The 72,089-nt window shown below is 40.8% G+C and overlaps 1 protein-coding gene and 1 non-coding gene across 12 annotated transcripts in view; one reads left to right on the top strand and one right to left on the bottom strand.

The window, feature by feature from the left end:
• The window catches only part of LOC137835903 (uncharacterized), an 8,383-nt gene extending 8,167 nt beyond the window's left edge, over nucleotides 1-216 (bottom strand). For 5 of the 11 annotated variants that reach the window (XR_016520487.1, XR_016520490.1, XR_016520485.1 and 2 more), the window contains exons 1-2: nucleotides 80-216; nucleotides 1-6 (exon numbers count right to left, since the gene is read on the bottom strand). The exon at nucleotides 1-6 is cut by the window's left edge and continues 174 nt beyond it. This is a non-coding gene — a transcript (uncharacterized LOC137835903). Of the gene's footprint in view, nucleotides 14-79 lie in introns of all 11 variants that reach the window. The other 6 variants (XR_016520486.1, XR_016520489.1, XR_016520491.1 and 3 more) reach the window with 3 other exon arrangements.
• An 8,051-nt stretch (nucleotides 217-8,267) lies between these two features.
• LOC137816130 (putative protein S-acyltransferase 1) lies at nucleotides 8,268-21,137 on the top strand. Its single transcript, XM_068619220.2, has 6 exons — nucleotides 8,268-8,724; nucleotides 9,573-9,752; nucleotides 9,842-10,150; nucleotides 10,601-10,822; nucleotides 20,194-20,621; nucleotides 20,717-21,137. The coding sequence occupies exons 1-5, from the start codon at nucleotides 8,599-8,601 to the stop codon at nucleotides 20,599-20,601; spliced, it is 1,245 nt and encodes a 414-aa protein (XP_068475321.1). The 5' UTR covers nucleotides 8,268-8,598; the 3' UTR covers nucleotides 20,602-20,621; nucleotides 20,717-21,137.
• The last annotated feature ends 50,952 nt before the right edge of the window (nucleotides 21,138-72,089 follow it).

Consider the following 72,089-nt stretch of genomic DNA (forward strand, 5'->3'; position numbering starts at 1 on the left):
CCGGCGCTGGCTTCTTCTTCGGCGTTAAAATTAAAATGAGAATCAAAATCAAAATCGAAAGGGTTGGAAAATGATTTACCTCTGAAATCAAATTATTTGTAGTCTCGTGCGAGCAACAAAGAGTAATTTCTCTCTGAAACGAAATACTCCTCTCACACTAGAGTTTGTTCACAGCGAAGAGAAAATAAACTTTTCAAAGTGTAGATTCTTAAAAACAAAATAAATAAAATATTTAGTGCGGTTTAATAAAAAACCCCTGACACTTACAAAGGTTTGAGAAACCTCCATAAGCTGAGTGTATTACCAGAGGTTATTTTAACCTCTACCAATAAACCTCTCCTAAAATCAATTATTTTTGTAGTGATTGTTGATAATATAAAGATTTTCATACAACTACAAATTATCATGTGTAACTTTATTTCATAGCAATAAAATTAAAATGTATTTATATTGGATTGTTACTATTATCTTTGTTTTTGTATAGGCTACTATTATCTGCCTTTGTAATGAAAAAGGACAAAAAATTATAGCAGCTAGAATGGGATCTTAGTAAAGGCCATTTTCTTCTATATGAAACATGTTGCATTCTTCCAGAAAAGATGTTTGACTCGACCGAAAGCCTAGATAGCCATTACAAATCATGATTATTTACATTTATTAATGTAGGTAATGTGTGCATTATCTTTATTACTTATTTAATAAAAAAGGTAATGATTAATATATTAGTTGTTTTATTAATGAGACACACATATACTATCTATTTCATGTTTTCTTTTAACCATTCTCTGATTAAATTTTGTTCTCGCCAGTTGACTCGCTTCGTCGGTTGATTCCAACGGCTGCATTGACCCTTCTATCTTCGCCTGAGAACCGTGCCTTCTTGGTTAAGAAATCCCTCACCTGCAAAGACAAATGGACGCCCTAGCGGCCATTTGCACTCTGACGCTCAAGTCAGTATTAGGACAAAGAAACACCAAGTTTGTATATTAGCTTCAGTCTTAGAAACTGTGTATCTTACTAGGGTTTAGGCACCCTATATAGGTTGAAACTAGGGTTTACTTTTGTGTTGTTACCCTTATCTAGAGTTCCTTGGAGAATGTCCCTGCGCCGCTATTTAGGTAATCTTAGCGTATCTGGCACATGGAACTTGTTGGGTATGAAGTCAAGACCAATTGGTTTGGGCTGACAAGACACCATGTACACAGTTGAAGCGCAGGTGAACTTTGTTCCGTGACTTCAAGTGGAAAATTGTTGGGTATGAAGTCAGGACCAATTGGGTTGGGCTGAGTAGACACCATGTTTTAGTGAGTGGGCTTAATCATTGTGTCGCTTTATTATCTCTATTTATCTCTATTTAAAGAGATCATTGTACTTATAATTGGTGTGCAACAGGATATAATGTAAACCTAATAGTTGCCCGTGTGGATGTAGGTTGCAGTTGGTGACCGAACCACGTTAAATCTTGTGTCGTTTATTTTTCTGCAGTTGATTCGTGATTGTGTGTATTGCTTCCGCGTGCATTTTTTCCATCAAGTGGTATCAAGAGCTTTGGTTTGTTTACACACTAGAGATCTTATCAGCAGAAATTAATCGACGAGAAAATTGTGTTTGCAGTAACGTCCCAAAGTTAGGGTTTCGCAGAGGCGACATCAATGTTCCAAAGCTAGGGTTTCGTAGAGGCGGCGGCAGCATCCCAAAGCTAGGGTTTCGCAGGGGCTGCAGCAGCGTCCCAAGGCTTAGGGTTTCACAACGGTGCAAGGAGAGGCTCCCAGATTTGCTTCACAACAGCGGTGACCAGCGTGGTGCGGAGCGCCAGTGCAGTGGGGACTGCGACCAGGTCTGTTGGTGAGTGATTTTGGGTGGTGCAATTTTTGTGGTTTTGATTTAAAAAAAAAAGGATTGCCAAGATCTGAAATTAGTTGTACCGAGTATCTTGTCTAGTCATTTGAGATGGTAGAAGAAGGGAAGTTACGAATTGAAAATTCGATGGTACAAATTTCAGTTGGTGAAAAATGCAAATTGAGGATTTGTGAGTTCAGTTACTGAGCACATCAATAAAACTAATTCGATCTTAGCCAAACTTATGTCAGTGGGCATTAAGTTCAATGATGAAGTTCAAGCTTTACTACTGCTATTATCTTTGCCTGACAGTTGGTCCGGAATGGGTACAATAGTTACCAGTTCAGCGGGATCCGATGGATTCACTTTTGAGAAGATTCGTGATCTCATTCTTGGCGAGGATGTCCGAAGAAGGAGTTCTGGGAAATTATCTAGTGAATCATTATATGTCATCGGAGGTAAGAATAATATCAGAGATAGTGGGAGTAAGAACAAAAGAAGGAGTCAGTCAAAGACTCGGGATTGCTCAAGTGTAACATGATGGAACTGGAAAGAGGTGGGGCATTTCAGGAATCAATGCCCAAATGATAAACAAGTCAACATTGCAGAAGACTCCGCGGACGAGGACCTTTTAGTCTGTTGCGCGGATAGCAGTGTGGATTCCTGGGTCATGGATTCTGAAGCATTGCAAAATCTAGTTATTGGAGACTTTGGAAAGGTAAGACTAGCAGACAATAGAACTCTTGATGTTACGGGCATGGGTGACATAGTGTTGAAGACACCAGTTGGTTTTTGAACTTAGACGAATGTCAGAGTTGTTCCAAGCTTAACGAAAAGTTTGATTTCTATTAGGCAGTTGGACAAACAAGGACATGAAGTGAAGTTTGGAAATCAACAGTGGAAGGTTGTCAAGGGAAATCTTGTCATGGCCTGTGGAAGAAAGAGAAGTTCGTTGTATATAGTCAGATTACCGTGTCTGAGGGAGTGACCATCCCAGTTCAGAAGATAAACAAAGTCCGGTTCACAGAATCTTGTGGGCAGAAGAGGGTTGTCTTTATAAGAGAGAAACCAAGGGCCACATGTCAGATTCAGGATGAACGAGCATGGAAAGGATCAGGTAGACCAGTCAGAGGTACTTGTGGCAGTGGGAGCACGGGTTGTGCTTTAGCTGAAGTTCCTAGACGACAGTGGGTTAGGAGAACCAGTATTCCAGCGGTTGAAACTTCTCCAGAAAATTTCTTGTTGAATATGGATAGTGTTTGTTCTCAGGTTGTTCCAGGATCTGGCAGTTCCTGTAAGTGGGAGTCAGTAGGAACAAAGAACGGGAATATGGAGAGTGTTTGTTCTCAGGTTGTTTCAGGATCTGACAGTTCCTGTAAGTGGGAGTCGGTAGGAACAAAGAACGGGTCAGTGACTGACGTGTTGAAACTCAGGGGAGTTTTAACGAAGTCTTCAAAATGATTAAGAAGGCTGGTGGCAACTAGAGGTGGAACATTGAGTTCCGTCGACAGATTACAGAAGTACATGTACACAGTTGAAGCGCAGGTGAACATTGTTTCGTGACTTCAAGTGGGAGATTGTTGGGTATGAAGTCAAGACCAATTGGGTTGGGCTGACAAGACACCATGTACACAGTTGAAGCGCAGGTGAACTTTGTTTCGTGACTTCAAGTGGAAAATTGTTGGGTATGAAGTCAGGACCAATTGGGTTGGGCTGAGTAGACACCATGTTTTAGTGAGTGGGCTTAATCATTGTGTCACTTTATTATCTCTATTTAAAGAGATCATTGTACTTATAATTGGTGTGCAACAGGATATAATGTAAACCTAATAGTTGCCCGTGTGGATGTAGGTTGCAGTTGGTGACCGAACCACGTTAAATCTTGTGTCGTTTATTTTTCTGCAGTTGATTCGTGATTGTGTGTATTGCTTCCGCGTGCATTTTTTCCATCAGAACCTTCCTTAACTGGAGTGCGATGTATAATCAAAGTGGTTGCTTGGGTACCAACTTGTGCATCTATTCTCTAGCGTCATGTACTTCGTGGGTGCCCTAAGTATTCACGTGCCATGCATGCAGCTTCTCTAGGAACCCTAACCCTAGTGAGTTTTAACGCCTCCCAGGGTTATCCTCACGTGTTGCGCCTTCATGCGTCACACACACCACATGCATGGATCCCTCGTCCCTTAGGCTTCCCACATACCTCTTATCTTTAGCTGTTATCTTAGCAAATCTCTAGGGCCCACCTTACGTGGCCCTCTACATTATCTTGACGACCGATGTCCGATCTTCTCCCTCTATCAGCGAGGTTCGATCTCGATCTCCAACATTGGGCTTAGGGGATAGTACCAAAGACTAACCAAACCCCCGGTAGGAGCGTCTGGGACCCATTTTACGTGGCTCCCTTCCATTACCAAACATGGGTGCGTAATGTCTAAAGTTAGCCTCAGGACTGATGACCGAGAATTGGTCGGGACAAACTTGTATCTCTTTAACATTTTTGTGAATTTATTATTTTATGTTGACAAAATCAACTATAAGAAGTTTAAAACTGGCAAGTGCTACATTTGAAAAGAAAAAACTGACAGCATGAGAAGTGTCTCTCGGTTGATAATTATATAAGAATGTAGATTTTTATAATCTCCACTTTTTAAGATGTGAATTTTAAATGTCACACTTCAACTTTAATATATAAATACTTCTAATATACAGTCTTTGAATTTTAAAAGTCACAATTCAACTTATATTAGATTTGAGCTGTGAAATTTACTTGTATATAAAATTGTATATAAAGTAAACAAGTAAAATGAGTATGTTTTAAGTTATATGTGAATTTTACTTTTATGTTTACATTACTTTACCCTTTAAATGGTAGACTTTGTTCTTTGTTTCTTTTATTAATATTACATTACATTATAAATTTCAAAAGTTTAAAATCTTTTTAAGGTGTGTATTAAAATAAATAAAAAATAATATATTTATAAAATACAAAAAATAAAATTAATGGGTTTGGAAAATTTCTGAAAGTGGCGAGGATTTACCGAATCTCCAAAAAATAATTATCATTATAGGGTTTAATAGAAATGACCAGTAATCCATTAATAGCACTAAATCATTTAGAGAAAAAATAAATTATGAATAATATAGAAGATTCAATTCTTTACGTAAGTATTATATCTATCTATACTTATATATAAAGGGGATTCCCCACTTTAACTGTTCTAAATTATTTTCCTATTTTATCTTTTCTTAATATTTTGTTTTATTAATTTATTTTGGTTATTTGGACATTTTATAATTTTAGAAGTTAATAAAACAGATTTTGTGATTCCCCACTTTAACTGCTCTAAATTATTTTCTATTTTATCTTTGCTTAATATTTTGTTTTATTAATTTATTTTGGTTATTTGGACATTTTATAATTTTAAAAGTTAATAAAACAATTTTTTAATTTTTTAATTTTATTTTATTTGTTCTCACTTAACTGACAGGAGAGTGGAGAGATTGGTACGTTAGTTTATTTTTGTTCTCACTTAACTGAGAGGAGAGTGGAAAAATTGGTTACTTTTCTGTTTTAAACTGATATTCTTCTTTATTAAATAAGCGATTTTTTAATTTTATTTTATTTATTTTCACTTAACTGGCAGGAGAGTAGAGAGATTGATACGTTTTATTAGAGAAGAGTGGAGAGAGAGGGGTGAAATGTGGGTTTATGGATGGTTACTTTTTTTAGGCAAAAAAGTGATATATAAGAAAACTATGAGAGATGAAGAATATAGAAACATCTTAAAAAACTGTTGTCTGATGTTATTTGATATTCTTTAGTCCCGTGCACAATTTTTGTGCGTTTTCTTTCATATTTCTCAAGCACAAGAGGAAGAACCGAAACCCCAACAATGAGTCAAAAAGCAAAGTGAGTGAAGATGGAGAGAAAGAAATTGAGAAGTTCCAAAGTTGTGATGCATCACTGCGTGAGCAAACACCTTCATTGTTGACCCTTCCAACATCTAAATGCAAGCGCACTCTACGTTGGCTGCCACTACTGTCGTGTCTTCCGCCTCCTCAATGCCTCCAAAATCCTAATTTTGAGATTCTGATACGGTGTATTACTAATTTTCTTCATATTTCATTTCTTTTATTTATCTTTTTTTTCCTATTTCTTTAATGTATACATTTTATTTTATTTTTTTCAATAGAAATGTTTAGTTTATTTTATAAATTAATAACTTCAATTTCTTTACTCATTAAGAATCACATTGTTAAAATATTATATTCTTCAATAATATTACATTTGATTTATTGTGATAAAAAAATATAATTATTTAATTATTTTAAACATATTTAATTAAAAATAAATATAAATAATAAAAGATTAACACAAATAGTAATATAAATTTTGTATTTAATTTTTTCCACATTTTAATATAATTAAATAATAAAATAAAAAATCTATCTCCTTTTTTATTAAATACAAAATTCAAGATATTCTCTAAATTCTTTTCCTATTTTATCCTTACTTCATATTTTGTTTTATTAATTTATTTTGGTTATTTATATATATATATATATATATATATATATATATATATATATATGAGATTCCCCATTATAACTGTTTTTGTTTGTATAAATTTATTTTCCTATTTTATCTTTATATCAATATTTCATTTTATTATTTTATTTTGGTTATTTCGTTATTTTATAATTTAAATTTAAAACTAAAAAAATAGTTAATATTAAATATTAAATTTGAAAGAAAGGTGCACTACATTTATTATTCCTAAATACTCTCTACTATTGTAGCAGTTTTAAAATTTATTTAATAAACAGTTTTTATGATTTTCCAGTACACATAAACCACTTTCCAATTTCTCTCTCTTTCATTCTCAACTTACCTACTTTCCACATTCTTTTTTTCTACCATACTTCTCATATTTCATGAAAAACTGATATATTATAAAAAAAAATAAAAAATTGGAGAGAGGAATAAAAATTAGGAATAAATTGATAGTATATTTTTCATGTTTTATTAATAGTTATAAATTTTCAATTTTTATTGTGTTGTAATATGTGAGTTTTTAAAGACAAGAAATCAATCTTTTCTCAAATTTTATAATAAAGAAATATCAAATAAGTTCATTTGTAGATAAATTAATATTGTTAACAAATATGAAATTTACTTGAAATTAATATATCAATACCCTTATATGTTTATCTTATTATTTATTAACTTACTTTTCTTTACTTTAATTAGTTTTATCAAAAAATAGTATTAAAAAATAATATAATTTTATTTAAAAAATTATTTACTATTTTAAAATTGTCTAATTAAAAGTAAATATAAATATTTAATTTTTATAAATTTTTAATTAAAAGTAAATATAAATATTTAATTTTATAAACTAAAATGTTATTTCATACTATGATTTTATTTTTATTGGTGATAATATGCATTTTAAAAAATTATTTAATTTGATTAAAATTTATATTTAATAAAAATAAAATAAAATTGAATAATCGGTAAGTATTACTACTGTGTTAGCTATGTTTTGATAAAATTTATGTGTCTTCTTACATGTGTTTGTATTTATTAAAATGAACTTAAATTTATACTAATATGAGTGTGTGAATAATAATATTTTTTATTCAATTTTAATATTAAACATAACTATATATAAATAAAAAATGCAGATTTCCCTTTAACTGCTCTAAATTTTTTTTTCTATTTTATGATTTTCCAGTATATATAAATGATAAAAATAAAAAATCGGATACACATGCGCTGTGTGCCCTAGTGGTGATAATATATATATATATATATATATATATATATATATATAATATTTGATTACTAAAGTAAGTTTTAACGATGGAAAGTTAGAAAACAATATTATAAAAATAACAATAATAATAAAAAGTACTTATGCAAATTCTTATATTTTAATATATTATATATTTTATGTTATTATTACTTGATGGGTGATTTTTTTGCATTTGTATGTTAGTTTTAATCACATTCTTATCTTTAATAATGTATACTTATTTTAATTATAATTCATAGACTAATTTATCAAAATCATTTAACTTCAAAATGCAACAAATAAAGTTTAGAGAAAAAGGAAACATAAACTAATTTCATACAAATTAAAAGTACTATAAAAAATTAAATAAAAATATTTCCTTGATTATTATTATTAATAATATATATATATATATGAAGTAATTAGTTTCTCATAATAAAATATATTTTAATGGTTTTGAGGAATAATGAATATTTTGTAAACTCAGTCATCTCTATTCCATAAAAAAAAATTCATTAATTTAGAAAACTATTTATAATTCTAAATTGAATGATAATTGATTACAAAAATAATCTGAAGTAATTGGAACCTAATGCATAATATAAGTGCATTTATTTTCTTGGGAATGTTGTCGAAAATAGTTGGTGGAAGCGAAAAGATCGGTGAAATTTGAAAAATCGTTAGAGCAATGGTTGTTTGATGGGTGAAGAGAGAGAGAGGGGAGAGAGATGCGAGAAGGTGTGAGAAAATGAGATTGTAAGAAAGAAAGGAAGGAACTTCAGAGGGGAAATTGAATTCCCTTCTTGTTGTTCCCCTACCACGGCCAATTGATATCGCGGTGAGGGACAATAATCATAAACATAAAGCAAAAATCTTTATTCCATACAACACAACCAATGCAACTGGATTTTTGCTGACAAAGGTGATCATTGCAACAACAACGTACGTACACAACATCATCATGTTCACCCATAATTCCTACCACCAGAACAACAATAACATGGCCTCTCGCTCCTCTTCTATCGCCACCTCAATTCAACCTTCCACTGTCAAAGCAAGGCTCTATCAAGTTTGGAAAGGAAACAATGTACACCTTTTTTTCCTTCTAAATTTATCACCCTTTATACTCCTATTATCAAATATCTTGCTTCTTCTTCATAATAAAACAAGGTGAAAATTGGTTTTATTCGATGGCATAATTAATGTGTCACATATGATGCCTTAAGGGGAAAAATTACATTTTATGTGATTCAGATGAGTATTTGTCATTTTGATAACATATAAAGATATCTAGTGCCATTCATTTTCAGAATTTATAGTTTTTATGGATGAGTGAAGCTTTCTTTTGAAGCTGTTTTTTTATGTTCTTAATTGGAATTAGGAAAAAAGAATATTTTTTCAAAGAATTTTGGATTACTGCAAGATGTATATTTCAATGTTTGATATGATTAGTAGATGCAAACATTGGTCCAAAATTTGTTTCTTGGAATTGGTTCAACATTTAAATGTTCAAGTGTTGTTGGCAGTAGTACATAGAAGTATACCATGAGATATTTCTTTGGTTTTGCGGTTTTTTTCCAATTGAAACACCCAATACTCAATTTTTATTATTTTCTTTATAAAAAAGTAGAAAATGTGCCTAACAATCTCTCTATTATGACCACAACACCCTAATGGTAATCTTGGTTTATCTTTATTTCTCTGATAAGAATAAAACCTTTTTGTTTGATACACTCATATCTTACTTTATTACTCTTCCATATAAAAAAAACAATAAAACTTCAAACGAATGTAAACATGTGAAACTTAACTTTAATAAAGAATTGATATTTAAAAAAAAAAATATAAACAAGTAATCTCTTATGGGTAATTAATTACTCAAATTGTTTATTTAGGAAGTAGTGTCTAATTTTGAATTAACATTTTTGTTGTTAGAAATTTCTATGTGGTGGAAGATTAGTTTTCGGTCAGGATGCATCATCTCTTTTTCTAACATCATTCCTGATTGGAGGTCCTGCAATAACATTTTGCATAAGAATGCTATTATCACTAAAGAAAGAAGACCCTCACTTTAGCAACCCTGTACTAATCGGCGGAGTAGTTCTCACAGTTTTGGTTGGTAAAGTTGAAAGGTTTCCTTATCAAAGTTGAGTACTTAACATGAGAATGATATTTTTAACACGAGATTTCACTGGTTGCAACAGGTTTTTGTTTTTCTCTTCATGACATCTGGTAGAGATCCAGGAATTATCCCAAGGAATGCACAACCACCTGAATTAGATGACCCATTAGATTTAAACACACCCTCCATGGAATGGGTAAACAATAGGGCCCCTAATTTGAAGTTGCCCAGAGTCAAAGATATGATAGTTAATGGTCACACAGTAAAGGTCAAATTTTGTGACACTTGTTTGTTGTATCGTCCACCACGTGCTTCTCATTGTTCTATCTGCAATAATTGTGTTCAAAAGTTTGATCATCATTGCCCTTGGGTTGGTCAGTGTATTGGATTAGTAAGTTCTCCAACTTATCTACATCATTAATGTTTCTTTCTTATCTTCCTTTTATCTTCTTCTTGTTATGTTATATATTATTTGCTCCAATTTAATTAAAATACATAAACACTTTAAAGAACTTTTCTAGTTATTCAATCATAATTTCCCATGAATGATAATAATTCTCTTGCATAACTTTTCAATATATTAGTATGCACTATTACAAATCACAAATGAACTTAGAACTCATATTAAGATTAAGATTGGTTTATATGAAATAATGAATGGCATTATAATCTTATGTTGTGCATAATTTTTTCTTTTCTAATTGAGTTTAAGCATGACACACTTTTACTGTTTTAGTTCATAGGGATAATGAACTTTATAGTCTATTATTATTATTATTATTATTATTTTTATTTTTTTTTCATTAGAACCTAACTTGTTCCTTCTGTTCATGTTTTTCAGCGTAACTACCCATTCTTCATTATGTTCATATCGTCATCAACCTTGTTGTGTATATATGTATTTGCATTTTCTTGGGTTAACCTTCTCCGACAAAAGGGAAAATTGTGGGTCAACATGTCACATGATGTCCTATCAGTTACTCTCATTGTTTATTGCTTCATAGCTGTTTGGTTCGTGGGAGGGCTAACAGTTTTTCATCTTTATTTGATTTCCACCAACCAGGTATTTATTTGTTTTTCCAATGTCTTATTTTATTTGCTTACCTTAGCTATAGTTGCAACATTTATATAATGATTTCGTCTTATGTATTTGTGATTATCTTAGAATTGGTTATTAGTTATATAGTTTTATTTATATATAATATTAATTATTTTTACTTAGATATATAAGAATATTGGACTATTTTAGTATATCATTTTGTTGATTAATATGATGTGACACTACTAAATTTTATGATTTGTGGAGGTTTAGAATGTAAGTTTGGGCAGCCAACAACCATCACAAATGTGTTTTTTTTTATAAACTAAAATAGTTATCACTTTCTCATATGTTAAAAATTGGTTCTAGAGAATTTGAAGTAGTTGCTAAAGTTTTTCCACAAACTTTTCAATTTGATCATAAGTTATCCAATCCAGGAAACATCTCTAGTACTTATACATTTTATCTACTCTCTTCATCATATAAAAATTCAAAGAGAATTACTGTGTTAGTAAAAATAACAAAATGTATACAAGATTGTATAAATTCAATCAAATAAAATTATTATCATTGGATTACTAGTATTGTTAATATTTCCAAGCACCCAACTCCATGGAAATATTTCTAAATTTTATAAACAACATCATTTTAGATGAAATTGTGGTATAATTATTAGATTGAGTCATTTCTTCTAACTTCTCCTTCCATAGAAAAATATAACAAGTTTTGGCCAATCAAAATGTAAACCCTCGTTCATTATTGTAGGTTACTTCTCTCTTTCATTCCATTTTCTTCTTATCTCTCCTTACTTCTCTTTTAGATATACGTTTGTTTTCCTTTCTATCTTTGTCTTTCTCTCATCTATACATCACAAGTCATAAATATAAATTTTTGAAGCAAAATTAGTCAAGCAAATTGGGTCTTTATAACACCTATTATCCCTTTCCTCCTCACTAATATACCATCAACCAAATTTTTTAGTTGCAATGCGTAATTCACCTCAACTCATAAAGTGTTCAAATTATACTTAACACATACATTACCATATTGATGTAATCATCTGTGGGACTTGAACCCAAAAACTGTTACATAACTCTTACCTAAACAAAAATACAAATGGAATAAAAAGTTAAGATGGAAAAGGTGAGGAAGAAGACACCATCTTGAGTGTTTTAAGGATAAATGAAATATTGATTCACCATTTGAAAAACTCTCCAATAACATTTCTTTGTCTTCTAGCTCACACTCAATAATTAGTACATCCTTCTTCAAGTAGTATTCTTCTACTATTCTAATTCTTTGTCACAACCTTTGGAGTTGAAGGATTAATTATTTCTTGTAATATGATGGCATAAATCTTTCTCTCATGCAACCTTTAGAGCCAAACCACGTGACTATTTATAGTCTTTTTCCTTTAACATCATCATTCAAAATTTGGTTCCAACATATTAAAACATAATCTTAAACTCTAAAGTAGCAATTTTAACCATATTAAGTTCACTAATTTCATATGCAAACAAAAATAAAAATTGTTTCACTTTTCTTTCCCACATAATACACAATTCAATATTAGAATCACCATTAATCTTGAATTTGTTTACATTTTATTTAATAAATTTGTCTCGCAACATTCTTTCTCTTATTGTTTTTATTCTTGAGAACTCTCTTTCTTTATAATCTTCATATTCTCTTTCACTATCATAGAAAGAAGGAGTTCTTGACATTATAAATGTTCTTCTTTCTCTTCTACCTTTCTTCTTGCTATTCTTGCTTCTCTTTTAATCTTTCTCTTCTTACTTCTCTTTCTAGTCTTTCATCTTTTTCTCGAACAGTTTTTTTCCCACATATATATTATATTTTTCATATAATTTATTTTTATTTCTTTTTTCATATACCCGTTTGACACATAACTCGACCTCTTGATTTTATTGGAGAATAAAATTTAGAAGACATCGTTACGAAACAAATAAACAAAAAAAGAAAACATAAAAACTTTATTTTTGGTTAGAGTAAAAATCTTCACCACTCTTTGAAGTTTTGCACTTAAAATACTTATAGTATGTTTGGGTAGGAAATTTTCAAAGACTAATTTATTATATATAATTTAAATTTTTTATGACAAAATACGTTGTTTAAGTACAAAATTTCAAAAGAAATTGAAATTATATATGTGAGTAATTAGATTACTTAAAAATATAGAAATTCAAATTTCATGGGACAAGTCGTTGACTTGATGAAGACTGAAACATTAACTAGGATTACTTTTTTCAATGTTTGGAGAATTTTTTCAACTAAAATTGACTGAAAATTTGACAACTTTTCAGCCAAAATATTGTAAAAATAATTCTCACTACAAGAAAATCATTCAATAGAAACCAATTTTAGATACCAAAAATAATTAGTTGATGTATTGACAAAATTAGATATTATTTTATAGACTAAAAAAATTATTGGTATCTAAATTAGTTTCTATTATTGATAAGTAATTTCTAAATTGGTATCTAATTAGATACCAAGGTTTTAGATACCAACTTTAGAATCTAAATGATTGGTTGTTAAAACTTAGGTAGCTAATTTTATACCAATTTAGAAACTATTTATCAATAATAAAAACTAATTTAGATACTAATAGTTTTTTTTTTAGTTTTTAAAATAATATCTAATTTAGTCACTATAGAAACTAATAATTTTTTGTGTCTAAAATTGGTTTATATTTAATGATTTTTAGTAGTGTTCAATAATCATTGTTAGTCAATGTTAATCTAAAAGAAGCTTTGCCAATATCAATAAAAAAATTCTTGATGAACTTTAATTAAAAAAATAACATCAAACAAGATTGACTAAAAGAGAAAATTAATATTGATATTTCTAATTGATTAATAACTTTTTAATATTTAATTTTTATTTTTTTTTGCATTTTTGGTAATTGAAATGTTAGATCCAAATGAGAAAATTAAAATTCCATAAATTTGAATTGCCTTATCCAAATAGAACATTTAAAAAATAAAACTATGTATTTGGATTTCTTAGAAATTGTGACATTCCTTATCCAAACAAAAGGTTAGGCTTTTACTATAAAGATGTTAAAGATTGAAGTTAACTCTATTTCTCTCAAAAGATCTAAAAATTTGATAAACTTTTCTAAAGTGACAAATAAAGAAAAGATACTTTCAAATGAAAACAAAAAACAAAATAAAAAGTAATTATAGAGATTTTTAAAATAGACAAAACTTAAAAAAAAAAAGAACTTACAAACTTAAAAAAATATATATAAAAGGAAGAAAAGTTAAACCAAAAGATTAAAAGATGTTGACGAAAGTCTCCAACCAAAAAGAAAAAGAAAAACCTAGAAAAGACTCACATTTAAGGTATAACTAAGCAATTAGAATTACCACAATATTTATATTTAAATTACCCAATAAAATTTATCAAAACAAGCACATTATCAAAATAAAAAAATCACATCAATTGGACGATTTAATTTGGCTGATTCCCAAGAAAACAACTAGAATTTGAGTCCAAGATTTATCGGTCAGGTTTTTTTTTAATGCTTTTCTTTCCAACACTTTGAACTACTCAATCTTCATTTTTTCTTTGCCATTTTGGTTGTAATTGGTATTGATTTTTTTTTATACCTTCTACAAATTTGAAAACCCATTCTTAGACTAAAATCTACATTTGATTTTCAATGGAAGAATTAATAACACTTGAATGTTTATGTTTGCAAGTCTCAAATCAATTCAACAACAATTTATTCAAGAAACTTTCTCAAAAACCTTCTCAAGAAGCAACTTCTCTAAAATTGAGAGATTGACTACAGACAAAATTATTCAAGCACTTTATTATAAAGAAAACTAAAGAACAAAGATAAATACTAAAATAAAAAAGGTAGACTCAAACTAGATTATCAAGTAAATAGTCTTACATATGTACCAAGTATATGTCTCAACCAAGAAGAAAATAATTGATGGATTATAATGTAAAACAATACTATAAACATGTGTAAGAAACCATGAAAGTGCCTCAATATAAAAGGTTAACCAAAGAAAATAAAAAATAACATCACTTAAAATTGGGTTTGGAAAATAAAGGAAAACTCATTTGGAAAGAGCACTTAATTGGAGTGATGTAGCATCTTCATATGATGAGTTAAAGCCAAAACTCTTGTTATAACTTGATGCAGTCTCTTTTGGATTTTGGAAGGATTTATCTAATCATGAAAAAAAAATCATCCAAGAGTTCACCAAGAACCATGACATAACTCTCTCCCAAACAACAATAGACATGAAAAAAGAAAAGACAATACTAGAATGAAAAACAATGGACAAAGAGGGGGATAGGATGGAGAAGAAGAAACCACCTTGAGTGCTTCAAGTATAAGTGCAATGTTTATTGACTACTTGAATAACCTATACAAAGAGTATCAAATTCTCAAGACACTCAAAATAATAATTCTAATTTCATTCAATTTTAATGTGTTTTGTATAAAGAAAGAACCATTTATTTAGGATGGATAAAATGTTTATGAAGCTTCCTATTAATAGGTGAGAAAAGCACAACAAACTCATCCAAAAGGAAAGAACTCAACTCATAATCATTTATGATAATAGTGATGGAGTTTGCAATTCTCTCATTAATAAAGTGGGTGGGTTTATGAACTAGATTAACCACCTAGGTAGTTAAGTTAATTCATGCCTCTTTCCACTTTATTTTTATTCTACAACAAAACTTATAGAACATTCTATACTTATCAACATGTTTAAATGATTTTAAAAAAATATTATTCTTCCTAATTTCTTCTTCAAATGATTTAAAAAAAAATATTTTGCTTCCTAATTTCTTCTTCTAGCTTTTCCAGTCTTCATCTTGTCATCTATTTTCTTAAGCTTTCTTTTTTATTCTTTTTTTCTTCCATATTCCTTAAAAGGTCTCTTTAAGGTGTCTCTCATCCTTCTAAATCCTCATAATATCCTTGAATGTATCTTATGACAAATAAATTCACATGAATAATAAAATTATTTATTTATTAATACCCAAAATAACACATGAGATGTTTACCTTCTTATGTTGTTCTATAGACAACAAGTTTAAACTCCTCCATACGTGGAATTGTTTGTTTGTCCTTATTTCAATAATTGTATTACATGAACCCTATAAAATTATAAAATGAACAATTTATTAATTAATATACAAAATACGAATATAATTGTAAAATATGTTTAAACTGCCTTATTGTGGACTTAGATGAAATAGACTAATAAAGATAATTGATATTTTTAATTATTAAGAACTTTAACAATTAATTATTAATTAATTTTCTTTATAACAAAATCTTAAAATTATTATCCTATAGTTTTTCTTTCCTTTCTATATGTTGAGGTGTAATATTTTTTTAAATTACTAAAAAAATGTTAGTACATCATATTTTTTTAAAAAAAAACAAGGCAACATAAATTGAGTTATGCATGTTCTTTTTATAATGATAAAACAATTTTTCTTTTATGATTTTTAAACTTTTAGCCAACTTTTAAAGTTAACGGAAATGTTCTTTGAATCAACAATAGGAGATGTTAAAAGAAATATGTTACTTCTTTATAAACCCACTATTCTCTATCAAATACCACAATTATATGCTCATCACGAGGCATCAATATATACTTGATTTTATCAATTAAATCCTCTTATTATATTGTATTTCTCATATATAAAGAGATGATTTAATTAGACTGAATAAAAATAAATTTTAAAAAATGGTTAGATAAAATATAATAAAATTATAAAGAAAAATAATAATTTTCATTTGTTATGACTTGTGCACAAATGATATTACCTATAACATGTAGAATACATACTTTACTAGATTCACATCTAACATGTGGACACTAAGTAAGTATCTTGATTGTTGTATATGTTGTGATTGTTTCGTAAAAAAAATGATATCCTTGAGGTGCACTATTTTTAAGCATTTGACTTTAGAAGACATGGCTACATATGCAGACAAGTAATGGATAATCTATCATGTTACATTATTAGTAAGTAAATAAAATATTATAGTGAATAAAATCTTATTGCATGTGAAATAAAATATATTTCTCTTAATTATTCAAACATATTATATTTTTTTAAAAGTTGATTTTCGGCATGACTTGTGTATAAAATTCATCTTTACTTCATCCTTAACAAAAGTTTTACTTCATCCTTAATCAAAAGTTTTTTGTTTTATTTAAAAGTAATTTGCTTAAGTTTTGTTAATGGTATGAATCACTTTCAAATGTAATATCTTTTCTAAGTTCTCTCATATAATATAAATCCCTTGGCATATGGACAATGATACTTCAACCTTTATCAACCTCATCAATCAACAAAATACAAAATTTGTGCTTACTTAACTTCAATATACTGATCATATTTTTCATGTTCACTTATATGAATGCACTGAGAAAAGTTCACAAAGTAAATTTCTAAATATCCTTTCCAAATCCTCTAGGACATGTAATTTTTTTTATTGATAAAAGAGTAACTATATGTGTATATATAAAAATACTAGGTGGTCTAATTCATATACAAACTAAATAATATAAATATGATAATATAACAATTACACACCAAAACCAAAGTTATAAACATCCTACTCCTCACCACTTAAAAAAGTGCATGAATTTAACCAAAAGGTGTTTCAAAAGTATCCTTCTACTTTTGCATATAAAGACACTTCAATCATCCACCATTTAAAATAAAATGTAGCAATTTAATCAAGAGGTATATTACAGGTGGTACCCTACTTTTGTACATAAATGTACTTAAATTCCACTAATACTACTAAAAAAATGTGATAATAGTAGATTGGATTTTTCCTTTATTTCTGATGGAAACGTATATTTTCTGATCCTTTATTGATTTCATTCTCTATTTTTTTTCCCATGTTTGAGGCTCATTTGTTTCAGATGTCAACATTCTCATTCGTTTCTCTAAGACATGTAGTATTTGCTCACTTGCACATTAAGAAAACAAATCAAGAAAATTGTAATACTCAAACTCAATTATATCCTCTAACTTCTCATAATTTGATGAATATGATTGTCTCAATTTTTCATGAACATTACTTGCAATACATGATGTGTTTGATTTATATTACGAAGTGAACTTTAACCCTAACTCAATCCCATAAGGTTTGCATCCACTTATATACAATGAAATATTCTCATCTCTAGTTGATGTGGGATCTCCAATACACCCCCTCACGCCAAGAGTGACAGCTCGTGCGTGGGACAACACATTATGGGTGGTCCAATAATGACCCGATAGCGGGTGACACGATAGACCCAACAAACACTACGTGAGAATATTTCATTGTATATAAGTGGGTGCAAACCTCACCCCATGAGCCGGTTTTATGGGGTTGAGTTAGGCTTAAAGTTCATTTTGTAATAATTTAAGAAAAATTCCATTATTTTTAATTTTCAAACATTCACGGGTCCCATATTTTTAACCTTGTACTCATTGATGTTACACTTACTATATATTTTCATGATTAACATTGAACCCTTAACTATATACTCAATTTCATTTGCCACAATTTTTGCATTGTCTAGAATTACAATCTAATTTTGAAATCATATTAGTCATTAAAGTAAATTACAATTTTCATATGAAATTATATTTTATACTTACTCTAAAAAGAAATCAATTTGAAAATTCTTAACTAACTATCTTATTCTAACTTTGTACTTGAATATCTTCAATTGTGGTTTTTCTCTTTGTGGATGTTTTGAATTCACTACCACAAAAATAATAATGTGCTATTTTTAAATACATGAATTTTTTTTACTTAACATATGAATAGACTTCTTGACAATTTAGTAGTAAATATTGATATGCTTATGATTTTTATAATAGGGTAGGAGTGAAAGTTGAAGTTGTCATTGATCTACTTAGTTGAGGATAACCAATTTGAGAAATTTATTTTATTATAATTGGAATGATCATCAACATAACTCTTGAATAATTAACAAAACATTACCAACATTATGGTCAAGCTATCAAGTAAATGATGACATAAAAACTAATGGAATTGGTAGTAAATATTATATGAAGATGTGATATTATATGATGCCATGACCTTTAAGTCTAAATACATTATAGTTCTCATCATTAATTAAATTAAATATTCTACTTGATTAACCGTTTAGCCTCTTTACATTCTTGAATATATTGAGAAATCTCTTTTCTTCATTCTTTTATCATTGTAAAGCATAGAGAAATATATATATTTTTATTTCATCTTAACCAAATATCTTCTTTAGACTCATGTGCTTTAATGTTCTTAGTACGTTAAAGATAACTTTTATACTTTTTCATATTTAAGAAATGTATATATCATATTATCAAAAATATTTTTCTAAATGTTCTTAATATCAAAATCATGACATAAAAGATTACTTTTCCAATAAAAAGAATAAAGAATAAGTTGTTTTTCCATTGTTTTAGTCTTTCTCCTCACAATTCCGCTTTCCTTTACTACTTTACTCATTTGATTCAAGGTTGCTTTTAAATATTACACTCATGTCATCAATATGTCAAGAAGTTGCTTCAAAAAATTTAACCTAGATAAAAACTTTGGTGGATCTCTTTCTTCATTTGTGTCATGGAAGTGTTTTTTATCAATATAAATTTATGATTACTTTAAAAAAAATCAATAACTCATGAAACACTATTTATTAAGCATCATTTATTATTCCATATCTTATAATAGATAAGGAAAATATAAAAAATTATAAGTTGAATAGGTATAGCCAATATAAGTATTTTTTTAGATAAATTACAGAGTCTAAAAAATATTTCTTTCAAAATAAAATCATAAGTTTCAACACCTTCAATCCATAAATCCATAGTTCATTCAACTTGATAAAAGATTGTAGGTACACATTATATTATTCTCTAACTTTTTTAACCTAGGATAATCACAGACATAATAAAAGAAGATTACTTCATGCATTTACAAAGAACTCAATTATAGGATAATAGGAGCTTGCCCTATTATTATTATGATAATAGGATATGTTTATCAGATGTTGACTAGATTAAAATATGTATAAACTAAACTTTATTTCTATACATTACACCGTTTTCGTTGAACTATGTTTGTTGTTATATCTTAAATATTGATAGGGATATTTTAAGTTTCCAATAAATAAAATTAAGTCCTTAATGATGCTAAGATATGAAAATGAAGTTGAAATTTAATGTTATATGAGAAATTCTTGTCATTTTCTTCTACAAAGTTTAGGGCTCATCTTTATTGTGTAGTGCATATATGTCTTGATCTTTATTATCTAACATGATTTATCATCACTTTGCATTATATACTAATATTTTGATCGTGTCTTTTGTTACAGACAACCTATGAGAATTTTCGGTATCGATACGATAAAAAGGAAAATCCATTTACAAGAGGAATATTGGAAAACTTCAAAGAACTTTCTTGTAGTAAAATCCCAAGCACATTGATAAATTTTAGAGAATGGGTTGTGGTTGAGGATGAAATTCCAGATGAATCCTATACTTCAGATCTAGAAAGAGGTTTTATAAGCTCAAAACATAAATTTGACATGGAAATGGGAACAATGTATGGGAAGGATGGTATGCGAGTTCCTTCCATTTTGAAGGAATTGGATTATAGTGGCATTGATGATAATTTAAAGAAAAAGGCGGGAGAAAAAGAAGGTGAATATGATATTTTTGTTCCTGCTGATCAAACTAAATCCAAAACTGGAGGAGGCAATGTACATGAAGAAAAACAATAATTCGTATTGGTTCTTTGAAGGTACCATTTGATGTTTGCTTTAGTCCTTTTGTAACTCTTCACGGGGGCATACTATATTAATCATGCATAACACGCTTTTCTTTTTGAAATACAAGAGAGAAACACACAGGAGATTTGCAGAACTTGTTTGTCACAGAAGCCTTGAGGACTTGCATGATTCATATAGTAATAGCTACACTGTCTCAACTGTCTTTGATGCAGATCCATTTGGCATATTCTGAGAGGGAGTATTCATAGGCAGAGTGAATTCTGAGGTTAGAATGTTGATTTACTGATGCATGAAGAGACATGCAAAAGGGTACAAATGGTTTGATTTATAATGAAAGTTGTAAAGTGATCAATGAAACAAATGACATGTCTCAATGGAAACTTAGATATTTTCACTACTCAAAGAGAGAGAAAAAATGGGTGACAAGTTACAAAAAATGACATGTTCACATATGAATGCAAGACCTATAAATGAATATGAAAGAGCTGAATTAATCAAAAATCAACAATACCTGTTCTTTGTTCGCCTTCTTAAATTTAGTGAGGATTGTAAATTTTGTTTGCAATTCCAACTGCTTTGTTATAATCTAGAACACGAGTAATATTATATCATCTTACTTAATCATAAAAAATACAATTAGAAGAATTTAGAATTATTCAAGAGAAATAGTTTTAAATAATTTTTTTCCTATTTTCCTTCTATATTAGTTGAAATGTATTAGAAATTACAAAAAATATGTGCATGTTTGTTTTGTAATTTTTAATATATTTTAATTAATAACAAAGAATGTGTTCTTTCCGCTGTGCTTTAGTAAAAAAAATATTTTTGAATTTCAAATTTGTTACTAACATATACTAAAAGAAACAATAAGGTTTTAACATCACAATAAGAGGAACGTTGCATCTATAACTTTTTTCTTATTAATTTCCTTTTATGATTGAGAATACCAGAAACTGCGTAATAATTGCATTTGAATTTGGATTCCATTTCTTTTTACTTGATAGAGAACTTATTAGCATAAGAAAAATTCTCCTTTTATTATATGTTGAAATTCATTGAAAATCACATAACTATTATATAGATTTTACTTTTATTTAATGAGTTTAACTCATAATATAATAGTTTTTAATAATAAATTTCAAGAACAATATATGTTACTAATGTGAGCATGTATCACAACACTTAAAATAAATTTTACATTTAGAAGAAAATATATTGTAAATCTAAAATAATGATAGACAAATCAATTTTATTTACAAATTTCTAGAAATTCTTTAGCTTTAGTTTTTTTAGCAATGAAATAAATGAATTAAAGGAACATTTTAGGGGTATTCCAATCCTTATACAAAAATCATAAAAACAAACATACTTTTCATTCCTATATCCCAAGAGATAGTTCTACCATTTGCATTTAAAGATTCCAAAAGAACTAACATAATTCTCTCCCTATTACACAATTTTTATAACTATCGCAGAAGGATACATCAAGCCATACCCATATACATAAAACTAACCTTCCACTTAAATTAGAATATGCAAATAAACCCATAAAATTGGCTTCAATATTGACCAACCAATGAAAACCACTATTATCGTGTGCACCTTTGCTTAATTACAAACATCCTCTGCTCAATAATACCTCTAGTACATATCTCTTCCCTGCATACTTGCAAATCTATATTGTTTTAATGTTTTGCTGTTGAGGTATAGATTTCCAGCATCAACAAGCCTTTTGGCACCATGAACCGACTTTCATCAACCCCCTTTGATATTTGCTTTCGTTTGTTTGTCTACTCCCTACCTGTAACACCTCTATACCCTTGCAACACCAAGACAATACCATCCTTCCAACAAATATCTATGTTAAACTGTACCATTTCCAAGAAAAATATGCATGCACAAACTTGCACAAATTGCTAAAGTTGGTTTTCAAAAGACAAAATTAAACCAATGCTATTTTGCTTAAGTCAGAATTCCAAACGTCATCAAAACTATTTTAACAGATTTAAGGGCCAAACAGTTTAGAGTCTTACCTACAATTCTACCACTTATTTGTTATCAAAATGTTGTTTCTTATTTTGTAATTCCACATTCCATCATCCCCAAGGTCTTCAGTAACACTCAAGCATAACTGTAAAAAGAAAACTCTCGACCTTCCGCGCCTCTTCAGTCATCACAAAAATCTTAAACCATTTTTTTTTATAAGCAATGAATAAATAAAATTAAGGGGATACTTCAGGGGTATCCCAACCCATATACAGTAGCCCAGAAGTGGACTTCCTACATCATCCACACAAAAGACTCTCCTTTATGGTTGTGGCAGAGCAACCTTAAAGTGAGACAACCATACCCAAAAAACAGCCAACAGGTTACCTTAAGCAACATACAACATACACAAAAATCTTAAACCATAAAAAAAAGTAAATCTAAACCAATATTTTATCAACAATAACTTATACAACAAGTTAAGTTCAAGGCTATCAACAACAAATAGTGAGTAAACAATCAAATATAATGCAGGTTAAACTTGTATCCCCAACAGATTAGTTGTTGCCATATTAATGCAGGTTAGGGGAGATAAAAGTAAGTTAGAGAAAGAGAACTTAACTTTCCTTACTTTGTGTTTCATTCATGTCCATGATTGAATTTGTGTCATGGTAAAAAATTTCTCTGCATCTATCTTTAGATTAAAAATAGTCTTGTTTTTATGTTTCCAGATACACCAAATCACTGAAACCCAAGACTTTTCCATAATTTATTACCTTCTTTGTTAAAATAGATGCAAGAGAATTGCTCAAAATGATTAACCAACTCATTGTGATACACAAAGCTAATCCCAACCAAGCCACCTATTGCACATATTCCAAATGGTAAGAAATACTATACACTCTTTAGCCTTAGTATTATGTATTCAAAGGTTAATATCTATGCAAATTGCATTTTTGTAACTATAAACTATAGTATATACATCTTTTCTTAATCTACCTTAAGGAATAGTGACTGCAGAGATTAAAATTCATATATGATATAAATCCTTGTCTAATTATATAATTAATTTTCATTCGGACCTTTATGTAAGAAATAAATGAATTTTTTCTTTTTCAAAACATAAGAAATTTGGATCACTATTTCATATGTACTAATGAAGAATTATCTTTATAATATTAATTTATTGTGAAATTTATTAATTAAATGTTCACTCATTTTTTATGGAAGTAGATGTATTATTGGTGTATTAACGATAAAAAAAGTCTCAATCTTAGGTGGAAAAGCGCTTGTCCACTGTTATATACAGTTTTTTTATAAATATTATCACTAGTTAAATTATTTAACTTTTTAGACATTCTAAAAATAAAAATTAAATTTCAAACATTATAAGTAAAATTAATTAACTTACCTATTTTTTATAGAACATGCTAAATCAACTATTTGTTTTTTTATATAAAATTTAAATGTTGTCCTTCTGCTTTAGTGTTTTTTTTCTTCATTTTAGTACATTATTAAATTTAAGTAAGATTTAAAAGAAAAACATTTATCTACAAATATTTAAATAATATAAATTTATTAAGTATTAAATAATATACATTCTTCAGGAAAAAGGTTGTTGGTTGAGATTTTTGGCTCCAAGAATCGCTCCAAGAGTGTGATTAGATTTCTTTGCGTCATCTGTTCTGCTGCAGTGGTTTTGGACCTATCATGAGAGCACACGAAGTGTTTGCTCTTTTGTCGCTGTGGTGTTTTTGCTTCGTGTGACACAGGTTTGGGTTTGGCTAAGCAGTTTTCTTCGTGCTTAGCGCGATAAGTTCTCTTCCTTAGAGGACATGAAATGAGTTTTAGTTATTGGATCTTGGAACCTCTCTTTATGAGTTTTTGCTTGGTCAAAAGATTTTGTGGCCTCTGATCAAATTAACCAAAACACAATGTTTGGTTAGAATCTATGGCCTATATTTTCAATTGCTAGGATCATTAGTACCCCTTAACATTTTGGATGACAGCACTATGATAAAGACACAAGGTTTCTTTGATCGTGTGTTTGCTAATTTGGATCTTTCAACCGAACTACCTGATCAACTTTTGTTTAAAAGGCCAGGGTTCACTTTTGTTGCAAATGTGGAGTATGAGAAACTTTCCTCCATTCTGTTCTCTTTGATAAATGATAGGTCATTCTATTCACAATTGCAGAAGGTAATCCAGTGAGCTTAGCAGGATTAATAATACTTTTAAAGGAGCTGATAATCTGGGTAAGCAAGTTTATGTTCCTATGCCACAATACGAAAAGGTTGGTGTCCATTTGGATGCTCTGGGGGAAAATATTGCTTCTGCTGATAAAAGTGTTCCTGACCCGACAGAAATGAGGCAACGTTTTCTAAAAACAAAAGGGCTGAATCTGAAAACATACATGTTCTTGAGTCTATCACTTTGGTAAAAAAAAAAAAGAGAACGAGGCTGACCAAGAAAATAATCAACTTGTTGATTCCGTTATTCATTATTCTGAATCTTTTGTTCATCAGAATTCGACAGTAGCCGAGAATTTGTATCAGAACGATTAGCCTATGGGTTCTGGTTATAAAGACCCTGAGTACGATGCTACCAATAAGCATAATAGGAGGTTCAATCTAAGGAAGTTCCTGCTGATTCTGTGATGGCTTGTCAATTTACCAAGGAATGTGACACTCCCTGTTAGATCTATCTCCCCTCCTAACAAGAATTCTCAAATTGTTGTTGAAGCTAATCTTATTTCTAAATTCTGGGCTCAATCTACCAAAAACCTGGGAGGCCACCAAAGAAAACTACTAAAGCTCCAAAAAAACCTTAAAAGGTGCCCATAAAAGAGCTTCACATGGATATTAAAAGCTTTTTTTGAAATGCTCGCGGTTTGGCTAATGAAAAAACTGTTAAAATGCTCCGAAGGCTCATTTTGGATCTCAGTTTTCATAGCTAAGCCCATGGTTAGTTTTCAAAGCCCTCATATATCCTTTTTAATACTCTTAATTTTATCCTTTGTTAAGTTAACAATAGAGTTGGTTTGATGCCTAATCTTTGGTGTTTGAGAAAATTTGATATCCAGATTTCCGTTATAGATTCAGACAAACAATATAAATCTATTGTTGTTAACATGGAGGGGAAAGTCTGTTACATTGCAGGTGTGTATGGTTCAACTTCTTATATTGCTAGAAGAATCTTACGATCCAAACTTAGGAATGTTCAGAATGCCCACATTGGCCCATGCTGCATCTTTGGTGATTTTCATGCGATCTTGTCTTCTTCTGATTCTAAAGGAGAAGCACACCTAATTAGCTGTCATGTTTGGAGTTCCATGATGGAGTTAACTCTAATGACACGATTGAAATGCCTAGCTCAGGTGTTTTTTTTACTTGGAACAATGGCAGACTTGGAATTCAAAGAATTCATAGAAAACTGGTTAGAGCTTTTAATAATCCCTCTACTATGGATTTGTGGAATAATATCAGATGTAGCATCCTAACTAGAAGCTGTTCGGATCATACCCTCCTTGTCTTATGTACTCAATCTGGCACTGCCAATAGAATCTCTTCCTTCAAGTTATGGGTTGATAATCCTGATTGCAGGAAGCTAGTACAGGATACCTAGAAGTCTATGGATATTGGTTGTCCCATGTATGTTCTGCAAATGAAACTGCAGCTTTTAGAATCTTCTTTGAAAGATTCAAACCAGAACTGTTTTCGCAATGTGCATCATCAGGTTACAGAGAAAAATAAATCTTTTGGATGCCATTCAATCTTCGGAAAAATATCTGCTGCAGGTCAAAGTGATTTCCTTCTTCAAGAGGAAAAGAAAGTTATTGCAGATCTGGACAAAGCTTTGGATCTTCAAGCTAGACTTTGGAAAAAAAAAGATAAAATGGACTGTTCTTGATTCTCCTAACTGTGAGACTATGTCTGAATTTATTAGAGGTATTATTCCTAATACGGTCACAGAACGAGAATGAGCAACTCATAACTTGTCCAACCAATGAAGAGATAAAAGTTTTTATTTTTGGCCTTAATCCTAATAGTGTTGTGAGTCCTGGTGATTTTTTTTGGTGGTAAATTCTCTTAAGAGTTCTGGGATATCATTGGATGCGATGTGTGCAGGGCATAAAACAATTCTTTACTCAATACTGGATTCTTCTTGAGAGGAATGTTAGCGTGATTTCTCTTATTCCTAAAATGCTAGGTGTTGATGATATGAAGGACTTTAGGTCTATTAGTGGCCAATTTTAAATTTAAAATCATCTTTTAGATTTTGGCTGATAGACTTGGGGATATTGCTCATATCATCTCAGTTAATCAAAATCAGTTTGTCAAAGATCAGCAAATTAATAGAGGTAATGTGGCTGTAAAAATTGACATCAAGAAAACTTTTGATATTATTAATTGGGGTTTCTTGCTTAAGGTTCTGTACCAATTTGGTTTCCGTCCCATCTTTTGTGAATGGATTGCTTATGTTCTTCATTCTGCTATTCTATCCATTCGAGTTAATGGTAAAAAAGTTGGTTTGTGTTAGACAGGGAGACCCGCTTTCCTCTCTTCTGTTTTGTTAAATTGGGGTTTAGGGTTAGGGATTTTTAAATTGGGTTAGGGTTTTTTTAGCTTATTGGGTTTAGGGATATTTTTAGGTTGCGTTTGAGAATTTTTGGATATATTGAAGATTTTTGAACAGATTATGATTTTTTGGCAAATTGAGAATTTTTAGATAGATTGAGATTTTTTTAGATTAAGATTTTTGGGCAGATTGGATTGTTACATAGTATTGTCCATCGGGTTGAAGAATGTAGGTGCCACCTATCAGAGGCTGATGGACAGAGTGCTCGCGTCCATGATAGGGCGAAATGTGCAGGTCTACGTGGACGATATGGTGGTGACCTCGTAGGTGAAGGATCAACACGTTGCTGATCTATAAGAGCTATTTACCATAATAGCTAAATATAGATTGAAGATGAACCCTGAAAAGTGTGTGTTCGGGGTGGAAGCATGCAAGTTCTTGGGTTTCCTACTCACCGAGCGTGGGATAGAGGCGAACCCTGAGAAGTGCGCTGCAATCCTCGCAATGAGGAGCCCGATCTCAGTGAAGGAGGTGCAGCAGTTGACAGAACGGATGACCGCTCTGTCCAGATTTGTATCAGCTGGAGGGGACAAAGGTCATCCTTACTTCCAGTGTTTGAGGAGGAACAATAGGTTCATCTGGACCAGGGAATGTGAAGAGGCGTTCCTCAAGCTGAAGGAGTACCTGACCAGTCCCTCAGTGTTGTGCAAGCCGCAGCTGGGTACTTCGCTTCGTCTGTACTTCGCAGTTACAGAACGGGCGATCAGTTCGGTCCTCGTGCATGAACAGGACCAAGTGCAGAAGCCAATATACTTTGTGAGCAAAGTATTGCAGGGGCCCGAGGTAAGATACCAGACCCTAGAGAAGGCAGCCCTGGCAGTGGTGTTCTCAGCAAGGAGACTTCGCCACTACTTCCAGAGCTTTACTATAGTGGTGATGACAGACCTGCCTATCTGCAAGGTCTTATAGAAGCCGGACGTTGCGGGAAGAATGGTACGTTGGGCAGTAGAACTGTTAGAGTTCAACGTACAGTACGAGCCCAAAGGCCCTATCAAAGGCTAAGTTTATGCTGATTTCGTGGTAGAACTCTCCTCGGCAGATGCACACCAAGAAGAAGCCAACTTCCGATGGGTGCTCTCTGTAGATGGGTCCTCTAACCAACAAGGCAGCGAAGCTGACGTCATCTTGGAGGGATCGAATGGGCTATTGATCGAGCAGGCCCTACGGTTCACCTTCAAGGCCAGCAACAACCAAGTGGAGTGTGAAGCCCTAATCGCTGGCATACTGTTAACCAAGGAGATGGGTGCGTAGAGTTTGTTGGCGAAGAGTGACTCCCTATTAGTTACAGGTCAGGTAACAGGGGAATACCAGGCTAAGGACTCGCAGATGGCGGCTTATCCGGAATATGTCCAGGTCTTGAAGAAGTCATTTGCGGTGTTCAAGTTGGTACATGTCCCTAGAGAGCAGAATGCCCGAGCTGACTTGCTAGCTAAGCTCGCCAGTTCAGGCAAGGGTAGCAGGCAGATGACCGTCATACAGGGAACCCTGAAGACGCCTCGAACCTTCATCGCAGATAATTTGGTGGGGGTCCATCAGGTTAGCACGTCGAGAGGAGGGAAGAGGAGTCATCGGTCACTGTCTCAGGAGACACTAAGAACGCCTAGGATAAGCACATACCCAGTCCTTGGGGAAGAGTCATTGCAGGTCTGCCTAGTTGAAGGAGGAGAAACCTGAATGACGCCCTACAAGCGTTACCTGGTAGATGGGACACTCCCATTGGAGCCCACAGAGGCCAGAAAAATAAAGAAAACTTCGGCCAAGTACACTCTCATCGACGGAGAGTTGTTCAGACACGGGTTCACCCACCCAATCTTGGTATGTGTAAGTGGTGACCAATGCGCATGAATAATGGCAGAGCTCCACGAAGGGATATGCAGGAGCCATATCAGTGGTCGATCTCTAGCATCGAAGGCCATTCGTGTGGGATACTATTGGCCAACCATAAGGAAGACTGCACGAGGTACGCACAACAGTGCAAGCAATGTCAACAACATGCTGACTGGCACAAGGCGCCACCAGAAGAGCTTAGATCGATTTACAGCCCTTGGCCGTTCCATACCTGGGGAATTGATATACTGGGACATTTCCCTTTGGCGATACGGCAGATGAAGTACCTCGTGGTCGACATAGAGCAGATCACAACCCACAAGATTCAGCACTTCGTGTGGTAGAACATTGTCTGCCGCTTCGGAGTACCGAATTGTTTGGTGTCTGATAACGGCACCCAGTTCGCAAGCCAACAACTGAGAAAACTGTGTACAAAAATTGGGACAAAGCAGGTGTTCACATCAGTCGAGCACCCCCGGACGAATAGGCAGGTCGAGTCTGCCAACCGAGTCTTGCTCAGAGGTCTGAAGAGAAGGCTTGAGAAGGCCAAAGGGACTTGGGCAGAAGAAGTCCCTAGAATTGTGTGGGCTTACCACACCACTCCCCAGTCCACCACCAGAGAAACACCCTTCAGCTTGGTGTATGGGTCGGACGCGATGATTCCCATAGAGATCCAGGAGAACTCGCCACGTTTCCAAAACGTCGTGGCTAAAGAGTTCAATGAAGAGAGAAAGGTGAACCTGGATCTACTGGATGAAGTAAGGGAGGAAGCAAGGATTAAAGCTGAAGCCTTGAAGAGAAGGGTGGAGTACAAGTACAACTCCAAGCTAAGACCTTGCCAGTTCCAGGTCGTCGACTTGGTGATGCGAAAGGCCCACCCGTATCAACTAGAGAGCAAGCTGTCCCCCAAGTGGACTGGTCCTTTCAGAGTGACAAAGGCCCTTGGGAATGGGGCATACATGCTTGAGATGCTGGTGGGAGGCGCGATTCCTCGTACATGGAATGCGACCAACCTGAAGTTTTACTTCAGTTGAACTTTAGCATTGTACATAGTTTTTAGGGGACACTTTTTTTCCCTTCCAAGGGTTTTTTAACGAGGTCACCCAATAAATTTCGATTGAAGTATATTCTCGAATATACTGTTAGAAAAGATGGCTTTAAACTAGAGGGGGGGTGAATTGTTTAAAGAGGGTTTTTGCAAACTTTTCAAAACAAGAATGAATTTATCTCAGGAAACAATTGATTCAGAAATTCAGTTCACCAAAACAACAAGCAAAAGCTGTAGTACCAGAAAAACAATCAGTTGTTTCGCAGAAACAATCGGTTGTTTATACCCGCAAACAACAAAATAAACTGAATTTAAAGAGTTAGAGATAGAGAGATTGTACACAGTTGTTTATACTGGTTCACTCCAAACCCAGAGCTACATCCAGTCTTCTCAGAACCCTGAGGAAATCCACTAAGCAATCACACCTTGATCACTTACACAACAACCAAGAGAATGACCTTGAACACCTCAAGAAACACACTCTCCTTCGTCAACACACCAACACTAAGATTGCTGATCTTGATCCCCTCAAGAACACACAGCCAATCTCAGCAAAACACAGAAATGAATACTTGTTCAACAGAGTACAAGGATTACACTTGTTACAGAAGATAATCTGAAATCAATACAAGTAGAATCCTATTCCATACACTTTGATCAATCACAAACTCTTAGCAATCTCAGCTCTTTGAAAAACTCAAAACTCTTAAGAAAAACTTGTCAAAAATTCTTAAATCTCAAATCTGTTTTTTTGAATATATTCAAAGATGTAGTTTGTTATCAAATCTTAACAAACTCTTAAATTGCATTAAAAGATTGGTCAAAACATTTAATGACTGGAGCGTAAGCAGTTAAATCATTTAAAGCTCAGTCAAAGATAAAATAGTTTTTCTGTTATGGTCCCAAAACAAACAATCGGTTGTTTCCTCGAATCAATCGGTTGTTTCGGTACTTAACAGTTCAACCAATTTAAAAACAGTTTTCAATCTTTTTCTCAGAACACCTAAGTATAAACAATCGGTTGTTTCGACAAAACAATCGGTTGTTTTAACTTAGTTTGAAAACATTTTACTTTAACAAAGATTGAAAATGCTAATGCTTTAGATTTAATCAAAGGGTGGATTACAACATATAAACTACCCCAGAGCTAAGCTAAACCAGCACAGCAACAACAAGCACAACCAAGGCTTCAACATCCTTCAAAGGATTTGGATTCTTCAAAACTTGAACACCACTTGGTTCAACATTTTGTACAATGCAGTTATGAACTGTTCACTTGGGTTAGAAGTCTCGAGAGCGGGAAAGGTAGGTTCGCAGAGAACACCTCCCCCCCATGTGAGAACGCCAAGGCTGAACAATATGGTTCGCCAGTAAAATCCTCTTTCGCCTTTGCGCGAAGATGAGGTCAATTATGAATCGTTCGCTTGGGTTAGAAGTCTCAGGAATGGGGAAGATAGGTTCGTAGAGGACACCTCCCCCCATCCTCGAGTGAGAACACCAAGACTGAACAGTACGGTTCGCCAGTTAAAATCCTCATCTTCCCCGTTGGGGGTAAGGACGAGGTCAGCTATGAACCTTTACGCCTGGGTTAGAAGTCCCAAGGGAAGGTAGGACGGTTCGTAGAGAACGCCTCCCCCTTTCAGTGAGAACGCCAGGGCTGGGAAATACGATTCACCAGTTAAACCCCCATTGACTTCATATAACAAGGATGAGGTCAGTTGTGAGTTTCTCCTTGGGTTAGAAGTCTTGAGACTGGGCAGGACGGTTCGTAGAGAACGCCTGCCCCTCTTGAGTGAGAGCGTCGTGATTGAGACAGTATGGTCCGACGGTTGAACCCTCCCCAAACCCAGGGTGGTCAGATTGGGGTCAGATACGAACTTCTCCTTGGGTTAGAAGACTCGAAGCGGGATAACGCAGAGTGCGTCTCCCTCTTGAGTGAGAACGCCGAGGCGAAGACAACATGGTTCACCAACGACAACAGCAAGGCATCTCCTTACTCAACAAAGTAGGAGTGAAGTCAGTCAGTGGGTCTCTCTCTCTCTCTCTCTTGTCTTATAGGGTAGGTTTGGAGGGCCCCTATAAAGATTTCCCTTTTCTTTGCGTAACGAAGGTGAGGTCAGTTAGGGGTTCGTGTGCACACCACCCCTACCTTAAGCCACAATGAAGAAGGTAAGGTAGAGCGGGTGGTGGACAAGCGCGCTGTTACCCTTCGTCAGATGCGTTGTTAGCGAAGGTTAGCGCAAGGCATAACAGTTAACAACCAAGACAAAGAAAGCAGCTTAAAGCATAAGTTCATAAACAAAGTATATACACAACAAAGTGTTCACCAGACTACAAGCATCTACAAAATGTTCTTAAAACGTGTTCCTGCCGGTTGACTCGATCACCTTTGTGCGTAGCTACGAACTGCGTTTCAAGGAGTCCTTTGTCTTCGTTCCAATCAATCTTCACCCTTCGCCGTTGTTAATACCTGAAACAGAGAGACAAATGGGCGCCCTCGCGGCCGTTTGCACTCTGACGCTCAAGTCAATTATGGCAGAAAACACCGTTGCACCTCCGTAACAGAACAAAACTAACACCGTGCTCAGGGAAGCGCGTAACTGAATTCTCTCTTGTTCTCAGATCACTTGTGTGTAAAGTGTGAAAACGTACCTTTCTAAGCCTCTCAGAAAGGCTTATATACCTTTGACTTAAGCGCTTTTGCCACGTGGCTGCCTCTGACTCGAGCATCACTATAGGCAAGCCCTCACGTCATCGTAACCCAAGCTAAGGTTAACTCCAGTGCGTGAGGTTGCCCTTTCGAAGTGCAACTGGCGTGGGATGATCACTCAGGCGTAAACTCATACGCACAATATCAGAGGGATCATCCACACTGAGCGCATACTGCCCCTTCACGCTCCATGCATGCCGGTCACCCTTGGAACGAGACTCTAACGAGTCGTATCGGTTCCAGTGGTTCTTTAGCGGTGGGGCATACTGCCGCTTCCCTACACCTTCATGCATGGTCTTTGTGATCCGAGCCTCTCTATACTGATAGCTGGGATGTGGCCTTCAAGCCACCTTTCTGACTCGTCTTTCTCTTCAGGTGCCGAGGGCCGAGGACTCCTCGCCTTTCCCCCAAGCCGACACCTCCTCGGTTCCTCTTACACGTGAGCCTAATTCTTGAAAGTGTCTATTCATGAGTCAATTCACATCATGTGGTATTATGAGCCATCAGTTTGTTCTTGTTTTGAGTTGATTTGACACTTTTTTTTTCAAGTATTTTTACATTCTTGTTCTTTAAAACTAAGTTTCTTTAATTTCTTGTCATTACATTCTTGTTTTTAATTTTCCAGGAGAACTCGCCACACTTCCAGAACTTCGTGGCTGAAAAGTCCAATGAAGAGAGAAAGGTAAACCTGGACCTACTGGATGAAGTAAGGGAGGAAGCAAGAATCAAAGCTGAAGCCTTGAAGAGAAGGGTGGAATACAAGTACAGCTCCAAGCCGAGTCCTCGCCAGTTCCAGGTCGCCGACCTAGTGATTCCAAAGGCCCACCCGTACCAGCTAGAGAACAAGTTGTCCCCCAAGTGGACTGGTCCTTTCAGGGTGAAAGAGGCCCTTGGGAATAGGGCATACATGCTTGAGACGTTAGAGGGTGGCGCGATTCCTCGTACATGGAATGCAACCAACCTCAAATTTTACTTCAGTTGAACTATTGCATTGTACGCAGTTTTTAGGGGACATTCTTTTTCCCTTCCAAGGGTTTTTTAACGAGGTCACCCAATAAAATTTTGGTTGAAGTATATTCTCGAATATTTTGTGCAATGCAGTTACGAACCATTCACTTGGGTTAGAAGTCTCGAGATCGGGAAAGACAGGTTCGCAGAGAACACCTCCCCCTCGAGTGAAAACGCCAAGGCTGAACAGTATGGTTCGCCAGTAAAATCCTCTCTCGCCTTTGGGTTACGAATCGTTCACTTGGGTTAGATGTCTCAGGACTGGGGAAGGTAGGTTCACAGAGGACACCTCCCCCTATCCTCGAGTGAAAACACCAAGGTTGAACAATAGGGTTTGCCAGTAAGACACTCCCCTGACTTCACACATAAGGGCGAGGTCAGTTATGAATCTTCCCCATGGGTTAGAAGTCTCGAGGGGGGGCAGGACGGTTCGTAGAGAACACCTCCCCCTTTGAGTGAGAACGCCAGTGGTGAGAAGTACGGTTTGCCAGTTAAAATCCTCATCTGCCCCAGTGGTGTAAGGACGAGATCAGTCATGAACCTTTTCCCATGGGTTAGAAGTCTCAAGGGAGGGCAGGACGGTTCATAGAGAATGCCTCCCCCTTTGAGTGAGAACGCCAGGGGTCAGAAGTACTGTACCGACCAGTCCTCGGGTGTCGTTGACCGCTAGTAATGATGGAGCCACGTAAGCTGGGTCCCACGAGCGGCGTGGGCTAGTGTCTCACAAGGCACGAAAGCCAAGGTGCCGAAGAGTGGTCAGGCGTCGATCACCAGGATGTGCTGATGTGTCCTCGACAATATAGTTAGGGCGATGAGACATCGGACATCGGTGATTCAAACAGTAGAGCTGGGCTACGAGAGGTGGATCCCAAATCACACATTAGTTATCAGTTAGGGATAAGCCTAGATCACGAGGGGTCCATGCGTGTGGTTTGGATGACACGTTCAAGTGTAACACCAGTAAAGAGCCATTGGAAGAGATACGACCCGTGAGGGTCACATTCCAGGGGTAAGCTGCATGCATGGCACATGAACAACTAGGGCACTCCCAGGACGGATGGCCCTAGAGATTAGGTGCACAAGTTGGTACCCAGGTGGTCATCCCGACAGATGTTGCACTCCAGTAAGGGAGCCTTACGCACTACATTGCCCTAAGAGTGGGTGATAGCAGTGCTAAGGCACACCCTCAGTAACCCTAATTGCGGTTAGCAGAAACAACAGAAACCTTAAAGTATATAAAGGGCAGTAACAAACCTGATAAGGTATGCAAGTTTTACACAACTTTTATGCAAATACACAAACAGATTACAAAGAGAGTTTTTTACAGCTTAGATTTGGTGTTTCTTAGCCCAGTACTGACTTGAGCGTCAGAGTGCAAACCGCCTCTAGGGCGCCCTTTGTCTTTGCATTTTCAGGTGTTTGATCGAAGAAAGGCACGAACGAAGGCAGGGATAATTGGGCGTGTGATCGTTGTAGACGTACGAAGGCAATCGAGTCAACCGACATGAACAAGTACGGTTTGCCAGTTAAAATCCTCATCTGCCCCGGTGGGGTAAGGACGAGATCAACCATGAACCTTTTCCCATGGGTTAGAAGTCTCAAGGGAGGGCAGGACGGTTCGTAGAGAACGCCTCCCCCTTTGAGTGAGGACACCAGGGCTGGGAAATGCGGTTCACCTGTTAAATCCTCCCTTGACTTCATACAGTAAGGACGAGGTCAGTTACGAGTTTCTCCTTGGGCTAGAAGTCTTGAGACATGGTAGGATGGTTCGCAGAGAACGCATCCCTCTTGAGTGAGAGTGCCGAGATGGAGACAGTATGGTCCAACGGTTGAACCCTCCTCTACCCCTGTGTGGTCAAATCAAGGTCAGATACGAACTTCTCCTTGGGTTAGAAGACTCAGAGCTGGGATAGGATGATGAGCGGAGAGCGCCTCCCTCTTGAGTGAGAACGCCAAGGCGAAGACAACACAGTTCACCAACAGCATCAGCAAGACATCTCCTTGCTCAGTAAAGTAGGAGCGAAGTCAGTTAGTGGATCTCTCTCTCTTGTCTTATAAGGTAGGTTTGAAGAGCGACAATAAAGAGTTCCCTTATCTTTGTGTAACCAAGGTAAGGCCAGTTAAGGGTTCATGTGCACATCACCGCTACCTTAAGTCGAGGAAGGTAAGGTCGAGCAGGTGGTGGGCAAACGCGCTACCTAGAGTATGAATGTTCGTCAGACGCGTTGTTATCAATGTTAGTGCGAGACACGACAGTTAGCAACCAAGGATAAGAAAGCAAATTAAGGCAAGCAAATTTATAAATAAGACAAGACATATATATATTATATTGTTCATCAACAGGCCAAAGTCCTACAATTGAGCAAGTTAGATCCTGGGCGCGAGCTGCCCATCAACGACCCGTTTCGACGCTGCGAAAAGTGAGATGTCCATCTAAGGGTGAACGCAGACAACCTGAGCAAGGGCATCCTCAAACCCTACTCCATATGCGTCAGCGGCATCTTCGATGAGCTCCGCCACAGTCTTTTTGAAGATCTCGACCTGTTGGGCAAGCTCACCCTTTACGCGGCCAAGCTGGACTTCTTGTTGGGTGGCCCTTTCTTCCAGTTTGGCCATCTTTGCCTTTTGTACCCTCAGCCTCCTCCTCCAGGTCGATCACCCTGTTGCGCAGAGGCAAGATCTTCGCCTCCAGCTGAAGGGCCTCCTGACCCTTGTCGAAAAGCAGCTTCTTGGTCTCCTTCTCCGATTGACGGAGGCTCCTCAGCTCTTGGTTCATGGCCGTTTCGCCGTTGGCGAAGATTTGAGCTTGGCGGGAAAGTTCCTCCTTCATACTTGCCTCCACTTGGCTCACGAAGGCAAGGGAATTGACAAGGAATTCCCCAAGACTCTGCCCCATTCAATCCCTCAACATATCTCCTCCCAAAGCCTTCAGAGCCTCCTTCTCTTGGAATCATTTGAGGGCGTGTTGGAGTATAGCGGGAAGCTTAGGGGCAGGGGGCACTTAATCACCCCTAGGAGTGCTTCAAGCGCGAGGAGAGGAGGCACTGGGGGGAGGGGGTGGTCCCTGAATGATGGGGGCGGTCATCGGTAGCAGAGAGTGAGGTCGCCGCGACCCCCACCTCCTTGAAGCGCGAGGAGACCGCTAGGAGAGGAGGCGCTGGGGGGGGGTGGTCCCTGAATGATGGGGGGCGGTCATCGGTAGCAGAGAGTGAGGTCACCGCGACCCCCACCCTTGGCTTGTTGAAGACAAGGCCCTCCTCGGTGCCCTCGTCTTCAGAGTCAATAGCCACTACTCCTTTATTCTTCTCAGCGGGGGCTGGAGTGGGCGAATCCTGGGCGACGGTTAGAGGACCGACGGGGGCTGAGCCACCTGCACCAGCAAGTGCCGCTTGACGGCGAGCGATCACCTCAGGCAGCCTGTTCCTCTTCTCCTCATTGAGAACCATACCTGCACTAAGACAATGAAACATGAGAAGATAGCAACCAACGACAAGAAGCACAAGAGCCATAGTATGCAAAGGGTAAACCCAGTGGATGAACAAGAATGAAAAGACAAAGTACGTGATGTGCGAACTAACAATAGATATGCAAAGTAAGGCGGGGAAAGGTAGAAACAAGTACCAATGTAACCCTTGAGGGCCTTGGCGTGTACTCATACTTAATCAGTTGAGCGGTGATGAACACCGCCCCTAAGCTTGCGAGGACTTGGCACAGTTCGCGATCATGGGGGGTCAGCTCCTCAAGCCCCCTGGGTTTCTTGAACTTCAGCTTCCCCACCTAGTAAAGTGGGAATCCATCTAGCAGGGTGGGGTCATGATCGTTGCAGCACACCTTCAAGAACTTCCCTTTGAAGCCCTTATAAGATTGTTGAAATAGGGTTAGGAGAACTCTCCCCGCCACCCCATTGAAGCTTACCCAAAGCTTCTTCCCTGGACTCTTTGCCTCAAAGAAATGGAGGAAGACGTCCACCGAGGTGGTGTACCCTAGATGGTTGCACAAGATTGCGAACGCCTTCACGAAGGCCCAGTTGTTGGGGTGCAGCTGGGCAGGGGTCACGTTTATCTCAGTCAAGAGCGCCCACTCGAACCCTGTGAGTGACAAACGGAGTTTGATCCGCTTGAAGATGGTGGCGTATAAGAAGAATAAGTGATGTGATTCCACTAGCCATATAGAGAATGATTCTTGACATTCTTAGGAATCACCTTGAGCTGGACATTATTGAGGCACTTTTCTTAGAGTTGGATCATTGTTCTAAGACAAGAACTCACCAAAATGTTCCTTCCTAAGGGTTTCTAAAACTTGCCTAACATGCAACCTATGGTCATTCAAAGATAAGCTATAAATGAGAATTGTACCGCCCTGGTGGTCGGGTGTGATGACGTGGCATCCTGCTACAGTGTAGGCGTGTTGACAAGGTGCCAGGTTGGCATAAGGGAAGGAAGTCGGGGGGTACGTGTAGTCGCCAGTTGTTAAGCTGGCGTGTTCCGATTTCCAGCTTACCAGAATGGGCGATCGCCAGGTTGAAGATGAAGTCGCCAGATGTAGATTCAGGCGACCTAGTCATTGGAGATCGCCAGAGCAAGCACATCGCCGAAGATGAAGGAGAAGCAGATTATGAAGGCGGCCGGCGAGACCACGGGGAAGGTGTATGAAGGCCCCTAACTCGCCAGTTCCAGTCGAGATCGCACTCCTAAGTTAGCTATGCACTGGGCAGTACCATGCATAAGTAACTTAACCAAAATAAGAGTAGAAGCAGTGCCAAGTCAGGGAGCCTCCAGATGATGGCACGTGTACAGTTGGATGCGAGCCACGTGTCCGAGTCTGTAACTGCCAGGAGAGAGAAAGCCACCAGGTATATAAGAGTTCTTAACAAACTTTCTGAGGTACGCACGTTCAGTTCATACACTTTACGCTTGCGAGTTAGAGCTGACTGTGAGAGAGGATTTGCACGGTTCTAGTTCTCTTAGTTTTTGGTGATACCGTCACTGACTTGAGCGTTGGAGTGTGATCGGCCGCAGCGGCGCCGTGTTGTTTCTTTGCAGGTTCTTGAGATAGATCCCGAAGAGAAAACAGAGGTGAGAAGCGGTGCGCACGTCGATCCTTTGACGAGGCAATTTCCAGCGTTCCGGTCAACAGGCAGGATCATCAGGCGCCCACCGTGGGGCCGTGTAAAACTTGCTCCCATCCACAGCGTGAGTTCTTGGAAGTTTCCGAAGTTTTCTGCGCGGTTGCGTGCTGGTGCAACTGTCGTTCACGGTCTCCTTGAGTTTCGTCGGTGAGTTTGCGTTTAGAACCGTTCGTTTGGCTTTTCGATCGGTGGAGTAAGGTTTTCTGCTGCTTACGCGTAATCTGTTTGGTGGAAGTTCGAGTTCTTTTGTCTGTTTGGTTGTTCGCGGGGAGGCGGTGGTTTCTGGCGAAGTTGTGGTTTTCTTTGATGGCTTACGGTGTTCTTGAAGTTTTCTTGCGCTGTTTCGCACTGTTTTCTCCGATTGATCGCTGATTCGATCGAGGCTGAAGTGTGGTTTGCTGCATTCCTGTGATTCGCTGAAGTTAATGAGAAAAATGAGAAGCAATCGTTCCAGTCCCGTGGCGCCTGTCGCTGCTGAAGGCGACACCGCCATGACCATGGCGCAGATGGCAGAAATGATGCGCTCGTTGCAGGCAACTGTGGAAGCCTCGCGCGTAGAGCAGGCGAGGATACATGAGGACCTGGTCGCCTCTCGCGCCAGGAGCGAGGAGCTCAGCAAGGTGACTGAGGAGCTGCGTCGAGCTCTTCAGGAGCGGCAAGGACGTTCTTCTGCTGAAGAGGTGGCGCCGTCGACGCCACCTCGTGTTTTCCCAATGCCTTTTGTTCAGGCGATCACCGACACGCCTATTCCCACGAGCGTGGTTCCGGTTAAGGCTGTCTTTACCGGCGTGGAGGATCCAGAGGCTCATCTGACCACGTTCCACACGCAGATGATGCTGTCGGGAGGGTCAGACGCCGTCTACTGCAAGATGTTCGTGAGTACGCTCCAGGGAACGACGATGGAGTGGTTTGTGAGCCTGCCTAACGGCCACATAACCAATTTTCAACAGTTCTCGAAAATCTTTGTCGAGCAGTACATTGTGAATAAGGCACCGCCCAGGGTGTCCTATGATCTGTTTGATATAAGGCAGTACCATGGGGAGTCCCTCAGAGACTACCTCAATCGCTTCGGAGCGCAGATGGTCAGATCGCCGGCCAAGGATGAAGAAATGCTGGTCTATGCCTTCAAGAAGGGCGTGCAGCCAGGGCCATTCTGCGAGGCCTTGATCAGGGCTCATCCAGCGACGTTTGCTGAAGTCAGGCGACTTGCGGTGGCCCACATCGCCGACGAAAGTGAAGTCGCCGAGAAGAGAGGCAGCGTGGCTCCCGCCAGGCCACGCGCCCAGACCAGAATCCAGCCGCAGAGGGTGCTGGAAACGGCGGTGGCGGCCAGAAAAGACCAGAGGACTCGCCATCCTTACGACAGGAGAAACAAGGGAAGAAGCCAAGCGCGCCAACAACCAGCACGCCAGCAACCAGCACGCCGGGAATACAATCGCCCGCCTAAGCACAAATTTGTCATGGGACTAGCGGACCTGATCGCTATCCCTAACATATCTGCTAGGTTGAAGGCACCTGAGAAGGTGGGCGACAAGGTGCTGGGGTCGAAGCCGGACGCCTGGTGCGAATTCCACCAGTGTTTTGGCCACACCCTGGACTCGTGTTTGTCTTTGGGATATCAACTCGACGATCTGGTTAAGAGCGGGTTCCTAAACGACTATCTGCTGGATAGGAGGACGGGGGGAGCGTCGAGTTCCCAGCCAGCAGGTGGAGAAGCCCAGCAGCACGAGATGCCTATCCACGGGGAGATCCACACCATTGCAGGGGGTTTCTCAGGTGGTGGATGCACCGCATCGCAGAGGAAAAAGTATGCGCGATCGGTGATGACAGTGGACATGTTTGAAGATCACTCACCGAAAGTGGACATTACGTTCACAAAGCAGGATCTTCGGGACGTTGTGCCTCATGACAACGATCCCATAGTTATTTCGTTGGTTACAGCAGGGAGGAAGGTCCACAGAGTTCTGGTGGACCAAGGAAGCTCGGCAGACGTGATGTTCTGGCCGACTTTCACGCAGCTGGAATTGCCCCTTGACCAGCTAAGGCCCTATGGAGGGTGCTTATATGGGTTCGCTGGTGACCAGGTGGAGGTCAGGGGGTACATTGAGCTGAGAACCACGTTTACAGATGAGGCTGGGTCGAGGATGGAGAAAATGAAGTACCTCATCGTAAACGCCCCTTCAGCATATAACATCCTGTTGGGAAGGCCCACTCTTAACAGGATAGGTGCCATTCCGTCGACTCGGCACATGAAGGTGAAGCTGCCGTCCATGGAAGGGGTGGTGATCACGATTAAGTCTGATCAGAAAGAAGCTAAAAGGTGCTACGAGAATAGCCTGAAAAACAAAAGATCAGTGAGCTATGTAACAACCACCCCACCTCCCGGTGCGAAGCCCAGACCGCCGGTAACAGAGGAGGCCGCCGGAAGGGATGTAGAGATGGTAAACGTTGAGCTAGGGGAGAGGAATGCTGGCCTGGAGGAGGAAGAGGCACGGAATCGCCCCGAGGAAGCGAGGGAACAAGGAATCGCCAGGGCGGTGATCGCCAGAGAATCCAGGCCTAAACCTGTCGAGCAGTGGCTCGAGAAGGAGATCGGAGGAAAGGTCTTCAAGCTGGGAAGATCTCTGGAGGTCGATCTCCAGGACCAGATCGCCAAGGTGATTGAGCGGCATCTGGATGCGTTTGCATGGTCCGCTTCGGAGATGCCCGGGATTGATCCCGACTTCTTGTGCCATCATCTGGCGATGGACAACATGGTGAGACCGGTGCGACAAAGGAGAAGAAAATTCAACGAGGAGAGGAGGCAGGCGATCAGGGACGAAACACAGAAACTCCTCGCTGCAGGCCACATCAGGGAAGTCCAGTACCCTGAATGGTTGGCAAATGTCGTACTGGTGAAGAAGAATAACGGGAAATGGCGCATGTGCGTCGATTTCACCGATCTGAACAAAGCTTGCCCAAAGGATTCGTATCCTTTACCAAGCATTGATGCCCTGGTTGATAGTGCTGCAGGGTGCAAGCTGCTGAGTTTCCTGGATGCCTTCTCGGGCTATAATCAGATCAAGATGCATCCCATGGATGAAGAAAAAACAGCCTTCATGACGGAGAGGTCGTGCTACTGCTATAAGGTGATGCCGTTTGGGCTGAAGAACGCGGGGGCCACGTACCAGAGGCTGATGGATCGAGTACTTGCACCAATGTTGGGAAGGAACGTGCAAGCCTACGTCGATGACATGGTCGTGACCTCGCAGGAAAAAAGCAAGCACGTGGCAGACTTGGAAGAATTGTTCACGACGATCGCCAAGTTTAAGTTAAAGCTCAACCCGGAGAAATGCATTTTCGGCGTGGAGGCTGGAAAATTTTTGGGTTTTCTCTTGACTGAAAGGGGAATAGAAGCTAACCCAGACAAGTGCGCCGCCATCTTGGCGATGAGAAGCCCGGCTACGGTGAAAGAAGTCCAGCAGCTAACAGGTCGGATGGCAGCCCTATCTCGCTTCGTGTCAGCTAGCGGAGAAAAGGGGCATCCCTATTTTCAATGTCTGCGGCACAATAATAAGTTTGCTTGGACGAAAGAGTGCGAAGAAGCTTTCGTCAAACTGAAGGGGTATCTGGCGAGCCCGCCGGTTCTGTGCAAACCGCTGGTGGGAATCCCTCTCAGGTTGTATTTCGCTGTGACTGAGAGGGCGGTGAGTGCGGTGCTCGCCCAGGATCAAGATCAGGCTCAGAAGCCTATTTATTTCGTGAGCAAGGTGTTGCAGGGCCCAGAAACGAGATATCAGGCCCTGGAGAAGGCTGCGCTGGCTGTGGTGTTTTCGGCGAGGAGGTTGCGCCACTACTTCCACAGTTTCACAATACTGGTGATGACTGACCTGCCCATCCAGAAGGTCTTGAAGAAACCCGATGTTGCGGGAAGGATGGTGAAGTGGGCCGTAGAGTTGTCAGAGTTTGATATTAAGTACGAGCCCCGAGGCCCGATCGAGGGGCAAGTCTTTGCAGATTTTGTGGTTGAGCTCTCATCAGAGGCGACGCGGGTTGAAGGAGACGATTTCCGTTGGGTACTTTCGGTGGATGGATCGTCGAACCAGCAGGGCAGCGGTGCTGGGGTCATATTGGAAGGACCCAACGGCGTGCTGATTGAACAATCTTTGAGGTTTGCCTTCAAAGCCAGCAACAATCAAGCAGAGTATGAGGCGCTGATCGCCGGGATTTTGCTGGCCAAGGAGATGGGGGCTAGGGTGCTGATGGCTAAGAGTGACTCGCTGCTAGTCACAGGGCAAGTAACCGGCGAGTTCCAGGCTAAAGATCCACAAATGGCGGCTTACTTGGCGTATGTGCAGGAATTGAAGAGTTCCTTTGCCTCTTTTGAAGTAGTGCATGTGCCCCGAGAGCAGAATGCCCGAGCTGACCTGCTTGCCAAGCTCGCCAGCTCAGGCAAGGGGGGTAGGCAGAGGACGGTGATTCAAGAAACTCTGAAGACGCCAAGGGCATTTGTAGCAGATCACCTGGTCCTTCAAATAAGCAAGTCGACGGAGAGAGCAGCGAGAAGCCATAAGTCCTTGACGCAAGAAACTCTGAGATCGTCGAGAGTTAGAGCATGTCAAGGAGAGAAGGTGGATGTGATGAAGGTCTGCGCCGCCCATGAGCCAGACACTTGGATAACGCAATACAAACGGTGCCTGGCAGATGGCCTCCTCCCGCTGGATCCGACAGAAGCTAGGAAGGTAAAGAAAAATTCCAGCAAGTATACGTTGATTGACGGCGATCTGTACAGGTTTGGGTTCACTCACCCGCTCCTGGAATGTATACACGGCGAGAAGTGCACGAGAATCATGGCAGAGCTCCACGAAGGGATATGCGGAAGCCACGTCGGGGGTCGAGCTCTGGCCGCGAGGACTCTCCGTGCAGGCTACTACTGGCCATCCATGAGAGAAGATTGCAAGAAATATGCCCAATGTTGTAAACAATGCCAGCAGCACGCCGATTGGCATAAGGCACCTCCCGAGGAGTTGAAGTCGATCTATAGCCCTTGGCCGTTTCATACTTGGGGAATCGACATCCTGGGACCTTTCCCGCTGGCGATCAGGCAAATGAAGTACTTGGTGGTGGCGATTGAGTATTTCACCAAGTGGATTGAAGCAGAACCAGTGGCCCAGATCACCGCACACAAGATCGAAGGTTTTGTATGGAAGAACATCGTGTGCCGGTTTGGAGTGCCTAAGCGCCTGGTGTCAGATAATGGGACACAGTTTGCAAGCCACCTGTTGAAGAAGCTTTGCGAAGGGGTGGGAATTCAACAAGTGTTTGCATCCGTCGAGCACCCTCAGACAAATGGCCAGGTGGAGTCAGCTAATCGGGTGTTGTTGAGAGGTTTGAAGAGAAGGCTTGAGAAAGCCAAGGGAAGTTGGGCTGAGGAGGTGCCCCGTATAGTCTGGGCGTACCACACCACCGAGCAGTCAGGAACCCACGAGACCCCGTTCAGCTTGGTCTATGGGTGTGATGCCATGATTCCAGTGGAGATCCAGGAGAGCTCGCCGAGATTCCAGAACTTCGTAGAGGAAGACTCGAATGAAGAGAGAAGGCTAAACCTGGATCTGCTGGATGAGGTCAGGGAAGAGGCGAGGTTGAAGGCTGAGGCCGTGAAGAGAAGGGTTGAACGAAGATACAACTCAAAGGTGATGCCAAGGCAGTTTAGAGAGGGCGACTTGGTGATGAGGAAGGCCCACCAGTACGAGATGGAGAATAAGCTGTCGCCCAAGTGGACTGGACCGTTCAGAATAACCGAGGCGCTCGGAAACGGGGCCTACCGCTTAGAGACGCTGGAAGGAGGGGCGATCCCTCGCACCTGGAATGCCACACACCTGAAGTTGTACTATAGTTAAGAGCTTTGTAAGTAAAGACAAACACAAGTGTTATATTACAATATCTCTGTTAAAACAGTTTCAAGGGGGCACTCTTTTTTCCCCAAGGAGGGTTTTTAATGAGGCCACCCAATAAAGAAGAGTTTTTGAAGTATAAGGCGTCCTCAGATTGCATGTTTGCTTCTTTCCAAGAGTTTTTGAAGAAAAACCTTGTCGCTTGTACGTGATTTAAGGCGAGAAAAGACATATCGCATGCTTTCTAAAAGTTTTAAGTCCTCATCGTTTTTCGGCGATTGGAGGCACCAGTTAAGTTTTAAGTCCTCATCGTTTTTCGGCGATTGGAGGCACCAGTTAAGTTTTAAGTCCTCATCGTTTTTCGGCGATTGGAGGCACCAGTTAAGTTTTAAAGTCCTCATCGTTTTTCGGCGATCGGAGGCACCAGATGAAAGACCTCAACGCCCTCGCGCGTCCTGAGGCAAGTAAAAGACCTCCTCGCCGTCGAGCGAGTGCAGGCGAGAAAGAGTAAAAAGTCCTCCATGTTTCTGGGGGCGAGAAGATGGAACCCCTGGGGCAATGTAGAGGCAAGTTAAAGACCTCCTCGCCGTCGAGCGAGTGCAGGCGAGAGAAAGAAAAGGTCCTCAGTGCATCCAGGGGGGAGGAGATGTACACCCTGGGCAAGTTGAGGCACCAGATAAAGTCCTTCTCGCCGTTGTGCGAGCTAAGGCCAGTTAAAGACCTCCTCGCCGTCGAGCGAGTGCAGGCGAGAGAAAGAAAAGGTCCTCAGTGCATCCAGGGGGGAGGAGATGTACACCCTGGGCAAGTTGAGGCACCAGATAAAGTCCTTCTCGCCGTTGAGCGAGTTCAGGCGAGTTAAGACCTTCTCGCTTACATGCGAGTTTAGGCAAGATAAAATCCTTCTCGTCTCGAACGAGTTCAGGTATGGCGTAGAGGGTGGAAGAAGTATGGAAGGTGGCTAAGGTAGGTTCGAAGAGAACGCCTAGTCAGCCGGTCTTTGTTCTGAAGTCCAGGAGGGTAGAAAGAGATCCCTAAAGGCGTCTCTGCCCCATGCGAAAAAACGATTGCCAAAGCATGAGGCTAGGAAAAGCTAATGGTACCAAGAGTTCTTGGCGATCGGGAAAAGTTCAAACACGGCGAGAAGGCTGAAAGACTTGTTTGAGGAAGCAGGTCGAGTGGGACGTCATTTGAGCCAATAATTGAGTTACAGTTCGTTGCTTGAAGGGTATTTTCGTGATAAGGTTAGTTGCTTTAAGAGTACAAGTTGGTTAAAGTGATTATTACTTAAGTTTGAAGTGGTTCGAAGCGGTTAAGTCAGAAGGTTGTGTTTGCAAATATCGTTAAGTTAAATCCGACAAAGTTAAACATGCAAAGAAGGTAAAGCGCTTAAAGAAGTCAAGAGAGTGAATACCTAAACTTTGTCATTGAGATAAGTATTTGCTGAAGGCATACATACAGGAGATTTTATAGAATAATACAAGGGAAATCATAAAAGTAGCAGATGAGGTGGAGTTGGTTAGTCTTCAGCAGGAACGACCTTTCCATCTACTACTTCGTTGTTCAACGACACCCGGCTGAGATCCAGATCGGGAAATAGGCAAGCGAATTGTTCCCGCGCAGCTTCGAATCCAGCAGCCAGAATCTGAGCAGAATTCAGCTTGAGTGCTTCGATTTGCCCCTGAAGTTCCTCAATCCGCTTCTTGAGGTCTTCGGTTTGCTCTTTCAGCTCTTTGTTCTGCTGTTCCAGCTCTTCAACCTGTTTTTTAAGTTGTTCGTTGGCCTCTTGAGCCTGGAGAAGGTCTTCAGTAACCTTCTTGGATTCCGATTGTGCTTGGGCCAACTCAGCAGCCATCTTTCCCTTCTCTTTATTGGCCTCGACGAGATCAGCCATGGCGTCGTCCCTCGCCTTTTCTACTTGCCCAAGTAGTTTCTCTCGGTCGATCGACCTCTGCTCCAGTTTTTGCACCTTAGCGGCGTCAGCTTGAATGTGAGCCTCCAGGTCGATCGCCTTGGCGCGAAGAGGCACGATTTTGCTTTCCAGCTCGACCTTCTCTTGGGCAAGATCGTGAACTTTGCGGCGAAGGTCAGTAGCCTCCTTGCGCGCCAGCCTGAGCTCGGTGTTCATTGCATCCTCCACCCGGGAGTGTTCGATTTCTGCGAGCGTCAGGCTGAAGGACAACTTCTCCACCTCGATCTTCATAGTGCTGTTTTCGGTTTTGAGGTTGAAGAGGTCGTCTTGGAGCCTCCTGGTTGAGCCTTCCACAGCCCTGGTTATAATCGCTGGGATATCCTCTGCTATGGTTTTCAGTTTGGCGGTTAGAGGTTCCCACATCCTTGTGACCTCAAGGGGAAGGTTTGCTGCTTGGAGAGGCGCCAGGTGGGCTTGTTGTGGGTTCTCGTCGCCACCTTCCTTAGCAGGATCTTCAGTGTTTGCTTCCTGGCGTGGCGACGGGATCGGGGATTCGGTGATTAGAATTGGAGAGGTGTGAGCAACCTCATCCCCGATTGGAACATCTCCTGCAGCGGAGGCATTTGAAGGGGGACCCCCTCCGGCTGACACATATGGTGTAGAGGCGCTCGGGGGGTCCTCCAGGAAATTTGGCTCTTGGGCCTCAGCTGCAGGTGGCGCAGTGGCCAGTGGAACCGCTTGGACTGGTGAAGAAGGAGCCTGTGGTGTTGGCGAGGGTGGAGGAGGAGCAGGCGTTGATGGTGGTGTCGAGCTTGGAAGAGGTGGTGGGGCAGGTGGTGAAGATGGTGCCACCCTTTTCCTCTTCGTAACGAGGCCATCCTCGGTGACCTCGTCGTCCTCTTCTTCCTCCTCATGGACGACTTGAGGGGCTTTTCTTTTAGGTCTCTTAAGGACCAATTTTTTGCGTTGAGCGGGCTCCTTGGGTGGTGATCGCCCTTGGACAATGGCGGCCTCCACCACCGAGTTGGGCACCGTTTAGGAACCGGTTGCCAACCCGTGGTTTCGGGCGAGCGACTTGAGTTCGGCGAGCATGTTCCTGGGCAACATGTTGTCTGCAGGGGACAGAGATGCGTGGGTTAACTCAAGGAAAACAGATAAGTGCATAGTGTAGTAAACAGCAAAGCAGATGATATGTGCAGAAAAGGTAAAGCCAAAGTCTTGCGCATAACGCACAAGATGCCCAGAAACAGCTAAGCAGAAGTAGTATTAAAGCAATAGTTCAAATGACCTAACCTATTTGAAATTCCAGCTGATCTTCGTAGAATTCAAAGCTGATCAGGGAGGTGGTGAGGAAAGTTATATTTGCGTCCGCCACCTTCTTCCAGAAGAGACAAAGGTCTCTGTCCAATGCTCCTATGCTATCAGGACTTCTGGGCCTCCTGAAGCAGCTCTTGGACTCTTTTTTCCCCTTGTCCACCCAGTACAAGGGGAAGCCATCAAGAAGGGAGGTGTCCTTGTCGTTTGCACGTACTTGGACGAATTTCCCCTTCCAATCTTTGTACGATTGCTGGAAGATGGTAAAGATGGATCTCCCAGCAATCGCATTCAAGCTGACCCACAGGCGGTCTCCTGGGTGCTTGGCTTCGAAAAGGAACAAAAACACGTCCACCGACGCGGGCAACCCCAAGTGGGCGCACGTTACTTGGAAAGCTCGAACAAACGCCCAGCTGTTGGGTGGAGCTGGGCGGCCGCAATGTTGAGCTCGGTAAGAAGTTCCCTCTCGAATCGGGTGAGAGGGAACCTGAGCCTAACCTTCTTGAACAGAGTCGTATAGACAAAGCAGAAGGGCCCGTCGGCGCTTACTTTGTCATCGGCACACACGGGCAGGTCGGCAGGGCAAGGCAGCACCATCATCTTTTCGTCGTGCTCCTTGTGAAACGATTGGTAAATCTCGTCCCCCTTAGTCAGCCGCAAGACTGCTCCCGCAGTGTTCACAGAGGACGTTTCTTTCAGAAGGGTTGAGTTAGCCCAGGGGTATAAAGTTTTGAAGTCTGGCGGAGGAACGGGGGCTCCTCCAGCGTTAGATGGAGTCGCCTGGGCCGGGGCAGATTGGGAAGACGCAGGCCTCTCAGCCTGCGAAGAGGAAGCGCCACGAACTTGTGTTGAGTCGTGTGCTTGTGAAGGAAGGTTTCGTGCTGATGGAGGGGGGTTCGGGGTAATCTTGGTGCGAGTCATGATAGCAGCTGCAAAGGAAGAAGAAAGGAAAAATGATCAGGAGGGTTACGAAGGCTGACTCGATCATAGAAGGAAGGTGAAAGACGAACGAATGCAGGTTCGTTGCGACGATCGACAAAGCCCTAAGTTACGCAGAAGGAGAAATGGAAAAAACAACCCACAGCGTATGCACCAAGCAGTTACAGGATGATGCAAGTCGGTGAAAATGCAAGGAAAACCAGCAGATGAAGGAAAGTAGTTACCTTTCGATGATCAGGAAGACGATGGAGGAAGATGGTGATCTCGAGCGTTGAAGAGCGTTGAGAGTTTTCGCAGAAGGAAGTTAGAGCGTTTTGCAAGCACGAAGAAAGTGATGGAACAGTGAAGCGAAATGGGTTTAAGGGTTTTTTCGAAATGGGTTTAGGGAGCGCAAACGGCAAATGAAGAGAGCCGTTGATGAAGCCACGTGTCGAGCGATGAGTGAGGGGTTTGGTGGGGCGTCAGAGCAGCAGAAGGTACAACCGCTTGGAAATCCGCGTCAGGGCCACGTAGATCGGTGTTAACGAAGGCTCTTTCAGTCTTTTCGCTAGACAAGTCTTCGCTTAAGACTGGGGGGCTTGTGTACCGCCCTGGTGGTCGGGTGTGATGACGTGGCATCCTGCTACAGTGTAGGCGTGTTGACAAGGTGCCAGGTTGGCATAAGGGAAGGAAGTCGGGGGGTACGTGTAGTCGCCAGTTGTTAAGCTGGCGTGTTCCGATTTCCAGCTTACCAGAATGGGCGATCGCCAGGTTGAAGATGAAGTCGCCAGATGTAGATTCAGGCGACCTAGTCATTGGAGATCGCCAGAGCAAGCACATCGCCGAAGATGAAGGAGAAGTAGATTATGAAGGCGGCCGGCGAGACCACGGGGAAGGTTTATGAAGGCCCCTAACTCGCCAGTTCCAGTCGAGATCGCACTCCTAAGTTAGCTATGCACTGGGCAGTACCATGCATAAGTAACTTAGCCAAAATAAGAGTAGAAGCAGCGCCAAGTCAGGGAGCCTCCAGATGATGGCACGTGTACAGTTGGATGCGAGCCACGTGTCCGAGTCTGTAACTGCCAGGAGAGAGAAAGCCACCAGGTATATAAGAGTTCTTAACAAACTTTCTGAGGTACGCACGTTCAGTTCATACACTTTACGCTTGCGAGTTAGAGCTGACTGTGAGAGAGGATTTGCACGGTTCTAGTTCTCTTAGTTTTTGGTGATACCGTCACTGACTTGAGCGTTGGAGTGCGATCGGCCGCAGCGGTGCCGTGTTGTTTCTTTGCAGGTTCTTGAGATAGATCCCGAAGAGGAACGGAGGTGAGAAGCGCTGCGCACGTCGATCCTTTGACGAGGCAATTTCCAGCGTTCCGGTCAACAGGCAGGATCAAGAATGTCATCAAAGTAAACCACAACAAACTTACCAATGAAAGGTCTAAGAACATGATGCATGAGGCGCATGAAGGTACTTGGTGCATTAGTTAAACCAAAAGGCATAACTAACCACTCATATAAACCAAAGTTGGTCTTAAAAGCCGTCTTCCATTCATCACCCGGTTTGATACGGATTTGATTGTAGCCGCTTTTAAGATCAATATTTGAAAAGATTTTAGAACCATGTAATTCATCCAACAAATCATCTAGTCTAGGTATGGGATGCCTATACTTAATGGTTATGTTATTTATGGCCCTACAATCCGAACACATTCGCCATGTGCCATCCTTTTTTGGCACTAAGATGATAGGCATAGCACAAGGACTCATGCTATCTTGCACCCACCCTTTCTCAATCAAAGCCTCAACTTGTTGGCGAATTTCCTTGGTTTCACTTGGATTGGTCCTATATGCTAGACGGTTTGGTAAAGAAGAGCCCGGTATCAAATCAATTTGGTGCTCAATCCCTCTCAAAGGTGGAAGTCCATTTGGAGGATCTTGAAACACATCTTGGAACTCTTCTACCAAATTTTCCAAGCAATGAGGACTATCAACAAGTGATTCTACTCTAAGAGTTCTAGGGATGGCTAAAAAAAGAGGATGATGAGCCACTATTTCCCTTTCAATGTCACGCCTAGACACAAGGAGTGTAGGCTTAGAACTCTTATCTTTTTTATCTTTTTTATCTTTTTCACTCTCCCTCTTTTTCTTCATGATAACTTGGTCCTCATGGACTTCTCTTGGAGAGAGAGATTTTAAAGTAACCTTGTGACCATGGAATTCAAAAGATAGTTTATTGGTAAAGCCATCATGTAAAACTTTTCTATCAAATTGCCAAGGCCTTCCCAAAAGAACATGAGTGGCTTCCATGGGCACAACATCACATAATACCTCATCTTGATATTTTCCAATGGAGAAATGGATGAGGACTTGTTTATTAACAATTATTTCTCCTACCTCACTAAGCCATTGTAATTTGTAGGGCTTTGTATGAGAGATAGTAGGCAATCCAAGCTTGTCTACCACTCTTGTACTAGCCACATTTGCACAACTACCCCCATCCACTATCAAGGAACAAATGTTGTTTTGAATAAGACATCTTGTATGGAAAATATTTTCCCTTTGACTTTCATCAAAAGGTTGTGAAACTTGTCCAAGAAGTCTTCTCACAACTAACAAGTCCCCTTCAAGTGGACATTCGCTCTCTTCCTCACTAGATGCCTGAGAATGCAATGAATGCTTAGGAGAATCCGAATCATGCTCACTAACTACAATGCCCTCATGCATGTACATACTTCGTTTGGAAGGACAATTTGCAGCAATATGACCATAACCCATACATTTAAAGCATTTAGTATTAGACGTTCTAGTGGGAGATTTAGGCCTAGAAGTAGATGGCTTAGATTCCTTGGGTTTGAAAGAAGAATCTTTGGAAGGATGTTTAGAAAAAGAAGTTTTGTTTCTCCAAGACTTGGAGTAGTATCCATCATTGGAAGCATTTTTAAAAGAGTTTTTCTTAGCAAGTTGGGCTTCCACCTTCATTGCAAGATGAACTAAAGAGCCCAATGATGAATACTCTTGTAACTCAACAATGTCTTGAATATCCTTCCTAAGACCACTCACAAACCTAGCAACCATGGCTTCTTCACTTTCTTCTAATTCAATTTTAAGCACAAGCGTCTCAAGCTCCTTATAATATTCATCCACATTTAGCGTGCCTTGTTGAAACCGTTGGAGTCTCAACATGAGGTCTTTCCTAAAATGTGGGGGCACAAACCTAGCGCGCATATGATCCTTCAAAGAGTTCCAAGAGTCCACGGGAGGACCCTTGTGATAGATAATGTCCTTTACAATTCCATGCCACCATTTCATGGCATAATCACTAAACTCTAGGGTGGCTAGCTTAAGCTTATGCTCATCTTGGATCTCATGGATCTCAAAAATTTGTTCACACTTAGCCTCCCAATCTAAATATACATTTGGATCACTAGAGCCATTAAAACAAGGTAGCTTGACCGAAGGAAGCCTAGACTTTGCATCATGATAGAAGCCATTGCCGTAGTGAGTTCTTTCTCCTTGATGATGATGTCTTTGTCCATGGACTTGAGGTGGAGTTCTCCTTCTCCTATGCTCATCTTCACGGCCAAAATCATTTGAAGATGCTCTTGTTGAAGGTCTATGTGCAAGATGCTCATCATGGATGGAAGGAGATGGTCTAGTTTGTTGCACCTCCAACTTTTGCAATTTCTCCTCCAACCGTCTAATTATTCTTTGAGCTTCATGTAATTCACCAAGGATTGAAGCTTTGGAAGGAGAATTCTGCTTGTAGGACGCATCACTTGAAAATCCAGCCATTTGTAATTAAAAACAGCAACACACAAAAAACAGCAAACAAGTTAAAAATTAGCAAAAACAGTGAGCTTGGCAATGAAACTGCCGAAGTGAAATGAGGCAGAAAAAGAGATCACTCTCAAAGAAATAATGTTCTTGCACCAATCTGATCTTGAGGCCTTGGAATCCTCAAATGAAAGATGTCAAAGCAAGCACACCAATCTCAAGAGCAACCACCACAAAACCAAAGAAACAATAAAGACAAACAAGAAAAGGTATAAGCAAAGAAAGGTAATTGCAAAAGGAATACTATATGTAAGACAAACTCAAAGAGTAAGAATGAAAGACAATCAAGAAAAATAAAGAACTCAATGAGAAAAGTAGGCACACAAAAGAATACTTAAGGAAAAACACTAGAGTAGATTAGAAAAACAAAAAAATTTAGCTACTGGAATTTTTTTTTTTTTATGCAAACTGTGCTTGATATTCACTGATTTAACTGGAATGATGTAGAGCGAACTGGATTATGAAATTTAAACCACAGAAACTTCAAGATGTTAACTCAATAATGGCACTGAAATTAATTAAAAACAGTAAGTCAATTAATTGAGATAAATTTTTTAAAATCGCTGCCAGATTACCGTATTCTTTTCGGCAGAATTGTACACTTTTTTTATTTTATTTATCATTTTTTGTGTACTTTGAATTTTTGAATGATTCTTTTTTCTACTCTTTTCTAACACTTTGAATATCACAAATCCAGAATTTCAGAATTTTCCAGTCAGTAAATCAATTGCAATAAGGAAAACAGTAAGCACTCTTTTTCAGAAACAGAGGAATCCTAATAGGAATAAAAAACAGAATTATGAACTAGCAAAGACATAATGGAAAATGATGTATTGGAACTTGTATAGGTCTAGAATACAAGTATGAACTCAATTCTAAAAAGAAAATGCACAAAGGATCAACATCAATTCAGAAAATTATATGACACTAAAGCAAGAAACAATAAAAAACAATAAAAGTACTACAAGAAGTAATGACAATTATGGAATAACATGACTAAGACAAAACTTGACATGATTCAAAAAGGAAAATACTCAAACATATGATAGGCAAAAGAATTAAAACAGCAAGTAAACTCAAAATAAGCCTAAAACAGAAACTGAAATTGCAAGAAATTGAAAGAGCTCTTGAAATAAAGTGCACACAACTCAACAATTAAACAAGAAGAACCTAAGACTCATGATACCACATGATGTGATTCCACTAGCCATATAGAGAATGATTCTTGACATTCTTAGGAATCACCTTGAGCTGGACATTATTGAGGCACTTTTCTTAGAGTTGGATCATTGTTCTAAGACAAGAACTCACCAAAAACTAGTACCAAATCCCAAACTCATTTGGATGTTCCACATTTTGTCAAATTGAACCAACAAAAAGAGGTAAAACTAAAAAACACCGAATAGAATTGATTAAGAACACATTTGAACCGAACAAAGTGAAATTAAAAAGGCAAGAACAGCAAATAGGTGCTGGAAAAAACAGAATAGCCGAACCAAACAACAAGGCAACAAGCTAGAACAAAGAATTAACAAAGAAGAAAAGAAGGAGAGAAGAATTGCTCATGAAGATGGAAGGATGATGGATGATCTCGCCACTAGAAGTGTGGAATGCTCCTAGATGAGAGTGCTGCCGCCACTTGAGGACTCCACGGACCCATCAAGATAAGACTAGAGAAGAAGGCTCAAAAGCTCTGAAATGATCACTCAAAATTTGAGTAGAGTTTTCTTAGATTAATTCCAATCTGAATTTTACAAAGAGAGCACCTCTATTTATAGCCTAAGGTGCTGAAAATGCAAGCTAAAACAATTCAAATTTCCCTCCTAAAGCAAGCTAAAACCGGCGCCTATTTCAAGACATGAGGAAGGTGTGACTCCTTCCTTCACTTTGGCACCTCCTATTCTACTTCTACACCTATCTACTAACACACCCCCCCTAAAGCTCCTAACTAAAGCCTAAAAGATGCTATAACAATAGAGGTTTCTAAAGTTTCCCTCTAAGCACCTTCAACTAAAGAAATTACAAAAAGAGAAAATAAATGTCCTCTAGCTCCTAAAGCTTTAAACATGCTTCTTGTAAGCCTTTGAGATGGACTTTGACCTCCATGGGCGTCTTCTATTTGTGCCTCCACCTCTTCTTGATCTTGTTGATTGGCCTCTATGTTCTCTTGATCTTGATCTCCATCAATAAGGGTTCCCCATTATTGGCGTGATCGTTAGTGCACACAGGCTCGCCCTTCGCACAAGGCTGAATGGATACATACGCATCACACTCCGTCCCAAACACACGACTCATACAGGCAACCTCGTCCTCCCTGTGCTTCGCCACATCCCCACTGGAAGTGAGTTGGGAGGTCTCAGCAAGGAAGTCCTTAGAGGCCTAGGGGTACATGGCTTTGTAATCAACGGATGAGAAGGGTTGGAAGTGGTTTTTGTTCGGGCCATCTTGAAGAAAGCTAAAAAGGGAGAGGAGAAAGGAAGAAAAACGAAGGTTCATAAGAAGCGGCGTGACTCGATGAACCAGAAAAGCAGAGACTCAGCTTAAGCGAAGAACGCAACAATATAAAATGCAAGAAACCCTAAAGTGCAGAAATCTTAAACAGGCCCATAGCAGTTATTAGATGTTATGAGCAGCAAAATCACGAGATAAGGCAAGTCGTGAGATAAAAATCATACCTTTAAGCAGTTGAAGGATGAAGGTCGTGATTGATGAAGGAAAAGCGAGAGCGTTCAAAGAGAAAGCGAATGATCGAAGAAAGAGTAAATGAAATGATGGAACAGTGGTGAAGCGCGGGGTTTTGAAAGGTGTACCGTCTAGGTCTCGGCCGTTGACCGTTGACCAAAGTAGACATGGGACCCCCGAAAGAGGGGCCCACGAGGGAGGTTCAGTTGGTTGGGAAGGAGCCTTGTCAGGCTCACATGTAAGAAGACCGAGGAGGTGTCGGCTTGGAGGAGAGGCGAGGAGTCATCGGCCCTCGGCACCCGAAGAGAAAGATGATTCAGAAAGGTGGCTTAAAGGCCACACCCCAGCTACCAGTATAAAGAAGCCCAGATCCCCAAGACCATGCATGAAGGTGTAGGGAAGCGGCAGTACGCCCCACCGCTAGGGAACCACTGGAACCGATACGACTCGGTAGGGTATCGTTCCAGGGGCGATTGGCATGCATGGGACGTGAGGGGGCAGTGTATGCTAAGCATGGATAATCCCTCTGATATTGGGCGTATGAGTTGACGCTTGAGTGATCATCCCGCGACAGTTGCACTTCGAGAAGGGAATCTTACACACTGGGATTTCCCTGGGTTACAGTGTCGTAAGCCACCCAGGCAGAGATATGCTTAAGTCAGAGGAAGACACGTGGCAGAAGCACTGAAGCCAAAGGTATATAAGCCTTTCTTAAAGGCTTAGAGAGGTACGTTTTTTACACGTTCTACACTTTACACAAGCTAAGTAATTTGAGAACGAGAGAGAATTCAGTTACGATTCAGTTACGCGCCTCCTTGAGCACGGTGTTTGTGGTGTTCTGTTACGGAGGTGCACGGTGTTTTCTACCAGTACTGACTTGAGCATCGGAGTGCAAACGGCCGCGAGGGCGCCCATTTGTCTCTTTGTTTCAGGTATTCACGGCGGCGAAGGGTGAAGATTGGAACGAAGATGAAGGAGTCCTTGATACGCAGTTCGTAGCTACGCACGAAGGCAATCTCGTCAACCGGCAAGAACATTTGGCGCCCACCGTGGGGCCTGGTCTAAAACAACAATCCCACCGTAGGAGTTTCAAGTTTCAGTAGCAGTAGCGAAGTTCGTGGAGGTTTTCCAAGATTCTTGAAAGATTCATCGGGAATCCTCAAGATTTGCTTAGTTTCACCGAAGAAAGCTCCTAGATTTGCAGAAATAGTTCAAGATTCTCCAAGAAACAGTGAAGAATGAGGACCACTAGGCAAAGTTCAACAACGCGCGCGGAGAGTGATGGCATGACCTTGCAGCAGGTCATGGAGGTGATGCAAGGCCTTCAAAAGGCGATGGCGGCGTCGAGGGTGGAGCAAGAACGCATTCAGATGGATCTTGCGACGTCGTAGGAAAGAAATGAAGAGTTCCGCCGCGGGTTGCGCAATCACCCTAGGAGTCGCGAAGCAGAGGATCGCGAGTGCTTCACACCACCCAGGGAATTCCCTATGCCCTTCTCACAGTCCATCATGGAGGAAGTGATTCCACACACATTCGTAGGCCCGAAGGTTACGTTCACAAGGATGGAAGATTCAGAGGCGCACCTCACCGCGTTCCACACGCAGATGATGCTTGACGGCGGTTCTGACGCCATGATGTGCAAGTTATTCATGAGCACACTGGCAGGGATGGTAATGGACTGGTTCATCAGGCTTCCAGATGGCCACGTGACGTCATTTGCGCAGCTATCACAGCTGTTCAGGGACCAGTATATCGCGAACCGGGCTCCCCCGCCGGTGTCGTATGATCTCTTCGACGTGAAGCAGTACCAGGGGGAGACGTTGAAGGAATACATCAACCGTTTTGGGGCATAGGTGGTGAAGGTTGGCACCATTGAAGAGTCGATGATCGTGTATGCGTTCAGGAAGGGAATCTGCCCTGGGCCATTTTGCGAGTCGCTCTTTAGAAATCGCCCCAGAACTTTCGCAGAAATCAGGCGACGCGCGGTGGAGCACCGTGCGAGTGTTGCACCCGCACGCCCTAGAGCACCGTCACGCGCACGGCCCGTGAGGGTGAATGAGGCCACGACAAGGAATAGAGGCCAGGAAAGGAAGCGCCTTACGAGCCGAGGAAGCCTCAGGCCAGGGGGCGCTCAGGGGAGAACAGGCCGGTTAGGCACAACTTTGTTGTGGAGCTGAAGGACCTCGTTGCTGTGCCTAACATAGCAGATTGGTTGAGGGTCCCTCCGAAGACAGACAAGGTGCTAGGACCACACAAGGACGCATGGTGTGAGTTCCACTAGGCGTTCGGGCATTCGATTACCAACTGCTTGGCTTTGGGCCATTAGTTGGACGAGCTAGTGAAGAGGGGGTTCTTGAATGACTATCTGGCGGGGTCATCTGTAGCCGCGGCCTTGGTAGCACCAGTAGAAGACCAGGCCCATGAGATGCCCATCCATGGGGAGGTTCACACCATTTCTGGTGGCTTTTCAGGCGAAGGATGCACTGTCTCTCAGCGCAAGAGGTACGTGCGGTTAGTGAATTCAGTGGCTGAGCAGGGGGAAGACGACTCGCTGGACATCGACCTTGCATTCATGAAGGCTGATCTTCGCGATGTTGTCCCCCACGATAATGACCCTGTGGTGATTTCGGTTGTAATTGTGGGGAGGAAGGTTCACCGAGTGCTCGTGGACCAGGGCAGCTCGACGAACGTAATGTTCTGGTCCACGTTTAACAAGTTGCAGCTGTCCCCTGATCTGCTGAGGCCATATACATGGTGCTTGTATGGCTTCGCAGGGGACCAAGTGTAGGTGTGCGGCTATCTAGAGTTGAGGATGACTTTCACGGATGGTACTGCGTCGCGCACCGAGAACATAAGATATCTGGTTGTGAACGCCAATTCAGCGTACAACATTTTGCTGGGGAGGCCAGCTTTGAATAGGCTAAGGGGGGGTGTTTTCTACACGACACATGAAGCTGAAATTGCCCGATCTCAGTGGCAGAGTGATCGTGATTAAGTCCGATCAGAAAGAAGCAAAGAAGTGCTATGAAAATAGTCTGAAAACAAAGACGGGCGTATTCATGGTGGTGGACCACTCACCCGTGGAGAAGACGCCCGCGAAAGCATGGCCCAAGGAGGATGCGCCAGCGGAGGCGGTACCCATGGAGGAGACGCCCGCAGAGGCATCGCCCGAGGGGGAAGCGTCTACCGAGGCAGTACCTGGAAGGGAGGGTCGCGAGGCCTGTTCTCGTGCGGAGAACGCTCGGGAGAGGCGTCCTGAGCCGGTCGAGAACGTAGTGGAGAGGCAGATTGGTGGCAAGACTTTTAAACTGGGACGATTGCTGTGTAGAGAAGAGCAGGACAAGGTAGCATAAGTAATCTCACGTGACTTGGACGCCGTTGCATGGTCCGCCTCGGATATGCCAGGCATCGACCCAGATTTTTTATGCCATTATCTCACCATGGACCTCAAGGTCCGACCTGTGTGCTAGAGAAGGAGGAAGTTCAACGAGGAAAGACGCCTCGTCGTGCAGGAGGAGACCAAAAAACTGCTGAGCGTTGGCCACATCAGGGAGATCCAATACCCTGAGTGGCTAGCCAATGTGGTTTTAGTAAAGAAGGCGAACGGGAAGTGGAGGATGTGCGTGGACTTCACTGACCTGAACAAGGCCTGCCCCAATGACTCGTATCCCCTGCCCAGTATCGACGCGTTGGTGGACAGCGCCTCGGGCTGCAAGATGTTGAGCTTTCTGGATGCGTTTTCGGGGTATAAGATGCACCCCCGTGACGAGTGCAAAACGACGTTTATGACTGAGACGTCCTGCTATTGCTACAAGGTGATGTCGTTCGGGTTGAAGAATACAGGCGCCACCTATCAAAGATTGATGGATAAGGTCGTCGCACTCATGTTGGGCAGGAATGTGCAGGCCTACGTAGACGATATGGTGGTGACCTCCCAAGAGAGGGGACGACACATAGCTGATCTGGAAGAGTTGTTCGCTACTATAGCTAAGTACCGCCTCAAGCTGAACCCTAAGAAGTGCATCTTCGGGGTTGAGGCGGGTAAGTTTTTAGGCTTTCTACTCACCGAACGGGGAATAGAGGCGAACCCTGACAAGTGTGCAACGATCCTGGCGATGAGGAGCTCCGCCTCGGTGAAAGAGGTACAGTAGCTGACGGGGCAGATGGATGCTCTGTCCAGGTTTGTGTGGTTGGAGGAGACAAGGGTCACCCTTACTTCCAGTGCTTGAAGAGAAACAGTAGGTTCATGTGGACCGAGGAGTGCGAGGCGGCATTCCTCAAACTCAAGGAATATCTGGCTGCTCCTCCCATGCTTTGTAAGCCACGGATAGGGGTGCCCCTCCGGTTGTACTTCGTTGTAACCGAGTGGGCAATCAATGGTGTGTTAGTTCAGGAGCAGGACCAGACACAGAAACCCGTATACTTTGTAAGCATGGTCCTGCAAGGACCAGAGGCAAGGTATCAGTCTTTGGAGAAGGCGACTCTGGTGGTGGTGTTCTCGGCTAGGAGGCTCCGTCATTACTTCCAGAGCTTTACGGTGCTAGTAATGACGGACCTCCCCATTCAGAAGGTGTTGCAAAAGCCATATGTCGCAGGGAGAATGGTCCGCTGGGCCGTGGAGCTGTCCGAGTTTGATATCCTGTATGAGTCCAGGGGGTCCATCAAGGGACAAGTATACACGGATTTTGTGGCAGAGCTCTTGCCAGGGAGCGCACAACAAGAGGAAGAGGTTGCCTCCCAGTGGGTGCTCTTGGTGGATGGATCCTCGAATCAACAAGGGAGTGGAGCTGGTGTGGTCCTTGAGGGGCCAAACGGTTTGTTGATCGAGCAAGCCCTGAAGTTTGCCTTCAAGGCAAGTAACAATCAAGCAGAGTACGAGGCCCTGATAGCTGGGATGCTCTTAGCCAAAGAGATGGGTGCACGGAGCCTCCTAGCCAAGAGTGATTTGCAGTTGGTCATGGGGCAAGTAACCGGGGAGTACCAAGCCAAGGATCCGCAGATGGCTGCGTATCTAAGGTATGTCCAAGTGCTGAAAGGGGCGTTTGTGGCGTTCGAGTTGGTCCACGTCCCAAGAGAGCAGAATGCCCGTGCTGACCTGCTCGCCAAGCTGGCCAGCTCAGGCAAGGGGGGAAGGCAGAGGACGGTCATCCAGGAGACCCTCAAAATGCCCCGAACGTTTGTGGCGGATAATAGGGTAGACGTGGATTAGTACGTTCAAAGGAAGGGCGAGGAGTCATCGGTCTTTGACTCAGGACACGGCGAGAGCTCCCAGTATAAGCGTCTACCCGACCTCGCCAGAAGAGAACGACCCAATGCAGGTGTGCACCCTGGAAGAAGGGGACACGTGGATGACGCCCTATAGGCTTTACATCGCTGATGGGGTACTTCCAGCAGAGCCCGAGGAGGGCAAGAAGATAAAAAGAAATTCCGCGAGGTACACTCTCGTGGATGGAGCACTGTTCAGACACGAGTTCACGCACCCGATTTTGACATGCGTGAGTGGAGATGAGTGCACGAGGATAATGTTTGAGCTCCACGAAGGAATCTGCGGGAGTTACATAGGAGGAAGGTCTTTAGCATCCAAGGTAGTGCGTGCAGGCTTCTACTGGCCAACAGTGAGAGAGGACTGCGTAAGGTACGCCCAGCGGTGTAAGTAGTGCCAACTGCATGCTGACTGGCACAAGGCACCCCTAGAAGAGTTGAGGTCAATTTACAGCCCATGGCCCTTCCACATGTGGGGAATTGATATTCTGGGGCCCTTCCCATTAGCAATAAGGCAGATGAAGTACTTGATAGTTGCTATTGAGTACTTCACAAAGTGGATAGAAGCAGAGCTGGTGGCGCAGATCACCGCACACAAGGTACAACACTTTGTCTGGAGGAACATCGTGTGTCGTTTCGGTGTACCGAGGAGCCTTGTCTCAGATAATGGTACTTAGTTTGCGAGCCAGCAGCTGGGTAAGCTGTGTACAGAGGTAGGCATCAAGCAGGTGTTCGCGTCTGTCGAACTCCCTCAAACAAACAGGCAGGTGGAGTCTGCCAACAGAATCCCACTGAGGGGGTTGAAGAGGAGGCTTGAGAAAGCCTAAGGAACTTGGGCGAAGGAGGTGCCTAGGATAGTGTGGGCCTATCACACCACGCCCCAAACTTCCACCATAGAGACGCCATTCACCTTTGTATACGGATCATATGCGATGATCCCAATAGAGATTCATGAGAGCTCGCCGCGTTTCCAGAGCTTTGTGGCTAAAGAGTCCAACGAGGAAAGGAGGGTGAATCTAGATTTGTTGGACGAAGCCAGAGAAGAAGTAAGAATAAAGGCTGAGGCCGTGAAGAGAAGAGTAGAGCACCAGTACAGCTCCAAGGTGAAACCCCGACAGTTCCAAGTGGCGGACTTGGTCATGCGGAAGGCTCATTCATATGAGTTGGAAAACAAGCTGTCCCCCAAGTGGATCGGGCCCTTCAAGATAACTGAAGCTCGGGGGAACAGGTCGTATAAGCTTGAAACTCTGGAGGGGGGCCCCATCCCGCGCACTTGGAACACGACAAACTTGAAGTTTTATTTCAGTTAAAAACTCTATGTAGTGTACAGTTCAAGGGAACACTTTTTTTACCTTTCGGGGGTTTTTTAATGAGGTCACCCAAGTAAAAATAAGTTTGAGCATAAATTGTCTTAAGTTTTTTTATTACGATGTAAAGAAACGTTAAAAAGAGATTACGCGGTTCAGTAAGAAACGAACCCGTCGCCCTGGTGTTTAGACACCTCAGCAGGAGTGGCGCAGATGTCTCCTCTGGGTGTGGGCACCAAGCGCGGAAACCGCCTCGAACGTTTAGACACCTCCAAGGGGAGTGGCGGGGGGCGCACTCTTCGGGCGTGGGCGTCGAGTGCAAAAGGTAAGTATAACCCAATTAAAATCCGGGTGTCTTGTCCCTGGGCAGGAGTTAACGGATTCCTTCAGGACGCCTCCTCCCCAGGTGAGAGTGACAAGCCCTCGGTCGCCCTGATGTTTAGACACCTTGCAAGGAAGTGGCGGGGGGCGCCTCCTTCGAGCGTGGGCATCAGGTGCGAGTGATAAAGTCCTCCTCGCCCTTGCGCGATGATGAAGCCAGTAATAAGTCAGATTACTTCGGGACGCCTCCCCCGGGCGGGAGTTAACGGATTCCTTCGGGACGCCTCCTCCCCGGGCATGATGTCAAGGGTACCGATCGCCTTGATGTTTAGACACACCGAGGACGAAACGATGTTGCATGGTGGCAAGCCTCTCCTCAAGCGTGGTCATCCAAGTGCAAGTTATAAGGACCGGTTGCCTTGGTGTTTAGACACACCGAGAACGAAACGGTACTGCTTTCCAACAGGCCTCTCCTCGGGCGTTGGCAGCAAGCGCAACTGTCGTCCCGGTGTTTAGACATACTGAGGAGGAAACGGCCTTGCTTTCCAGCAGGCCTCTCCTCGAGTGTGGGCACCAAGTACGAATGAGTAGGCTTCAGCCAAGAGAAGTCCTCTTCGCCCTCGAGCGATGATGAGGCAAGTTACGCGCTCGGAGGATAGATACCTCGAGACCGCAAGGTACAAGTAAAGTCCTAAGCAAGAACTCCTCGACCAAAGGAAGAGACAATGGCGAGGACAGTTAAAAGGGACGCACACACTCCCAACCTTAACATTTTGTTCTAAGAAAGTTAAATAAAAGGAATTGGGATGGCGTGCTACTTAAGTTAAAAAGAGCAGGAAGTCCTAAGTGTCAGTTAGAAGTTAGACATGGAAGCACTGTTAGCAAAAAAGCAAGTTACGAAGTGCGAGTAAGCATATGAAGCAAAAGATGCAAGTGAGAATGAGATAAAGTTAAAAGTTAAAACGATGTCATAAGAATTAAACGTGTTCAGGAGGTTACAAGTTTGAAACAGAGGGCCTAAGATTGATTAAGGAGACGAGGCACTATGTTGCCATCAGCCACATAGTTGTCTGGGGTGAAGAAGGCAATTTCTACCTCAGGGTGCTTGCACGCCAACTGAGCCAAGGCATCTTCAAACCCAACACCATAGGCCTTTGCGCCATCAGCTAAGAGCTCAGCCTCGACCTCCTTAGCCTTCTCAGCTTGAGCAACAAGGGCTTATGTCTTTTCCTTCAGCTGTTGTTGACAGGTGGCCAGCTCACCCTCAACTTTGCCCAAAAGTACTTCGCGAGTCACCGATTTCCCCTCAAGGTTGGTTATCTTGTCTTCTTTCTCCTTGAGGGTGTCTTTCAGCTCAAGTAGTTCCACTCGCAAAGGCACCACCCTGCCCATGAGAGTGGCGTACTCCTGCCTTTGTTCGTGGAGTTTCCTGTTGGCCTCACGTTCAGCATTGTGAGCCACCTTCAGCTCTTCCTTGAAGGCGGTCTCTTTGGTGAGGAAGTGCTGTCCTAGGCGAGCCATCTCTTCCTTCAGCTTGGCCACCTCGCTCACCATGGCTTGACGTTGGTCCAGTACTTCTTTCAGTTTGGCCACCTCGTCAGCCATGGCCAGTTTTTCCTTAGTAGCTTGCTCTCGGTGATCATGTATTTGAGCAAGGTAGCTCCCGAGGCCGTAGAATACGCTTTCGATCAGCGCATCTTCAGTTACTAAACTTCAACCCCTCAGGAAGTGTTAAACGACGCTGGGGAGTTCAGGGGCGGTTGCAGGAGCGGGCTCTGCTGAAGACCCCACTGCCTCCTCGAGAGCAAGATGAGGTAGAGGAGAGGGGGACCTAGGGGGTTCACCTTGCGTACCGCTGGGGGGCTGGCGGAAGAAGAGTGGGAGGTGGCCACCCTGGTCGTCTTCCTCCTCTTGAAGGCAGGACCCCCGACGAATTCTTCCTCTTCGTCGGATTCGATGTGCACCACACCCTCGTTCCCTCCCAAAGGGGCTTGGGGAGAGGCAGCCCTAACCATGGCCAAAGGAATGGCTTCGATGGGAGCTGTGAAGTTAGCAACATCCTTTGGAGAGCCAGGAGTGGGGGTCGCTGGAGTGGTTGCAGCTGAAGGCATGGTGGTGGAGGTAGGGTGATGGCATTGAGCTCTTCTCTTTTGTGGTTTTTGGGTGGTTTGCAGAAGCTTAGAGGTTTGTTGATGGATCAAGGCCCTCCTAGGAGGTGTGGCTGCCTTGGAGGTTCGGCCAGCCCCCTTTGGTAGGTGAAGGATTGAAGATTAAGACCTAAATCTTAGGCAAGGGAGTAAAGTATGGCTCAAGTTTGACAACATAACAATACTCAATTTAATCTTCCAATTACATGAGGTAGGCTCCTCCTTTTATAGCCTAAGGAGGATTGTAAATGGCAAGGTAAATGAGAAGCAAATGTAACCTAAATGACATGCAAATGAGAAGCACATGGAGGCACATGGAGCACATGGCACATGGGAGCACATGGCCTCCTAACCTTCAGATGGCCGGTCCTAGATTAGTGGTAGGTTCTAGAAAACCGTAGCTAATCTAGGTTAATCCTTTCTTAATCCTAATTTGCAGAATTTAAACAAAGGTTCACAATGCTATGCTATTTGCACCACAAATAAAACTATGCTAACGCTTGATGGGCCTTCTTGGAACATCAACTCTCTTGGTAATGGACCTTGTTGTCCTAGACGCTCTTATGTGTGCCCTTCATGCAAGGTTGGTCCTAGACGCTCTTTTGGTTGCTTTTCATGCAAGGTTGGTCCTAGACTTTCTTGTGGTTGCCCTTCATGCAGGGTTGGTACTAAACGCTCTTTTGGTTGCTTTTCATGGAAGGTGGTGCTTGGAGCGTCTTCCATCATAGGGGTTGTAGAAGGACCTGCCTTGCTGGCAGCGCCACCACGAGCCAAGAGTTTAGCGAACCTAGCACACTTCTCTTCGGTCATCACCATGGCTGCACCAGAAGAATGCAAGTTAAAGCATGCGTAGTTAAAGATGAATGAGAAAGATAAAGCATGCATAGTTAAGAATCAAGGAAAGAGTTATGCAGAGTATGTGGGTAAAGAAGGTGGTGAAGGGAACCTATACCCAAGTATCTGGCAAGGGTGGCGGGGTCGCGCCCATGCTTGATAAGATCAGCAGTGTTGAAAATCATGCCCAGGTTGGCCAAGACCTGACATGTTTTGCAGCTGGTTAAGGAGAGCTCGTCCAGAGTTTTAGCTTTGCTGAATTTGAGCTCCTCCACCCAGTATAGGTGATGTGAATGTAACTACAAGAACACATGATTCTTGACATTCTTAGGAACAACTTGAGCTGGATTTAAAAGGCACTCTACTTTAGAATTGGATCAATGTTCTAAATTCAAGAACTCACCAAAACTAAGCACCAACCAAGACTCATATTGAAGTCCATGTATTGTCAAATTGAATCAAAACAAAAGGAAAGAAGAACAAGAATTAAAACTGGACAGAATTTAAATGATAGCTACTGAACCAAAACAGAATTAAGAACACAATGCTGGAAACACAAAATAAACGGTAGAAAAAGAAGTAAACTCTAGGAATCAAAACTACCGAATGGAAAATTGAAGAAAAGGGAAGAAGAACACTTATAGAATAAGATGCTTGCTGGATTTTGAGAATTGGAAGAAGCCATTCACGCCACTTGGAACCTTGAACCAAGATAAGTGATGGAGTGCCACCACTTGAAGCTCACCATAGCTCACAAGATAAGGCAAAGAAGAGGAAGACTCAAAACTCACAAATTCTCTCCCAAATTGAGTATAGTTTCTCTACTATAAAATTCCAATCTGAATTGTACAAGCTAAGCACCTTTATTTATAGCCTAGAGGTGCTGAAAATGCAAGCTAAATGGCACACAAATGCAATGAAATTCGGTTTGGCACCCCCTAGGCTCCTATCTACACTCCCCACTAGACTCCCTTACTACTTACACCTTTTTATTACATTCACACCCCTATTCTATAAAAGAAATAAGAAGAGCCATTTTATTATACTCTTGTCCCAAAGCTCTTGCCATGCTCCTAGTAATTCGTTGGGCTTGGGCCCCTTGTTGGGCTTGGACCCCTTGATGGGCTTGGGCCCCTTGTTGGGCTTGGGCTTCATGGCCTAGAGCATCCTCTACTTGGTTTCCATCATGCTCCCCGGGTTGGAGAGAATTCGTCCACGAATTTGGGAAACCTGCAGCAAAAGGAGTGAGATCAGTAACATTGAAAGAATTACTACCAAGATAAGTAGAGGGCATATCTAACTCATAGGCATTATCATTAATCCTCTTGATGACTTGGAAAAGGCCATCACCACGAGGCATAAGTTTGGACTTCCTTAGAGAAGGAAATCTATCCTTTCTCAAATGAAGCCAAACCCAATCACCGAGCTCAAAGATTAATGCCTTTCTCCTTTGGTTGGCAGTGTCAGCATACTTACCAACTTTCTTCTCAATTTGTAACTTGATGCGGTTATGCAAATCTTTAACAAAAGATGCCTTTTCAAAACCGTCTTTGCATAGAACCTCATCAAGGACAGGAATGGGAAGAAGATCTAGAGGTGTGAGGGGATTAAACCCATAAACAACCTCAAAAGGAGAATGGTTAGTGGTGGAATTCACTACTCTATTATAGGCAAATTCAACATGAGGTAGTAAATCCTCCCAAGCCCTTGGATTCCCGGAAATAAAGCATCTTAATAATTGACCCAAAGTTCTATTAACCACTTCGGTTTGACCATCAGTTTGGGGGTGGCAGGTAGTAGAAAACAGAAGTTTGGTGCCAAGTTTCCCCCATAAGGTCCGCCAAAAGTGACTTAAGAACTTAGAATCCCTATCAGATACTATACTTCTAGGAAGTCCATGCAAACGAACAACTTCCTTGAAGAAAAGATTTGCAATATGGCATGCATCATCCACTTTGTGGCATGGAATAAAATGAGCCATTTTAGAAAAACGGTCCACTACCACAAAGATGGAATCCTTACCCTTCGATGTCTTGGGTAGTCCTAAGATAAAATCCATAGAAATATCAACCCAAGGCATTGTAGGGATAGGAAGAGGGGTATATAAACCATGGGGTTGGACCTTAGATTTAGCCTTCCTACATGCTATACATCTATCACAGAAGGTATGTACGGATTTGCGCATGTGAGGCCAAAAGAAATGTTCATGCAATGTTTCTAAGGTCTTAGCTACCCCAAAATGTCCCATAAGCCCACCCTCATGAGCCTCTCTAACAAGAGATTGTCTAATAGATCCTTGGGGAACACAAAGTCTTTTTCCTTTGAAAAGAAAACCATTATGTAAGAAAAAGTCTTTATGACCTCCCTTGGAACACTCTTGATAGATTAGAGAGAAATCTAAGTCATCATGATAAAGTTCCTTTATGTGATCAAAACCTAAATATTGAACATTTAAAACATTTAACAAGGTATATCTTCGTGAAAGAGCATCGGCCACTACATTAATTTTACCTTGTTTATGTTTGATCACATAAGGAAATTGCTCAATAAACTCCACCCACTTAGCATGTCTCTTATTAAGCTTGCTTTGGCTTTTCAAATATTTAAGGGACTCATGATCACTATGAATCACAAATTCCTTTGGAAAAAGATAATGTTGCCAATTTTGCAAAGCTCTAACAAGAGCATAAAGTTCTTTATCATAAGTGGAGTAATTGAGATGACTCCCTTTGAGTTTCTCACTAAAATAAGCGATGGGGTGTCCTTCTTGAAGGAGGACGGCCCCAATGCCTATATTAGAGGCATCACACTCTATTTCAAATGTCTTAGCAAAGTTAGGAAGGGCTAGAATGGGGGCTTTAGTTAATTTATCCTTCAAAGTTTGAAAAGCGTTTTCTTGCTCTTGTCCCCACTTAAAAACCACATCCTTCTTTACTATGGCATTTAAAGGTGCGGCAATTGTACTAAAGTCTTTCACAAACCGCCTATAAAAACTAGCAAGGCCATGAAAGCTTCGTACTTCGTTGACATTGGTGGGTGTAGGCCAATGTTGAATTGCTGCAACTTTTGTTTGATCTACATGCACCCCTTTATGACTAACCACAAACCCTAGGAAGTCTATATGATCTAATGCAAAGAAACATTTAGCATGGTTAGCATACAACTTCTCCTTCCTAAGGGTTTCTAGAACTTGTCTAACATGTGACTCATGATCTTCTAAGGACAAGCTATATATAAGAATATCATCAAAGTAAACCACAACAAACTTGCCAATGAATGCTCTTAAAACATGATGCATGAGTCGCATGAAGGTACTAGGAGCATTAGTCAAGCCAAAAGGCATGACCAACCACTCATATAAACCAAATTTAGTCTTAAAAGCGGTTTTCCATTCATCACCATGTTTAATTCGAATTTGATTGTAACCACTCTTAAGATCAATTTTGGAAAATATTTTAGACCCATGTAATTCATCCAACAAGTCATCTAACCCAGGAATGGGATGCCTATATTTGATGGTGATGTTATTTATAGCGCGACAATCCGTACACATCCTCCATGTCCCATCCTTTTTAGGGACAAGTATGACAGGCATAGCACATGGGCTCATGCTATCTTGTACCCACCCCTTAGCTAATAAATCCTCAACTTGTCTTTGAATTTCTTTGGTCTCTTGGGGATTGGTCCTATATGCAGGGCGATTTGGTAAAGAAACCCCGGGCATGAAGTCTATTTGGTGTTCAATCCCTCTTAGAGGTGGTAAGCCTTTAGGAGGATCTTGAAACACATCTTCATATTCCTTTACCAAATGGTCCAAACATGTGGGACTATCCTTAGCCGACTCATATTCAATAGGTCTAGGAATAGCTAAAAAAATAGGCTTGTGAGTAACTATTACCTTTTGAACTTGTTGGGAAGATATGAGAAGGCTTCTCTTGGAATTTTTAATTTCTTTTTCTTTCTCTCTCTTTTCTCTCATTTTGACTTGGTCCTCATGTACCTCCTTTGGAGAGAGAGACTTGAGAATGACTTTGTGTCCATGGAAGTTAAAAGAAATTTTGTTGGTAAAGCCATCATGAAAATTTTTTCTATCAAATTGCCATGGCCTACCTAAAAGGATATGAGTAGCTTCCATTGGAACAACATCACACAAGACCTCATCTTTATATTTGCCAATGGAAAATGTAATGAGGACTTGTTTGTTCACCACTATCTCACCCACCTCACTCAACCATTGTAACTTGTAGGGCTTGGCATGAGAGATGGTAGGCAATCCAAGTTTGTCTACCACTCTTGTGCTTGCCACATTTGCACAACTCCCCCCATCCACAATCAAAGAGCAAACTCTATCATTAATAAGACACCTTGAATGAAAAATATTTTCTCTTTGAGTTTCATCAAAAGGTTTTAACACTTGTCCAAGCATGCGCCTTATTACTAATAGGTCACCCTCATGTGGGCTTTCACTTTCACTCTCACTTGGGGATCTAGAAGGTGAGGAATGTCTAGAAGATTCGGACCCATGCTCACTACTATCTACCCCATCATGCATATACATAGTTCGTTTAGTAGGGCAATTAGAAGCAATATGTCCATAGCTTAAACATTTAAAACACTTCTTACTAGACGATTTTTGTGGTGATTTAGGCCTAGCATTGGAAGTGGAAGGCTTAGACTCTCTAGGTTTGAAAGTAGAGTCCTTAGAAGGGATGTTTGAAAAAGAGTTTTTATTTTTCCAAGAAGAGTGGTAGTAGTTATCTTTAGAAGAATTTTTGAAAGCATTTTTCCTTGCAAGTTGATTTTCAATTTTGCTAGCAAGGTGCACCACATTTTCCAAAGAAGAATATTCTTGTAACTCTACCACGTCTTGAATATCCCTTCGAAGTCCACTCACAAACCTAGCTATCTTAGCCTCCTCACTCTCATCCATATTAACTCGAATTAAAAGCGTGTCTAGTTGTTTAAAGTAATCATCCACACTTAGCGCGCCTTGATGAAACCGTTGGAGTTTCAACATAAGGTCTTTCCTAAAGTGTGGGGGTACGAATCTAGCGCGTAAACATGCTTTCAAATCGTTCCAAGAGACCACGGGCGGCCTCTTGTGTAGGTCAATGTCCATGAGGTATTGATGCCACCATTGCATGGCATAGTCCAAAAATTCTAAAGAAGCTAACTTAACCCTATGCTCATCCCTAACCCCATTTACATCAAAAATTTGGTCCACCTTAGCCTCCCATCCTAAGTATACATTGGGATCACTATCACCACTAAAACTAGGAAGTTTTACATTTGGAGAACAAGGGCCAGCCACATGTTGGCGCCTCTCTTCATGGTGATGATGTCTTGGCCTTGGATTGTCTTCATAATAACCATGGGAGTGCCTTGAAGAATGCCGACTAGGAGGAGGAGTTCTTTTCTCACGGTTTTGATGCATTTCCTCTCGGTTTAACTCCAAACTTTGGAGCCGTGCTTCCATCTTCCTTATCACCTCAAGATAGTGAGCATTGGATTGCTTGGCATTCTTTAAGTCCTCATAAAGGGCTGCCTTTTGTGGTGAGCACGGTTTGGAGGACTCTCCACTAGAGAAATGAGCCATGAGCAGAAAATACACAAAAACAGAAAACAAAACAGTGAAAGAAACTTGTTAAACAATTAAAAACAGTGAGATATAGGTTGCTGGAAAAATGCCCAAGAAAGCACTCAAACCACTCCAAGAAAAAATTCTGTCCTCAACCAAGCCTTGCTTGTGAAATGGAGTAGCTTCAAGTGAAATATGTTACAGCAAACCAACTTACTTAAGACAAGTCTCCACACAACTTTTAAGAAGAACAAAAAGACAAGCAAGAAAAAGGTGTAAACAATAAAAGCTAAACCAAAAACAGAGAGTAATGTATGACAAACTAGAAAGAATATGAATGAAAGACAATCAAGAAAAATAAGGAACTCAATGAATAAAGAAGGCACACAAAAAGAGTTCTAAAGAAAAGTGCTAGAGTAGATTAAAGAAAACAGAAAACAGCTACTGGAAATGTATTGTTTTTTTTTTTTAAAGCAAACTGTGCTATGTTTACAGATTTAACTGTACCGATTGAAAGCGAACTGGACTGTGAAAAATTAACCACAGAAACTTCAATGTCTTAACTCAAAAATGGCACTGGAATGAGGTAAAAACAGTAAGCCAATTGAGAGAAATAATTTTTTCAAAATTGCTGCCCAATTACCGTATTCTTTTCGGCAGTATTGTACACTTTTCGTATTTTATTTATCATTTTTTGTGTACTTGGAATTTTTGAGTGATTCTTTTTTCTATGCTTTTGTAACACTTTGAAGTATGTAAATCCAAATTTTCACAAATTTTCAGTGAGCCAATTAATTGCAGTAAATTGAAAACAGTAGCACGTTTGTAAGAAAACAGAGTATCCTATTCAGGAAAGAAAAACAGTAAGATGAACTAGCAAAGACATAATGGAATTTGTGTAAAAGAACTTGTATAGAATGAAGATACAAGCATGAACTCAAATCTAAAAATGAAAATGCACAAAGGATCAAGCAATAAACTAAAAAACAGAAAGTAATACCAAAGCAAGAAACAATCAAAGCAATAAAAGTACTACAAGAAGTAATGACAATTATGGAATAACATGACTAAGACAAAACTTGACATGATTACAAAATTAAAAGACATATAACAAGGTATAACCACAAGTGAAAGGAAGCTTAAGGTCAGCTC

This window comes from Phaseolus vulgaris, chromosome 1, assembly GCF_051622355.1.
Source record: "Phaseolus vulgaris cultivar YP4 chromosome 1, ASM5162235v1, whole genome shotgun sequence".
Lineage (NCBI taxonomy): Eukaryota > Viridiplantae > Streptophyta > Magnoliopsida > Fabales > Fabaceae > Phaseolus > Phaseolus vulgaris.

Bases quoted from the DNA above. Each gene is read 5' to 3' on its own strand.
- LOC137816130 (XM_068619220.2), top strand. From the start codon at position 8,599: ATGTTCACCCATAATTCCTACCACCAGAACAACAATAACATGGCCTCT. The intron at 9,753-9,841 runs GTTGGTAAAGTT...TGGTTGCAACAG, and splicing joins GAGTAGTTCTCACAGTTTTG to GTTTTTGTTTTTCTCTTCAT. The intron at 10,151-10,600 runs GTAAGTTCTCCA...CATGTTTTTCAG, and splicing joins TTGGTCAGTGTATTGGATTA to CGTAACTACCCATTCTTCAT.